The sequence below is a fragment of the Babylonia areolata genome, chromosome 5 (genome assembly GCF_041734735.1).
Source record: "Babylonia areolata isolate BAREFJ2019XMU chromosome 5, ASM4173473v1, whole genome shotgun sequence".
In the NCBI taxonomy this organism is placed as follows: Eukaryota; Metazoa; Mollusca; class Gastropoda; order Neogastropoda; family Buccinidae; genus Babylonia; species Babylonia areolata.
In genome coordinates this window covers 46,668,200-46,739,890 of record NC_134880.1, presented here as the reverse complement: position 1 = coordinate 46,739,890, position 71,691 = coordinate 46,668,200, and the positions used below count along the sequence as shown (strand labels likewise).

At 42.0% G+C, this 71,691-nt stretch overlaps 4 protein-coding genes across 7 annotated transcripts in view; all 4 read right to left on the bottom strand.

Annotated features, from left to right (window-relative positions):
• LOC143282297 (cilia- and flagella-associated protein 53-like) overlaps positions 1-9,537 on the bottom strand; it is a 21,313-nt gene extending 11,776 nt beyond the window's left edge. The window contains exons 1-7 of the mRNA XM_076587896.1: positions 9,444-9,537; positions 7,628-7,731; positions 6,243-6,472; positions 4,552-4,725; positions 3,619-3,781; positions 1,930-2,070; positions 177-395 (exon numbers count right to left, since the gene is read on the bottom strand). Coding sequence (XP_076444011.1) covers positions 177-395; positions 1,930-2,070; positions 3,619-3,781; positions 4,552-4,725; positions 6,243-6,472; positions 7,628-7,705 — 1,005 coding nt within the window. The 5' untranslated portion in view covers positions 7,706-7,731; positions 9,444-9,537. The remainder of the gene's footprint in view (positions 1-176; positions 396-1,929; positions 2,071-3,618; positions 3,782-4,551; positions 4,726-6,242; positions 6,473-7,627; positions 7,732-9,443) is intronic.
• A 25,251-nt stretch (positions 9,538-34,788) lies between these two features.
• On the bottom strand, positions 34,789-41,976 carry LOC143282103 (tRNA (guanine(26)-N(2))-dimethyltransferase-like). Of its 3 annotated transcripts, XM_076587604.1 has the most exons (6): positions 41,911-41,970; positions 39,616-39,670; positions 38,099-38,687; positions 37,314-37,404; positions 36,345-36,730; positions 34,794-35,740 (listed from the first exon to the last, which is right to left on the bottom strand). In XM_076587604.1, exons 2-6 carry the CDS (start codon positions 39,635-39,637, stop codon positions 35,695-35,697), a joined length of 1,134 nt encoding a protein of 377 aa, XP_076443719.1. In that variant the 5' UTR covers positions 39,638-39,670; positions 41,911-41,970; the 3' UTR covers positions 34,794-35,694. The 3 variants fall into 3 exon arrangements, with proteins under 3 accessions (XP_076443717.1, XP_076443718.1, XP_076443719.1); XM_076587602.1 differs by having other exon boundaries at positions 34,789-35,740; positions 38,099-39,670; positions 41,911-41,976; XM_076587603.1 differs by having other exon boundaries at positions 34,793-35,740; positions 36,362-36,730; positions 38,099-39,670; positions 41,911-41,976.
• Positions 41,977-45,460: 3,484 nt separating this feature from the next.
• On the bottom strand, positions 45,461-52,886 carry LOC143282102 (peptidyl-prolyl cis-trans isomerase B-like). The gene is made up of 5 exons (XM_076587601.1): positions 52,683-52,886; positions 49,517-49,633; positions 48,583-48,688; positions 47,967-48,151; positions 45,461-46,544 (listed from the first exon to the last, which is right to left on the bottom strand). The coding sequence occupies exons 1-5, from the start codon at positions 52,767-52,769 to the stop codon at positions 46,404-46,406; spliced, it is 636 nt and encodes a 211-aa protein (XP_076443716.1). The 5' UTR covers positions 52,770-52,886; the 3' UTR covers positions 45,461-46,403.
• A 7,704-nt stretch (positions 52,887-60,590) lies between these two features.
• Positions 60,591-68,847, bottom strand: LOC143282494 (cysteine-rich protein 1-like). Of its 2 annotated transcripts, XM_076588156.1 has the most exons (4): positions 68,650-68,847; positions 64,329-64,423; positions 62,597-62,654; positions 60,591-61,454 (listed from the first exon to the last, which is right to left on the bottom strand). In XM_076588156.1, exons 1-4 carry the CDS (start codon positions 68,687-68,689, stop codon positions 61,417-61,419), a joined length of 231 nt encoding a protein of 76 aa, XP_076444271.1. In that variant the 5' UTR covers positions 68,690-68,847; the 3' UTR covers positions 60,591-61,416. The 2 variants fall into 2 exon arrangements, 1 of the variants encoding a protein (XP_076444271.1); XR_013055263.1 differs by lacking the exon at positions 64,329-64,423.
• Between the last annotated feature and the right edge of the window lie 2,844 nt (positions 68,848-71,691).

The window sequence follows — 71,691 nt, the reverse complement described above, 5'->3', positions numbered from 1 at the left end:
TCTGTGTGTCTCTCTGTCTCTAACCAACCCTACAACTCGCCTTCCGTTGGTGGCTCTCGTGCTCCTCGCTGCGGGTCTCCTCCATCATTCTCTCTCTCTCTCTCTGTATCTGTCTGTCCCTCTCTCTCTCTCTCCCTCTGTCTGTCTCTCTCTCACCCACCAACCCTACAACTCACCTTCCGTTGTTGGCTCTCGTGCTGCTCGCTGCGGGTCTCCTCCATAAGTTTCTCCAGCGCCGTCAGATCGTTCGCCAGCTCCTCCTGCTCCTCGCGCGCCTTCCTGCGCAGCTTGGTGCGCAGCGAGTGGTCGATGGCGTTTCGCATCCCTTCCTGCTTCTGCAGCTTCTCAGCCTGCTCTGCAGCAACCTGCATCTTGTCCAGCGCTGCTTGCTCTTTCTGGTTCGGTGGGAGAGATCACACCACCAATGGGCATAAAAGACGGTGTAAGGACAGGCCGGACGGTTTGTTTTTTGTTGTTTTTTTTTTGTTTTTTTTTAGGAAGTGTCTGGGTTTGTTCTAATGTACCTTTTATCTAGGACAAGCCCGGCGCTTCCTTTTTTTTTTCTTTTTTTTTCGAGGAAGTGTCTGGGTTTGTTCCAATGTACCTTTTATTTAGGACAAGCCCGGCGCATTACACTAACAGACACGCATAACAAACACCGATTTATTCAGAACAGTCGGTACCAACAAACTGTTGTCCTTCCAGGCAGAACGACAGACTGACAAACAGACAGGCAAACAGACACGCAAAAAAACACACAACAAAAAACAAAACAAAAAAACAAACACCGATTTATTCTGAACGATCGGGACCACAAGTCTGTTGCCCCTCCAAGACAGAAAGACAGACATGCAAACAGACATGCCAAAAGCGCAACAACAAACAAACACCTATTTATTCTGAACAGTCGGGACCACAGGCTGTCACCCCTCAGAGACAGACCGACCGACAAACAGACACGCAAAAAAAAAAAAAAAACGCTGATTTATTCTGAACAATCGGTACAAACAAGCTGTTGTCCTTCCTGACAGAAAGACAGACTGACAAACAGACAGGCAAACAGACCAAACCAAACACCGATTCATTCTGAACAGTCGGGACCACAAGGCTGTTGCCCCTTCAAGACAGGCTGACAGACAGACAGACAGACATGCTAACAGATAACAGACACGCAAAAACCAAAAACAAACAGCGGTCTATTCTGGACAGTCGGGATCACAGTCTGTTGTCCCTCCAAGACAGACAGAGAGGCTGACAGACAAACAGACAGACTGACAGACAGACAGACAAGACACGCAAAAGACCAAAGACCGAAGTGTTCAGAACTATATGCAGGATGAATGTACAATGGAATATGTCTAATGCTAACGTCCATATTCTAAATATATTTCTGTTTAATAATTACGATGTAATAATTAATTGCAATGTTTTTAAAAGCGAATATGTGAAATGCTTTTATTTGAAAACATATGTTTATTACTCTTGTTTAATCAAGTAATCTGCGTGTGTGGGGTGGGTGGGGGCGGGGGGGAGGATGCGGGTGTGTGCTGATTATCTGGTTGCGGTTTTCCGCAATTTATCTTTATTCTTATCTTATCTGTCTATTATAATCAATGTGCAGTATAGTAGGCTATGTTTATAATCATATTCAAATAATGTTTCTTAATTCTTTCTTCTTCTTTTTTTACATTAAGAATACTAATTATTACCTGCAGTGTGTGGATGTATGTATGAAACGGTGTATGTGATATTTTTTTTACATTTGTATCTTCGTAATATTCGTAAAAGCTGTTGTTGACTTTTACAGTTATGGTCCCCATGTTGTTTACTTGTCTATGTTGTGATAATGCACCTGACCAAATTTCTCCAGTTGGAGATAATAAAGTTATTCTTATCTTATCTTATCTTAACTTAACTACACTGTCGGACCAGAAGGCGTTGCTCATCTGCCCTCTGCCTCTTGGCCTCTTCCTTCTGGGCCTCCATGGCGGCTTTCTGCTTCAGGATGTTGTCCAGCTGGCCACGGTCCCTCTCGCGGGCCTCCAGCGCCTCGCGCTCCTCCCGGGCCATCTGCTCACGTGCCGATGATGATGATGATGATCATGACCAGAATTATATTGTCATTATCATCATTATCATGAGCATTTACGCCTGATTTTGAAAATAGGCCCTAGGCGTTTACAAATAGAAAACACACACGTAAATATCAAAAAGGAAAATTTGAACATAAGATAGCAAATATTATTAAAGATTATCACCCCCCACACACACACACACAAACACACACACACACTTACAACCACAACACACACAAGCACACGCGCACGCACAAACACAAGTCATAGCACACAATCATACACAATCAAAAATATAACCAACAAGTTCTGGAACTCTCAGACTCACTAATGGTCATTAATTTTTAGTTCATACTGGAAAGGTATGAGCTGTTGAGAATTATTCAGAAGGGCAAAAGGTGGGTCTTCCGACTGGACATGAAAGATTGCAGTGAAGATGAGTGACGGAGAGGCTGAGGAAGTTGATTCCAAAGAATGGGGGCTTGATATGAAAAACTACGTTGGCTATACATTTTGGTTTGAACAGGAGGGATGCTAAGGGGGGACACTTCTAAACAGCATTATGTGGATACTTCTAAACAGCATTATATGGGCACTTCTAAACAACATTACATGAACACTTCTAAACAACATTATGTGGACACTTCTAAACAGCATTATATGGACACTTCTAAACAGCATTGTGTGGCTACTTCTAAACAACATTATACTGATACCTATAAACAGCATTATATGGATACTTCTAAACAGCATTATATGGATAAAACAGCATTATATGGATACATGTAAACAGCAAAGTGTGAGATTATGATCAACAGTTTCTCAACTGCAAATGGAAGTCATTTGGAGCTTAATATTTGTCAAGGACTATGACTCTCTAGTCTCAAACTAGGAGGCAAGATTGCACTGGCTCTGAGTGCTGCAGCCTTGGAGGCTAGCTGGCCTTTGGGAACCACCCCAACGCCGACTGTCCTAAAACCCTCTCGGCCGAGAGAGCAGGGACGTAACTTGGGTAAGACACTCTCCACGATAATCAAATTCTAGCCCAGATAGTGGGGAAAGCAGCTTCCTGCTCTGCTAATCTGATGGTCATAATCAGACACGACTTATCGTCTACATCAAAACCAGATGTAACAACAACAAGCAAACAAAAAAGTATTGTATTATTGTCTTACTCTTTTTTTGTCACAACAGATTTCTAGGTGTGTCAGGTTGCTTTCCCCAGGGACAGCGCGTCGCTACACTGAGAGCGCCACCCATTTTTTTTGCTTTTTTTTCCTGTCTGCAATTTTTTTTTCCCTATCAAAGCGGACAACCCTTTTGTTGCCGTAGGTTCTTTTACGTGCGCTAGTGCATGCTGCACACGGGACCTTGGTTTATCGTCTCATTTGTGTGACTAGCGTCCAGACCAGCGTGGATGACCAGAACCTTGAAATTAAAATGAAAGAAAAAAATCCCACACAGACCAAGGCAAAGAGAAAAAATACAAGGAGAAGAAGAAGCAGAAAAGCGATAGAAATCCTGGAAAACGCGAGCAACGCACCTTTTCCTGTATGTCATTGAGCATGAGCTGATGGAACATGTCGTCCTGGGCTTTCTTATCCCGGGCCTGCTGCTCCTTCTCCCACAGCTGCTCCACCCTTTCCGCACACACCCTGTCCTGCTCTCGCTTCGACAACGTCGACCGCAGCTCTTCACACTGCTCTCTGCCAGGAATTGAGGAAAAAAAAAAAAAAGCAAAAAAAAAAAGCAAACAAACCATCAAACACGCATAACAGCTCCTTTGTTTTTCTATCTAAAGTTACAATGAGGTGTCGAAGCGTTTGAGGATTGATCCAAATACGCTAAACCACATCTGCTGCTATTAAAAACAATTAAAGAAAAAAAAGAGAGAGAGAGACAGAGAGTGAGTCACACACACACACACACACACAGGGAGACAGAGATAGAGCGCAGAGAGCAAAGAGAGAGAGAGAGAGAGAGAGAGAGGGTGGGAGGGGGGTTCGGATGGGGATGGGGGGGGGGGGGAGGGGACAGAACAGATGCCTGATCCTCGCACAAACCGGTCGCTCTGATGAGGTCGCTACAAGGCAAGGCCACCTTTTTTTCATTTTTGAAAAAAAGTTGAGATTTCTATTAGTGCATTTGTTTTACTACCAAACGTTGGATTTCTGTAGAACTTAACAAAGGACAACCGTTTTACTTAGTGTTCCTTTGTTTGTTGCTTGGTTGTTGTTTTCTGTATTTCTGTGTGTGTGTGTGTGTCTGTGCGCGCGCGCGCGCGCGCCAGTGTGTGTGTGTGTATTTGTACCAGTGTGTGTGTGTGTGTGTGTGTGCCAGTGTGTGTGTGTGTGTGTGTGTGTGCGCGCGCGCGCGCGCGCGTGCGTATGTGTGTACGTGTGTGTTGTGTGTGTGTGTGTTATCGGCCAAGTAATGACTGAGAGGGGGAGAGAGCAAAGAGCAAGAGGTTAGTAACCTGAACTGCTGGTCGTATTTCTGCTGACAGAAGTGCAGTCGTTCCCGCTCCTTGCGGTCCCTCAGGCTGTTGATGCGGGCCCTCATCTTGGCCTGCCGCTCCAGGGTCGTTTCCTCCGCCTCCTGCATGGTCGTGATGTAGTCCTGATCCTCCTGCCGCAGCAGCTCGCGAAGTCTGCACGCGCAGTACATGACAATGATGATTATAATGATGATAATGACTAATAATGGTAATGCTAATAATAATGGTAATAATAAATAACAATAATGATGACAGTAATAATGATGAGGATGATGATGTTGATGAATAAATAATATTAAATAATGATGATGATGTTAGTTATATTCTATAACAAGTAGAAGAAGTTGTAGTGGTAGTATAGTAGTAGTAGTAGGATGAGGAGTAGTTATTGTATCAACGATGATGATGATAGTCATATAAAAACAATGATGATAATAATGATGAAGATGATGATGATGATGATAACAATAATAATAACGATAACAATAATGACAATAATGATAATGAATGGCATTTGTAAAGCGCATTTCACAAAGTAAATTTGACAATGCGCTGTCGATGGCCCATTCAAAACACGTAACCACGCCCGAGAAATGACTCAGCCGTACAAACACGTACACGCGGGCAGAAAGCTACTGAACGGAAGTCTGAAACACAGTCCTGCGGCTGTGAAATGCTTCCTAACCCCCCTTACTCTCCCAACCTCGCACTATCTGAATTCCACCTCTTTCCAAGCCGCGAAGTCATCTTTGAAGGGCAAGCACTTCCCAGACAATGAAACGCTTATTTCCGAGGTCAAGTCGTGACTTCTGGAGCAACCTGCAGACTTCTACAGGTAAGGCCTTCATTCCCTGCATAAAGCCTCGGGATATATATCCCGGGTTCGTGTCTCGGTGGCGCCTGGTGGGTAAAGGGTGGACATTTTTCCGATCTCCCAGGTCAACATATGTGCAGACCTGCCAGTGCCTGAACCCCCTTCGTGTGTACATGCACGCAGAAGATCAAATACGCACGTTAAAGATCCTGTAATCCATGTCAGCATTCGGTGGGTTATAGAAACAAGAACATACCCAGCATGCACACACCCGAAAATGGACTATGGCTGCCTATATGTTACATGTCTGAGTGTGTAGATGTGCGTGCCTGAAATCTGATTGAATGACACAGGAAACGAATGATGAGCGCCCAATAGCAGCCGTCAGTCGGCTCTACCCAGGTAGGCAGCCTGTTGTGTAAATGACTCCGTGTTTGTAAAGCACTTAGAGCTTGGTCTCCGACCGATAGGCGCTATATAAGTATCCATATCAATCAAAAAACAAAAACCAAAAAAAAACTATATATATATATATATATATATATATATAAAGAGAGAGAGAGAGAGAGAGAGAGAGAGAGAGAGCCCGCTACCTGCCCCGCGAGTTTGGCCAGCTGTTTTACTTTATCACCGTATTTTATGTCTTTAATGTATACATGTTGAATGACTGATTTTCATGCACTGTTTGTGTTTTACACCTCAAAATAATTAATGAAATTCTCTTGTTGAGATAACAAAGAATTCTGTATCTGTACACATACACATACACACATACATGTGTGTGTGTGTGTGTGTGTGTGTGTGTGTGTGTGTGTGTGTGTGTGTGTGTAGTGTAGTGTAGTGTTGTGCAGAGTACCTGTTACGTCTCTCCTCGAGGCTAAAGCCGTGGACCTTCAAACGACGGTCGATCTCCCCGCGGATCCTGTTGGCCAGGGCCTTCCTGTTCGCCTGTGTCATTAAGTCTATGTTCTGGTCCCGAAGCTTCTGCTTGGCACAGGCATCTATATTTATGTCCAACTCCTGCTGCCTCCTGCGACTCTCCAGAATCATCTTCTCCGGGTTGTAGTTGGTGGGAGACTTGGCTCTCTGTTCGGGGTAGATGGTGAGGCAGGAGGGGTGTGTGAATGGTATTGTGGGGGTGGGGTGGGGTTGGGGTGGGGTGGGGGTGGGGGGGGGGAGCTATGGGGGGGTATAGTCTAGTCCAGATAACTTTTCGCATCATTTTCTTTCTTTTTTTTTCGCTCAAGCAACGTAATTCAGATTTGGTGCATCAATATGCTTACACTATGACTATCCCTTGCAATATAATTACATGAGAATTTTTAAAAAGTAAGTTTCGCGAGCTGCTTAAAAGAATCCGTTTAGTATTGCGAATTTATTCGCCTTTTGTGCTCTGGCAATTATTTCGTGTAGACGTGGTATGTCATGGGATTAGGATGGAATGCCTTATGGTGTCATGGGGCTGTGGTAGAATTGTGTCAAGGGGTGGAATGGTGTCATGTGATAACGATGGTTGGGGCAAGGGTGGAATGGTGTCATGGGGTGTAATGGTGTCATGGGGTAGTGGTGGAATGGTGTCATGGGATAACGATGGTTGGGACATGGGTGGAATGGTGTCATCGGCTGGAATGGTGTGTCATTGGCTGGAATGTGGGGTAGGGATGGAATGGTGTCATGGGGTAGTGGTGGAATGGTGTCATGGGGTGGAATGGTGTCACGGGATAACGATGGTTGGGGCAAGGGTGGAATGGTGTCATGGGGTAGTGGTGGAATGGTGTCATGGGGTGGAATGGTGTCATGGGATAACGATGGTTGGGGCAAGGGTGGAATGGTGTCATGGGCTGGAATGGTGTGTCATTGGCTGGAATGTGGGGTAGGGATGGAATGGTGTCATGGGGTAGTGGTGGAATGGTGTCATGGGGTGGAGTGGTGTCACGGGATAACGATGGTTGCTGGAATGTGGGGTAGGGATGGAATGGTGTCATGGGGTAGTGGTGGAATGGTGTCATGGGGTGGAGTGGTGTCACGGGATAACGATGGTTGGGACATGGGTGGAATGGTGTCATGGGCTGGAATGGTGTGTCATTGGCTGGAATGTGGGGTAGGGATGGAATGGTGTCATGGGGTAGGGGTGCACTGTGGCGACGTGCTCTCCCCATAGAAAACAGCGCGAATTCCACACGGAGAAAATAATCTGTTATGGCAAAGTGACAGTACAATACGAAAGAACACAATACTTACGATCATAACTTCTGGTGGGACAGGTCCGTGGTACTCCCGGCCTAAAGGCCTTCGTCTCTGTTTCTCTTCACACATCATTTTGCTGTATCCCCAATGTCTGAACTCTGAAAGGTCGAGAACTGTGGTCAGTCCTTCTTCCCGTTAGATGATGATCCTAATTCGTACAGTGAAAGAAGCAAGCTGTGGAAAGGAAACTGCTGGCAATAAAAAATATTACGGAGTGTCATTGTTGACTCAGTTTCTCTGCACAAAGCACACGGAACTGCAAAATCAGTCTGCTGGTGACGTTTTATAAAACGATGAGTGACGTTAAAAGGAGTTTTGACGTAGGGTAAAGCAGATTAAAAGGTTTGGTTCCCGTGCATCAGTTCCAATAGAATGCTCGATGTACAGTCACCGCCGAAGTAAAGTGGCTCAGAAGCAGTGTTCCTGTGTGTGTGTGTGTGTGTGTGTTTGAGAGAGAGCGGAGAGAGAGAGCACAAAGATGTAAATGTAATGTCTATATGGTGTACTCAAATAGTGTTAACAGAAGAGACTATAGGCTTAAGCGACTGAAGGGAGTGCGTATGCGACAAACGATTTTCTTTCAGTTGTCTGATACTAATGAAACTTACCTAGCTCATTGACTCGTGGAAATATGTTCATCTGAGTACTTCATGGGAGACAGTTTGATCCTTATCCCATATATTCTTTATGGGCTTTTACTTTAAGGTTACTGAAATTATCGAAGAGATATCGCATTAGGAAACAATTAACTAAACCGTCTTGATTTGATTTTTAAGTTTGTCTTCGTGTTTTATATACGTTTTTAAAACATATCCTGTGAAACGTTTCCAAGGGAGATTTGTTTCACTTGCTACAGTTTTGACGGTAACGTTTTAAAAAAAGTTTTTAAAATTTTTTTTTAAACATTTACCTAAAACAAGTAAACCACTTAAAACTAAGTGAACCAAAATCAAACGTTTTAAAAACGTTAGCATGCTGTCTGGGCAGTCCTTCTGGGTCGACTTCAGCGGCGCTCTGATAAATCGTTCTGATTAAGCCTATTGAAAACACCACTCTCGTTATCTTCTTCTGACAGTATATCTGCTTATGGATACAGACTGAGTGAACACGAGATCAAAATGATGAGATTAATGTGTCCAAGTGACAGTCCCCACAAATCTACCGACATGAAACACTGAACATCAAATCAAATCAAATCATGGTGCTCAAGAGCCTCGCCGACTACTAAGGCCATCTCAAGGCTATCGCCACTAACACTGAACATGAACTCGACATGTTAATGATTTAAATGGAAAGGAAATTGAGAACACCACATAAGCAGGACACAAAAAGCTACAAATAGGGGTGTGTGTTTTTTTTTTAACAATTATTGTTTCAAGACCGGACCATAACAAAACACGAGAATGTTGACGGCTTGAAGATCCAAGATTATCCTACCTCAATTTAATAAGTCATTACTGAAACATATGTTGTCCTCCCTTTTTAAGTATAATGAGAACCGACACACACCTCCAGTGCTAATATGGAAATTTTGGAATATAACACACCCCTGTGGTCCTTGTCTTTGACTTGTTTGTCTGTGTGTGTGTGTGTGTGTGTGTGTTAAGTGGATTCACTGGACGTTAAATAAAATTAAAAAAAGAAAGAAAAACGTAAACGAAGTAAACAATTTAAAAAAAAAAAAAAAAGGACAGAATTTCACTGGCTAAAAACGACAAATGGGGCAATATAAAGACCACGTAAACTGCCTGAACTAAGAACATTAAATTTTGATGAATGTATCATTGCAATCAATACAAGAGTTGTTTACCTTTACTCCTGCAGACGACACACCCCGGATGCACAAATCTGACTTCAGTGTGTCAGTGGCGCAAGATGCGGCCCTTCACTGTAGCCCGAGGACACGATGTTTGTTTTCCTGAGCACTATTTGTCATGGTGATGGCATGTGGCCCCACAAATAGATACAAAAGTCAGTAAAGTCAAAGTTAAGCATCCTGAATTATTGTACCTATTTTGCCGGCGATTTTCGTGCATGTACGAAACGACAAATAAAAAGAAATGAAAAAAAAGAGAAAAAAAAGAGGAATAACAGAAGACGAAACGAGTGTTTACTGTATGACATGGTTGCAATTGGTGCATTGTCTATTTTCAATAATTAGCATCTTCCATGTAACTTCTCCAAAACGTATTTTAACTGCTACCGGCCCGTATATTACCCCAGTTCTACTATGCGTATTCAACTTAAATTTATTTTCATGATGCTGTTACTGTTGCCAGAGTTGTTACTGTGATACTTTATGGTATTTTAGGGTGTTTTTTTTGACATTATTGACTAAGCGCTTTGGGTTACGCTGCTGGTCAGGCATCAGCGTGGCAGATGTGGTGTAGCGTATATGGATTTGTCCGAATGCAGTGATGCCTCCTTCAGTTACTGATACTAACATAACAAGAAGGATGTCTGCGTACACATGCAGATGCTAAGAACTTATGAATTAAGTTTTTGTCTGTAATTGTGCCTATGAAATGCATGCACTAAGTTCCAGTTTCTCAAAAAGGTGAAACTGAGTGTGGACATACCTATATATGCTACACCACATTTGCTAGTTGGATACCTGACCAGCAATAGGTTCAGTCAGGCCTTGAATGCATGTGTATATATATTTGTGTACCTACAAGAGTGGATTTCTACAACAGAATTTTGCCAGAGGATAGCGCTTATGCTGTCAAGGGTTCTTTTATTGTGCGCGTAGTGAATGCTGCACATGAGACCTCAGTTAATCATCTAATCTGAATGACTGATGCTCAGTTTGATGATCCGGTAAAACCTGGGAGAAAGGATGGGATCAGGAATCAAATCCAGACCTTCACAGACACTGTATTGGCAAATAAACATAACCATTCTGCTACCTTCCTCCTTACGCATGCATTGATGATTGAATATTAATTATATTTATCTAAAAAAAAAAAAAAAATCAATGTATTTGCCTGCTACGTAACTGTCATTTCATTACATTTTCATGTATTCACTCATTTATTTTATCTACTTATTTTACTTTATTTCATGTTAACTGTTTTACAGAAACCTAAGGTAGGCGACCATGTCCCTGTTCAGTGCGTTACATTGATGTGAAGTTCAGGCATTTGCTTCCCACCCTCCCCCTCCCCCGTTGTGGCGAAGTGGTTAGCGTCGCGGACTGACGGCTGGAAGGACGCGGGTTCGAATCCCAGCAGAGGTGGGTTTTTCGGCCCGTGGCCGGCTCCTACCCAGAGTTGAGTGTACTGTGGGCTTAAATGGGGAGACTGGGACTACACAGTCGAGTGTCATCCATTTCAAGGATGCGTCTTTGGGTGTGTTGCTCTAATTACCTTACCCAACACTGCAAGTGTCTGTATCTCTCGGGCCTGGTTAACGCCGGGATATCATTATGACAGGAAGCGAAGAATACAGCTTTCTCACATAGTTCCAAACCAAAATGGACCTCCATAGCAACATCGTCATCATCATCGTCATCCTCCTCCTCCTTCATCGTCATCAGTATAAACAAAATAGTCTCAAAGTCTGTGGCCTTTCATGCCCTGCTCTCATGGTGACCTCAGTTTCGATACCCCTCCACTTCCGTGCTTGGGGTGAGTCCTATCAATGTCGTCAGATTCACGGGGGGCTATTGTTTGAAGGACGTGGTGGCGGTCTCCACTCTGGGAGGGACGCTCACTCAATCTGGCTCCGTGACTAAGCCATTATTGTCATTTGTAGGGGGCTTAGCAGGTGGTGTCCTAAGTACATTAAAACAGAACAGGCACCACTGAACAACACCGAAGTGACTCAGCAGCAGTACAGGGTCTCCTCTGGTGTGTGGCCTCCTGGTGATCTAACATCGATGGTTCCCTGTGGACTGCCGACACTGGAACTGCGACGGACGAACCCAGGTGTGACCGTGTATAGGGGAATCTAAATGAGCGGCATGGGAGTAACGCCACTGAAACGGTGCAGATGATGGGGCAGCAAAAAAAAAAAAAAAAAAAAAATCAAATCATTTGCCTTCTACATAACTGTCATTTCATTACATTTTTATGTATTCACTCATTTATTTTGTCTACTTATTTTACTTCATATATGGATCAGTCCACATGCTTTATCACCTTTCTCCTTAAAACTGAAACGGCTAGATGTGGTTGGCAATGTATCTCCCAAGGATTTCTTGTTGAAAGTGATGAGGGTTTGTCACTTTGTGATATTGCTTTTCAACTTGAAATGTTCATTTCCTAACGCACTGGTAGGTAAAATATGTTCACTAAATTATTCACTCTATCAGTCCTACTTTCTTATAAGTGTATCTATGAACATACTTACATGGCGTGTGTTCTACGCACATACAGATGTTCACACACACATAATTCTGACAGCAAGCATCCTCAACTTTCATTATTGTAGACAAAATTTAAAATCATATTTCAAAGATAGACATGTCGCCACAGTCAGGTCGACATCTGATCATTATTTCACAAACTGCATCAGTTTGAGCAAGCAAGCAATGAACTGACGAAGCAAGAGCAAGCAATGAAGATTGATTTCTGAGATATCTTAGATTTCCAACTGAGTTTTGTTACAACTACTACTAGATGCAACTTGTTACATGTCAAAGAAACATTTTACATTTTTGTGTATGTCACTGTCTTCATGTGTATATTTGAGAGAGAAGGAGAGAGAGAAAGAGTGTGACTCTAGTTTTACTGAGGGTAAAATTAAAAGGATTAGCTAAAAGCTTTCCACCATGTGATCACAAAAAAGCATGACAATAAAGAGAGAAATCGAATTATGGTGCTTAGAGCATTGCTGACCGCTAAGGCCATCTCAAGGCTATTGCCACTTTAGCATCTACTTCAAGTCAAGGGTGAAAAAAAAAAACAAAAAAAAACTAGTCACTGCTTCAAACTTTTCACTCAAACGAGTTTAGAAACCTTTGAGAGTTTAAAACATTCAAATAGGAGAGATAAAGAGGTTTGTAATTCAAACTGCTTAGTATCTCATGAAATTAGTAATTTCTAACCGCTGTATCATACATTCTTGCTAATACATGTAACTTGAAAGTTACTAACATCCATTGCAATCAACAATACAACAAAAAAAGCAAAACAATTCACTGCATCCAAACAATTTTTTTAATTTCAATTCTGTAATAATTCTAAACAACAAAACATACACAGGAACACTTTACAGTATAAACAATACATTGTTGATTATACAATCAGTATACAATCAACCAAAAATAAACACAAAGAAAAGTCAATCTTTTCGTAAGCAAAGCATATTCTACAGCGTCAAGTTATATGCATGTGTGTGGAGTTGTGTTTTTCATTATGGCTATTTTTCTTTTAACTAAAAACCAAAGGGGGTGTGTGAGGGGGGTGGAGAATTAAATTGCAAGACTCCGAATGACATACTGTAGCTTATATCAATCACTCACCCCCTGCCCTCTCCCTCTCTCACACACACACACACAAAGTTGGCGGTCATGTTGAAAATAACTGCACCAAGATCTGTGCAATATCTTCTTTCTCTCTGTGACAGACACACCAACTACTACTGAAAATAACTGCACTTACAAAGTTACATTTTATAACAACCTGAACTGTTACTGAAAATAAATATGAACCTGCTACTTTTGTTAAGAGCCAACTTCAAATCTATAAAATCCCTTGAGTTCTCCAGGATATTTTTTGTTCATTTTACAAAAACTTGTCAAGCAAATGGCAAATATACCATGCTGACATTCAAAGTAAGGTAGACTACTGTACTAGAGAGAAAACTCAGTCTGCATGAATGCATGAACTGCCCAAATAATTATAATATATACATGTATTACACATTCATCATTACATGTGTGCACATGAAATACACACTGTCACACATGCACAATATGTATTCCTACTCTCACATACACATGCATGAGTGGTATCTGTACTCTGTGTGTATGTGTCGTTTTCAATTGTGTCTGATGTTAAAAAAATATCTGTCAGTAAATATATTGTTCCGATCTGCCTGAAAATGGGTTTAATATGACAAAGTATCAAAATGACTTGACTGTCACAGTATTTGATGAAGTGTCCTTTGACATAGCTGCCAACCTTTCAGATCCAAAATTAGGAATCCTGTCGGGTAACTAATGGGGTTGGGAGGGGCGTGTGTTGTGAATCGATTTTCAGGGCTGAATATCATTCAGTTCTTTAAATCTGTTCACAAAGAAACCAAAATAAAGTAAAAGGTCTTTTAACATACCATTATACTGCCCACCTAAACAACCCAGTGGTTTTTTTCTCTCTTTTTTTTTGTTTTCTGGGGTTTTTTCCACTAACAGGCTGTCCACTCCTTGTCTGATGCCAGTATTGCTTCCTTGTGGACATGTGCAGTGCAGGCGATGTCTGGGTCACTTGCTGGAACAGCTGTCCCCAGGAGCTGGCTGACAGCAGTGTGTGTGTACAGCCTAGTGTTAACATTACATATGAGTGTCCTGACAGGCATAGCTGCCAACCTTCCAGACCCAAAATTAGGAATCCTGTTGTCTAATGGGTTCTGGAGGGGCGCGTGGCATGAATTGATACATGAAAACTGTTCCTATACTGTGAAGTAAAGTGCTGATAAACCCTTTCTTTCACTGATTTACTGCCCACATCACATCGACCTTGATGCCATGTTGTGCCAAGTCACTGTTTTCCAGCTGAAAAACATGGATCAGTGTACAGACCCTGCAAGAAGGTTCAGTTTTTCATGTTTTGTTTTGTCGTCGTTGAAATTTTAAATACAGAAAAATGTGTAGAAAATTGTTATTTCGAAATTGGTGCTAAAACTTGGAAGAAAAAACTCCTAAAAATGAGGAATGGCTAGCAGCTATGGACTGGGGAGTTGAACTGCCACCATGAGCAGGGTTCACACAATTCACTCCAAATACTGATGTCGTCGTGACAACAGCAACAAAGCACCAAGTAGCCTGACACTTGCTATCGTTTACGACTCTCATAACATCACCTAGCACGACACCAGGAGATGTAGACAGACCACCCATCCCACCAAACCTGGGGGTTACTAACAGACTGTACACGGGTACCAGTCATTTTGCCATGTGGGCACATCCTTTGCAAAAAATGTCTTTGACAGACTGAAACAAGCTGACACTGTCCCTGTTCACACTCAAGTGTTGACATTATTACCATGGCACCAGTTTAAATCTTCCTAATCAAATCAAATCATAACTACTTACAGCCCAGCTGACTGCAGAGAGGCCATTTCAGGACTGAATATCATTCAGTTCTTTATTCACTAAGAAGCCAAAATAATGTAAAAGGTCTGTTAACACTCCCTGTCTGATGCCAGTATTGCTTCCTTGTGGCCATGCTCAGGGCAGGCGATGTCTTGGTCACTTGCTGGAACAACTATTCCCAGGAGCTGGCTGACAGCAGTGTGTACAGCCTGGTGTTAAAATTGCATGTGAACGTCCTGACAGGAAATAGCTGCCAACCTTCCAGACCCAAAATTAGGAATCCTGTTGTATAATGGGTTCTGGAGGGGCGCGTGGCATGAATTGATACATGAAAACTGTTCCTCTACTGTGAAGTAAAGTGCTGATAAACCCTTTCCTTCACTGATTTGCTGCCCACATCACATCGACTTCCATGCCATGTTGTGCAAGTCACATTCTTCCAGCTGAAAAACATGGATCAGTGTACAGACCCTGCAAGAAGGTTCAGTTTTTCATGTTTTGTTTTGTTGTTGTTGAAATTTTGAAATACAGAAAAACATGTAGAAAAATGTTATTTCGAAACTGGTGCTAAAACTTGAAGAAAAAATTCCTAAAAATGAGGAATGGCTATCAGCTATGGACTGGGTAGTTGAACTGCCACCACGAGCAGGGTTCGCACAATTCAATCCAAATACTGATGTCGTCATGAAAACAGCAACAGAGCACCAAGTAGCCTGACACTTGCTATCGTTTACGACTCTCATAACATCACCTAGCACGACACCAGGAGATGTTGACAGACCGCCCATCCCACCAAACCTGGGGGTTACTAACAGACTGTACACGGGTACCAGTCATTTTGACCTGTGGGCACATCCTTTGCAAAAAATGTCTTTGCCATACTGAAACAAGCTGACACCGTCCCCGTTCACACTCAGTGTTGACGTTATTAAATGAAATGAAATTATGGTGCTTAGAGCCTCGCCGACCACTAAGGCCAGTGTTGACGTTATTACCTGGCACCAGTTTAAATCTTCCTAATCAAATCAAATCATAACTACTTACAGCCCAGCTGACTGCAGAGAGGCCATTTCAGGACTGAATATCATCCAGTTCTTTATTCACTAAGAAGCCAAAATAATATAAAAGGTCTATCAACACTCCCTGTCTGATGCCAGTATTGCTTCCTTGTGGCCGTGCTCAGCGCAGGCGATGTCTTGGTCACTTGCTGGAACAACTATTCCCAGGAGCTGGCTGACTGCAGTGTGTACAGCCTGGTGTTAACATTACATGTGAACGTCCTGACAGGAAATAGCTGCCAACCTTCCAGGCCCAAAATTAGGAATCCTGTTGTATAATGGGTTCTGGAGGGGCGCGTGGCGTGAATTGATGCATGAAAACTGTTCCTCTACTGTGAAGTAAAGTGCTGATAAGCTTAAACCCTTTCTTTCACTGATTTGCTACCCACATCACATCAACTTTGATGCCATGTTGTGCCAAGTCACTGTTTTCCAGCTGAAAAACATGGATCAGTGTACAGACCCTGCAAGAAGGTTCAGTTTCTCATGTTTTGTTTTGTCGTTGAAATTTTGAAATACAGAAAAATATGTAGAAAATTGTTATTTCGAAATTGGTGCTAAAACTTGAAGAAAAAATTCCTAAAAATGAGGAATGGCTAGCAGCTATGGACTGGGGAGTTGAACTGCCACCATGAGCAGGGTTCACACAATTCACTCCAAATACTGATGTCATGACAACAGCAACAGAGCACCAAGTAGCCTGACGCTTGCTTGCTATCGTTTACGACTCTCATAACATCACCTAGCACGACACCAGGAGATGTTGACAGACCGCCCATCCCACCAAACCTGGGGGTTACTAACAGACTGTACACGGGTACCAGTCATTTTGCCCTGTGGGCACATCCTTTGCAAAAAATGTCTTTGCCATACTGAAACAAGCTGACACTGTCCCCGTTCACACTCAGTATTGACGTTATTACCATGGCACCAGTTTAAATCTTCCTAATCAAATCAAATCATAACTACTTACAGCCCAGCTGACTGCAGAGAGCCCATTTCAGGACTGAATATCATTCAGTTCTTTATTCACTAAGATGCCAAAATAATATAAAAGGTCTATCAACACTCCCTGTCTGATGCCAGTATTGCTTCCTTGTGGCCATGCTCAGTGCTGGCGATGTCTTGGTCACTTGCTGGAACAGCTATTCTCAGGAGCTGGCTGACAGCAGTGTGTACAGCCTGTAAAGCACCAATCCAGCCTACTGACTCAAGGCTAGCCTTGATCGCAAGGCCAGCCTCTCATCTCATCTCATCTATCCCTTGACCCGTAGGTGGGTCGTTGGGGCACCATGGATGACTGCCTGGTCAGCTCGCGCCACCTGCCTCGGTCCTCAGCGGCCCTTTGAGTTGTGGCAAATGGCAGGCCCGTCCACTCTTTGATGTTGTCCTCCCACCGCTTTCTCTGCCTGCCTCTCTTCCTCCTTCCTTGTACAGTACCCTGCAGGATGGTCTTGGCTAGGCCGTCTGATCGTGTGACGTGTCCATACCAGCGGAGCTTGCGTTCCTTCACTGTGGTTAGCAGGTCTTTGAATGGGCCAATCAAAGTCCTCTTCAATGGTAGCACGGGTAACTGGTTTAGAACCACGGTCGGAGTCAGACAGGGCTGTCTACTCTCTCCCACTCTCTTCAACCTCTTTCTTGAAAGGATCATGACTGACGCCCTGGAAGATCATGTGGGAACTGTCAGCACTGGAGGCAGAGTCATCACCAACCTGCGCTTTGCCGATGATATTGATGGCCTGGCAGGAGAAGAGAAAGAACTCGAAGAACTCGTGCACAAACTTGACAAGACATCATCAGCCTACGGCATGGAGATCAGTGCCGAGAAGACCAAGGTTATGACCAACAACAGCCAAGGCGTAACGTCCAACTTGCACGTAAATGGTGAAAAACTGGAAGAAGTCTCCTCCTCCAAATACTTGGGTGCCATTGTGTCAGACGAGGGTTCGAAACCAGAGGTCCTGTCCAGAATCGCGCAGACTACTGCCGCACTGAGTCGATTGAAGACTATATGGAAGGACAAAAAGATCTCCCTCTCGTCCAAAATCAGACTAATGCGCTCCCTCATCTTCTCAATATTTCTATACGCTTGCGAATCCTGGACCCTCACTGCAGAACTCCAGAGAAGAATCCAGACCCTGGAAATGAGATGCTTCCGCAAGATCCTGAACATTACATACAAAGACCACATCACAAATGAGGAAGTGAAAAGAAGAGTCCAAAAAAGGCCAGCCTACGGTCGGCTAAATCGCAATGCACGAACCCAGATATGGGTTAGGCTTTTGACTAAAAGGTAGCCTAAACAGCTCCGATTTCGGCTGCCGATTTCGCTAGCCTACGCAAGAAGGCTTCAGCCTACTGCGAGTTTCAAAATGGCCGCAAGATACTACTTTCAGCAATGTCGTCGTCAGAGAATTCGCCCAAGCCGCATTTTTCGCGACAGGAATAACCCGTTGTACTCTTTTTCCACCACAAAAATATGGAAGAAGTTTCGTTTTGAGCGGGCAGCCATTTTCACTCTTGTGGATCAAGTTGAAGAGGACTTGCGCTACGATGTGCCACGTCAAGGATCCCTGACACCAACTCTACAAGTACTTTTGGCACTGCGTTTTTACGCATCAGGGTCTGAACAAGACATGATAGGCGAGCTGACAGGTGTCGATCAGTCCACTGTCAGCCGTACAGTCGACCGAGTGACCAACGCCCTGTTAAGACGAGTGAGTGACACCATCAAAATGCCAAGCCCTGCACAAGTCTGACAGACTAAACTAAAGTTCTATGCAATGAGACGATTCCCGGATGAGATTGGTTGTGTGGATGGCACACACGTACCAATCCAGGCACCAAGAGAACGCGAATTCCAGTTCGTAAACAGAAAACACTTCCACTCGATCAACGTTCATTACATGTGAACATCCTGACAGGAAACAGCTGCCAACCTTCCAGACCCAAAATTAGGAATCCTGTTGTATAATCGTAATAATGGGTTCTGGAGGGGCGCATGGCGTGAATTGATACATGAAAACTGTTCCTCTACTGTGAAGTAAAGTGCTGATAAACCCTTTCTTTCACTGATTTGCTACCCACATCACATCGACTTTCATGCCATGTTGTGCCCAGTCACTGTTTTCCAGCTGAAAAACATGGATCAGTGTACAGACCCTGCAAGAAGGTTCAGTTTCTCATGTTTTGTTTTGTCGTCGTTGAAATTTTGAAATACAGAAAAATATGTAGAAAATTGTTATTTCGAAACTGGTGCTAGAAGAAAAAATTCCTAAAAATTAGGAATGGCTATCAGCTATGGCCTGGGTAGTTGAACTGCCACCATGAGCAGGGTTCGCACAATTCACTCCAAATACTGATGTCGTCATGACAACAGCAACAGAGCACCAAGTAGCCTGACGCTTGCTATCGTTTACGACTCTCATAACATCACATACCACGACACCAGGGGATGTAGACAGACCGCCCATCCCACCAAACCTGGGGGTTACTAACAGACTGTACACGGGTACCAGTCATTTTGCCCTGTGGGCACATCCTTTGCAAAAAATGTCTTTGCCATACTGAAACAAGCTGACACTGTCCCCGTTCACACTCAGTATTGAAGTTATTACTATGGCACCAGTTTAAATCTTCCTAATCAAATCAAATCATAACTACTTACAGCCCAGCTGACTGCAGAGAGGCCATTTCAGGACTGAATATCATCCAGTTCTTTATTCACTAAGAAGCCAAAATAATATAAAAGGTCTATCAACACTCCCTGTCTGATGCCAGTATTGCTTCCTTGTGGCCATGCTCAGTGCAGGCAATGTCTTGGTCACTTGCTGGAACAACTTCCCAGGAGCTGGCTGACAGCAGTGTGTACAGCCTGCGGTCTAATGCACCGATCCAGCCTACGGACTCAAGGCTAGCCTTGATCACAAGGCCAGCCTACGGTCGGCTAAATCGCAATGCACGAACCCAGACATGGGTTAGGCTTTTGACTAAAAGGTAGCCTAAACAGCTCCGATTTCGGCTGCCGATTTTGCTAGCCTACACGAGAAGGCTTCAGCCTACTGCGAGTTTCAAAATGGCTGCAAGATACTACTTTCAGCAACGTCGTCGTCAGAGAATTCGCCCAAGCCGCATTTTTCGCGACAGGAATAACCCGTTGTACTCTTTTTCCACCACTAAAATACGGAAGAAGTTTCGTTTTGAGCGGGCAGCCATTTTCGCTCTTGTGGATCAAGTTGAAGAGGACTTGCGCTACGACGTGCCACGTCAAGGATCCCCGACACCAACTCTACAAGTACTTTTGGCACTGCGTTTTTACACATCAGGGTCTGAACAAGACATGATAGGCGAGCTGACAGGTGTCGATCAGTCCACTGTCAGCCGTACAGTCGACCGAGTGACCAACGCCCTGTTAAGACGAGTGAGTGACACCATCAAAATGCCAAGCCCTGCACAAGTCCGACAGACTAAATTAAAGTTCTATGCAATGAGACGATTCCCGGATGAGACTGGTTGTGTGGATGGCACACACGTACCAATCCAGGCACCAAGAGAACGCGAATTCCAGTTCGTAAACAGAAAACACTTCCACTCGATCAACGTTCATTACATGTGAACATCCTGACAGGAAACAGCTGCCAACCTTCCAGACCCAAAATTAGGAATCCTGTTGTATAATCATAATAATGGGTTCTGGAGGGGCGCGTGGCGTGAATTGATACATGAAAACTGTTCCTCTACTGTGAAGTAAAGTGCTGATAAACCCTTTCTTTCACTGATTTGCTACCCACATCACATCGACTTTCATGCCATGTTGAGCCCAGTCACTGTTTTCCAGCTGAAAAACATGGATCAGTGTACAGACCCTGCAAGAAGGTGCAGTTTCTCATGTTTTGTTTTGTCGTCGCTGAAATTTTGAAATACAGAAAAATATGTAGAAAATTGTTATTTCGAAACTGGTGCTAAAACTTGAAGAAAAAATTCCAAAAAATTAGGAATGGCTATCAGCTATGGACTGGGTAGTTGAACTGCCACCATGAGCAGGGTTCGCACAATTCACTCCAAATACTGATGTCATGACAACAGCAACAGAGCACCAAGTAGCCTGACGCTTGCTATCGTTTACGACTCTCATAACATCACATAGCACGACACCAGGGGATGTAGACAGACCGCCCATCCCACCAAACCTGGGGGTTACTAACAGACTGTACACGGGTACCAGTCATTTTGCCCTGTGGGCACATCCTTTGCAAAAAATGTCTTTGCCATACTGAAACATGCTGACACCCTCCCCGTTCACACTCAGTATTGAAGTTATTACCATGGCACCAGTTTAAATCTTCCTAATCAAATCAAATCATAACTACTTACAGCCCAGCTGACTGCAGATAGGCCATTTCAGGACTGAATATCATTCAGGTTCTTTATTCACTAAGAAACCAAAATAATGTAAAAGGTCTATCAACACTCCCTGTTTGATGCCAGTATTGCTTCCTTGTGGCCGTGCTCAGTGCAGGCGATGTCTTGGTCGCTTGCTGGAACAGCTGTCCCCAGGAACTGGCTGACAGCAGTGTGTACAGCCTGGTGTTAACATTACATGTGAGCGTCCTGACAGGGGAGTTGAACCGCCACCTTCAGCAGGGTTCACACAATTCACTATAAATGCTGTCATCATGACAACAGCAGCAGAGCACCAACTACTCTGATACTTGCTATCTTTTACAGCTCTCATAACATCACATAGCATGGCACCACGACACAGACAGCCCACCCCACCAACCCAGAGGGGTTACTAACAGACTGTACAAGGGTACCGGTCCTTCTGCCGTGTGGACACATCCTTTGCACACTATGTCATTGCCATTCTGACACAAGCTGACACCCTCCCCATTCACACTAAGTGCTGATGTTATTACCATGGCACCAGTTTATATCTTCCTAATCAAATCAAATCATAATTACTTACAGCCCAGCTAACTACAAAGAGGCTGATTCTGGACTGAATATCATTCAATTCTTTAAATCTAATCGCTAAGAAACAAAAATAATATAAAAGGTCTATCAACAACGAAGGCATGAACTGCAGGAAAGGGCTGAATACTCTCTACTGAGCTACCATCATATATTTTTTTAATCATTTTGGACAAGAGGAGAAGACTTCACCTGTACTGTGACAACTGCGCAGGGCAGAACAAAAATAAATTTGCCCTGTGGTACTTTTGCTGGAGGGTTCAGAAAGGCCTTCACACCGATGTCACCCTAAATTTCATGCCTCTTGGGCACACTAAACTTGCCCCTGATGAGTGCTTTGGGCTGTTCGTTAGGGCGAAATCTCATGCTTGACTGATATTTGTAGAGCTGTGAGTGGTAGGACCTTATGATACCTCTAACGCCTGTAAGTATGACTGGCAGTCATATTTCAGATAGGGTGCATTTCACACAGTCGTACTGTTGCTGTTGTGGAATTTCTCAACTGACTCATTACTGACGGTCAATTCAAATAATGGTGCTGACAGCTTTACCAACTACAATGGCCATCTCAAGGCTATCACCACGTTAGCATCTACTTCAAGTCAAGGGTAAAAAAAATCACTGACGGTGTTCCTTTTAGTGACTACAATCAGATATGTGATAGTGGCCCATCACCAGATGATCCCCAGTACAAACAGTGGGTTGCTGAGCTGAAAACCACTCAGCATGCAGTACTTAGAAGATTGCCTCCCATGACAGCTAGGTGGTGTCGGTCAATTGACGAAGTGATTGGTTGGTTGACTGTTAAACTCCAATTGTACAAATGCTAATCACCCAAATCCCTCCTTTGAATATTTACACTATTGAATTTGGGCTTAATTGCTTTTATGTAATTAATAATGGCTTTATGGAATGGGCTTAATGAATACCCACGAGGCATAGAAATTTCACAAACCGTGTCCCTAAGGTGCCAAAGGGAAAACTGCAGAAGTCAGTCTGGGCCCTATCTCTTTAGTAGGAAACATTTCTTGTGTGTGTCAACCTTCCTGATTACGACTCCCTCTAAGATGTGACCTGCAACATCACGACCGACACATTTTATTACATAAAATAACTTTGTATTACGTTCGCGTCCTGACAGGCATAGCTGCCAACCTTCCAGACCCAAAATTAGGAATCCTGTCATGTAATGGGTTTGGAAGTGGCGTGTGGCGTGAATCGATACAAGAAAACTGTTCCTCTACTGTGAAGTAAAGTGCTGATAAACCCTTTCTTTTACTGATTTGCTGCCCACATCACATCGACTTTCACTGCTCAACGCCATGATGCGCCCAGTCACTGTTTTCCACCGGACAAACATGGATCAGTGTATGGACCCAGCAAGAAGGTTCAGTTTCTCATGTTTTGTTGTTGAAATTTTGAAATACAGAAAAATATGCAGGAAATTGTTATTTCGGAATCAGTGCTAAAACTTGAAAAAATTCCTAAAAATGAGGAATGGCTAGCAGCTATGGACTGGGGAGTTGAACTGCCACCATGAGCAGGGTTCACACAATTCACTCCAAATACTGATGTCATCATGACAACAGCAACAGCGCACCAAGTAGCCTGACGCTTGCTATCGTTTACAACTCTCATAACATCACCTAACACGACACCAGGAGACCGCCCATCCCACCAAACCTGGGGGTTACTAACAGACTGTTCACGGGTACCTGTCCTTTTGAGGTGTGGACACATCCTTTGCAAAAAATGTCTTTGCCATACTGAAACAAGCTGACACCCTCCCCGTTCACACTCAGTGTTGACATTATTACCATGGCACCAGTTTAAATCTTCCTAATCAAATCAAATCATAACTACTTACAGCCCAGCTGACTACAAAGAGGCCAATTCAGGGCTGAATATCATTCAATTCTTTAACTATTTCGCAACACGCTGCGACGATACACGCAGCTGGCCACCCACTGGTTGAACGCACGCCGCGAGAATCATCGCAGCGCGTTGTGAGGCTGTGTGAACACGCTGCGTGGGTTTTCGCAGCAGGTTTCTATAAATAACTATGACCGCATTACTCCGTTTTCAGTCAAACAAAGACTACGGATGGAAAATTCCTTTATTCATACGTCACAATCTGTGACCCTTGAACGCTGTCACGCCAATTTTCATTGGCTAAATTCAGCTTAAAGCGACCAACTCCCGTCACTCTTTCATTCTCACTATTGACACACCATGGCGAGGTATCGGAGAAACATCAGTGACAAACGAGCGGTTGAACTGATCTTACAAGAAGGTTGGGACGAGGATCTGAATGTAGATCATTATGAAAGTAGTGGAGAAAGTGTCGAAGAAGAGGACTTCACTCATGATATTCCTGAAAATGATAATTCAACATACGAAAGCGACAACGAAACCTCTGGTTCCTCCAACACAAATGACGCACGTGGTCAAGTTGATGGCGATGCGATAGATTTGTTTGCCAATTTCGAGTTGGAAGAAGTCAGTCTGGGCCCTATCTCTTTAGTAGGAAACATTTCTTGTGTGTGTGTCAGCTGTGGCAGGAAAGCAGGCAACAGTTGCTAAAGCCCTCTTCTTTTGCTTTTTTCTTGTTTCAGTTGCCTAGTTTTACTTTTTCATTCCCTTTGGTGTTTTTATGATATATATACATAAAGTGGAACCTCCTCAATCCAACCTTCCTGATTACGACTCCCTCTAAGATGTGACCTGCAACATCACGACCGACACATTACATAAAATAACTTTGTATTACGTTCGCGTCCTGACAGGCATAGCTGCCAACCTTCCAGACCCAAAATTAGGAATCCTGTCATGTAATGGGTTTGGAAGTGGCGTGTGGCGTGAATCGATACAAGAAAACTGTTCCTCTACTGTGAAGTAAAGTGCTGATAAACCCTTTCTTTTACTGATTTGCTGCCCACATCACATCGACTTTCACTGCTCAACGCCATGATGCGCCCAGTCACTGTTTTCCACTGGACAAACATGGATCAGTGTATAGACCCAGCAAGAAGGTTCAGTTTCTCATGTTTTGTTGTTGTTGACATTTTGAAATACAGAAAAATATGCAGGAAATTGTTATTTCGGAATCAGTGCTAAAACTTGAAAAAATTCCTAAAAATGAGGAATGGCTAGCAGCTATGGACTGGGGAGTTGAACTGCCACCATGAGCAGGGTTCACACAATTCACTCCAAATACTGATGTCATCATGACAACAGCAACAGCGCACCAAGTAGCCTGACGCTTGCTATCGTTTACAACTCTCATAACATCACCTAACATGACACCAGGAGACCGCCCATCCCACCAAACCTGGGGGTTACTAACAGACTGTTCACGGGTACCTGTCCTTTTGAGGTGTGGACACATCCTTTGCAAAAAATGTCTTTGCCATACTGAAACAAGCTGACACCCTCCCCGTTCACACTCAGTGTTGACATTATTACCATGGCATCAGTTTAAATCTTCCTAATCAAATCAAATCATAACTACTTACAGCCCAGCTGACTACAAAGAGGCCAATTCAGGGCTGAATATCATTCAATTCTTTAACTATTTCGCAACACGCTGCGATGATACACGCAGCTGGCCACCCACCGGTTGAACGCACGCCGCGAGAATCATCGCAGCGCGTTGTGAGGCTGTGTGAACACGCTGCGTGGGTTTTCGCAGCAGGTTTCTATAAATAACTATGACCGCATTACTCCGTTTTCAGTCAAACAAAGACTACGGATGGAAAATTCCTTTATTCATACGTCACAATCTGTGACCCTTGAACGCTGTCACGCCAATTTTCATTGGCTAAATTCAGCTTAAAGCGACCAACTCCCGTCACTCTTTCATTCTCACTATTGACACACCATGGCGAGGTATCGGAGAAACATCAGTGACAAACGAGCGGTTGAATTGATCTTACAAGAAGGTTGGGACGAGGATCTGAATGTAGATCATTATGAAAGTAGTGGAGAAAGTGTCGAAGAAGAGGACTTCACTCATGATATTCCTGAAAATGATAATTCAACATACGAAAGCGACAATGAAACCTCTGGTTCCTCCAACACAAATGACGCACGTGGTCAAGTTGATGGCGATGCGATAAATTTGTTTGCCGATTTCGAGTTGGAAGAAGACAGAGAAGACCCAATGTATGATGCTGATACCGAAATTGACGAATCGGACGATGCTGGAGAAGATGACGATGGGACAACATGGGTGAAGAACCTTCGAAACTTTCCCCAAGAACCCGACTTCAAACCCGACCCACAGTGTGGTTTGCAAGAACACGTGTTTGCCAACAATGAAAACCCGACAGCTCTGGATGCATATCGTGTGTTCTTCACGGATGATTTCGTGAAGAGCATAAAACACGAGACAAATGAATACGCCAGGTCGGTTATTTGACAACATTCTTTGTTTATTTATTTTTTTATGAGTACATGAGTAATCATATGCATGTGTACGAGCGTGTGTGTGTGTGGTTCTGTTTGTGTGAGGAGGAGAGCTGGTATGCGCATGTATGTTTGAATGTATCACTATGTATGGTGTGTGTGTGTGTGTGTGTTTAGTGTTTAGAATTAGAATATTTATATAACATTTATATAATGTGTCCTGTATAAAACCATGTTTTGTAAATCACCTTGAGCAGATTTGTGGATAGTGTGCTGTCCATTATTATTATTATTATTCATCTGTTATTATTATGTAACATGATTATTGTGTGTTCTAGTCTTTCTTTTTTCACTAAACTGTACATGTCTTTGTGACTGTCAGTGTATTTGTTTTGTTTTTTTTTGTTTGTGTGTGTGTGTGTGTGTGTGTGTGTGTGTGTGTGAGCTGATCTTTTCATGGATTAAAATTCAGTTCTGTATGAGGTAAACAATGTAATCATAGCGATAGTGTAACTGTAAGTGTATGACAGAAGGAGAAAATATTTAATCAATGACAATAAAATAATGATAAAGAATGTTTCACTATTTGTTTTTGCTTTCTTTCAAACAGATGTGCCATTGAAGAGAAGAGACGACGGTGTGGGGGGACTGTTCCACCAAGGACCATCTTTTCAAGGTGGAGACCTGTCACCATCAATGACGTCCGGAATTTCTTTGCCTGCTGCATCCACATGGGCATGGTGAAGAAGCCCAAGCTCGATTACTGGTCACGCCACCCATCTCTGCATGCATCGTACTGCAGTCAGCTAATGTCAAGGAACAGGTATATGGACATTCTGTCTTTTCTGCACATTAATAACAATGCTACATATGTGCCGCCTGGTGAAGAGGGACATGACCCAATCCACAAAATAAGACCATTTGTGGATCATCTGAATGAAGTATTCCAAAGCACTTATGTTCCCACAAAGAATGTTTGTGTTGATGAGGCAATGTGCCCCTTCAAAGGCCGCAGCAAGTTCTGTGTGTACATGAAGGACAAACCAACAAAATGGGGGTTCAAGTTCTACGAAATTTGTGACAGTTCCAACGGATATGTGTTTCGATTTGAAATGTTTTGCGCAGACAAGCGTATGAGCAACAAGCCATATGATGTTGTCTTCCGCCTGATGCAGCCACTGATGGACAAAGGCTATCAACTTTATGTTGATAACTATTACTGTTGTCCAAAGCTGTGTCATGACCTGGCAGCCCGAGGAACCATGGTGTGTGGCACTGTACGAAAAAACAGGGTTGGCATGCCACGTGAGCTGTGTCAAGGTGACCTGCCAAAAGGTTCGATTGACTACCGTCGCAAAGGAGCTGTTGTTGCATGTAGGTGGAGAGATAAGAAGGACGTGTACATGCTGTCAACGGTCCATCGACCAAGTCTTCGACTCACACAAGCTCGATATGAGCTGAAACAGAAACCTGTGGCAGTCATCAATTAAATAGCAAACATGGCAGGTGTTGACCACTCAGATCAGCTCATTTCATACTTCCCAATGCACCGAAAGAGTGTGAAATGGTGGAAGAAACCATTTTTCCACCTGCTCACAATGGTCATGATCCAGGCCATGATCATACTAAATGTCCACAGACAGCGACATGGCAGAAAAAAGAAGACCTTGCAGGACATGGTAAAGGATGTGCTGACACAGCTGCCGGCAGTGGAGGAAGTACCCATTGGGCATGTTGCTGTGGGCAACAGGCTGCGGCTTACTGGTCGACATTTCCCAGCCAGCATCACGGAAACCACCAAGGCAAAACCATACAAGAATTGCAAGGTGTGCTACGCCAGGGCCAGGGCCAGCGGAGTGAGTAGAAAGCAGGCAACCATCCAGAGAAAACAGACACGCTTCTGGTGCCCAGACTGTGGTGTGGCACTTTGCGTAGCACCGTGCTTTCAAATCTGGCACACTCAGAAAGACATTTGCAGCTAAGTGCAAAAACAGCAGATGGACTAACAGTGCATTATCAACAAAGAGTGTACAATTTTGAAAAAAATATGTGACTTTTGTGTGAGTTCTTTTTGTTTTTTATTTTTTTGTGTGAGTTCTTTTCATAAAAACAAAGCAAACAAGCACATGTGGACATTTGGTGAGAATTTTTTTTTTCATTTGGTGGTTTCACAATTTTGAAAAAAATATGCAACTTTTGTGCGAGTTCTTTTCATAAAAAAAAAGCAAACATGCACATGTGGATTTATGTGTGATGATTCAGTTCATTTGGTGAGTAAATTTTTTTTAAATTTTATTCAAAACAGTGTGTGTTTCCCTCTTGTAAGTGTGTGGTAATGTTTACATGTTTTACTTTAGCTTTTTTGTGTTGTTATTTACAATGTTTATTCCCAAAACATGATCAAAGTCAAGAACTTTTATTTAAATTATTATAAACTACAAACTTATTTTTATCATTTTCATGTACTATACTAGTCTATAGACACACAAATATCACTAAAAGTGGGTGACTATTATTTCTGTGTGGATTCATCAGACTTTTTTGTCCCTCAGCATACTGACTATTTTCAGAGGCATCATTCAACACAAAATAAATTATTCTATAACATGAAAATTATACCACTGAAAAGTAGAAAGAGTAATCTTTACAATGATACCAAAATCATGTCCCTACATGCAGTAGTACTTCTACAACAGTCCGTATAAAAAGGCAAAAATTAGTGGTTCCCAGGCTACAATCAGGACAACAGCAAGGTGTTCACAGTTTAACAGGAAGTGGCTTTGGCTGCTGTGCTGAAAGAGTTAAATCTAATCACTAAGAAACCAAAATAATACAAAAGGTCTATCAACAATGAAGGCATGAACTGCAGGAGAAAACTGAATGCTGTACTAAGCTACCTTCATATATTTTTTTATCATTATGGACAAGGGGAGAAGACTGTTCATCTGTACTGTGACAACTGTGCGGGGCAGAACAAAAATAAATTTGCCCTGTGGTACTTTTGCTGGAGGGTTCAGAAAGGCCTTCACACCGATGTCATCCTAAATTTCATGCCTCTTGGGCACACTAAACTTGCCCCTGATCGGTGCTTTGGGCTGTTCATTAGGGCGAAATCTCATACTTGGCTGATATTTGTAGAGCTGTGAGTGGTAGGACCTTATGATATCTCTAACGCCCGTAAGTATGACTGGCAGTCATACTTCAGACAGGGTGCATTTCACACAGTCGCACTGTTGCTGTAGTGGAATTTATCAACCGACTCACTGTCTCCTTACTGAGAGTCAATTCAAATAATGGTGCTGACAGCCTTGCCGACTACAATGGCCATCTCAAGGTTATCGCCAAGTTAGCATCTACTTCAAGTCAAGGGTAAAAAAAAATCACTGACAAGTGTTCTTCTTAGTAACTACAGTCAGATATGTGACAGTGACCCATCACCAGATGATCCCCAGTACAAACAGTGGGTTGCTGAGCTGAAAACCACTCAGCAAGCAGTACTTAGAAGACTGCCTCCTATGACAGCCAGGTGGTGTCGGTCAATTGACTAAGTGATTGGTTGGTTACCTGTTGGACTCCAGTTGTACAAGTGCTAATCACCCAAATCCCTCCTTTGAATATTTGCACTAGTAATTTGGGCTTCTTGCTGTTATTTCATTAATTATGGCTTTATAGAATGGGCTTAACTATATAAATAACACTGATAAGTATAACTGTCGGGTATGTGAGAGTGGCCCATCACCAGATAACCCACAGTACAAACAGACGTTTGCTGAGCATACAACCTCCTCAATTTTTATCCTCGCACTCAGGCGGCAATGTTTCAATTCCACAACAACAGTGAAAAGAACACTGTCTTGAGTAAAAACCAGCAGACAGGAGAGGAAGCCGTCATCATAAAGGCATCATGGTGTCCCATCAGCCTGTGATGACTCACAGACTGTATGAACATGAGGAAAGAGAAGCGGACTGTGAAAACATTGACCACAGGACAGGCACCGCCTTGACTGAGCTTGTAATGGAGAAGATTACGTGGCTAATGGTTTGGCTGCCTTACTGAAGCCAAGTGTGACAGCCTCCTGAATTTTACAAGAATGCCATTATTGACAACATTCTGGATTCCATACGCTCAAGTCTTTGGCAATCTATGATGAAGAACTGCATCATCACCAGTGTCCTACAGACCCCTACAACAGATGTTTCTACCAGAGCTCTGGTGCTAGGTCTGGAACCTCAAAGTAAGAAGGATCACACTCAATCGATCTGTCTTGCCACAACTGTAGTCCACATGTGATCTTTTGTTGCTTACAACCCAGCCAACCACATTAGACATAGGGCCACATCAGGGCTGAAAAAAGGAAAACTTTCCCCCTAAAGCTATGTTTATGTAACATACTTACCATGACCCACTGATGCTGTTAGAACCAACTTCCAGCACAGACACTCTTCCACAGCCCACACCACTCCTCCTGTGGATGACATCCCACAAGGGTGATACACCTGATGATGAATCCTTCCACCAGAGGACATCACAGACATGTCCTATACAGACACCTTGGAACTCCCCACTTCAGTAGTACCTGCGAGAGTCCTTGATCCCCCACAGCAGAACACACCACACTGTGAGGCTGTGGACCTTTTAGGGGCATGCTGTTCCAAACCTGAGCAGCGTCTTGCACTTCTCCAGTCAAAATTTTTCAAGTTTTTCTGGATAAGGATGTACAGCTTCACATGAACTCGTTCAAATTTGAACATCGCAAATTCAAAGCTGCAACAACTTTATCTATGGCCAGGTATTTGGGACAAACTTCTTTAAAGTATGATTTTGTGAAGTAATTAGGGCAGACAGATCTTTTGAAAGTTTCTTGTTGATCACAATATTTTCCTTGACCTTCCCAGCAACTTAGATATTTACAGATTCAGAAACTGCAAAGCAGTATAACAACAGGAGAACAAAAATAACTGCAGTTGTAAAGAGCCTTTCACAGGATGCGATGACTTCAGCTGCTGCCCTCTTGCAAAATGGACCATCTGTTCTGGGAACTAATGCCTGTTGGGAAGATTTTTTTTTTCTCCAATGGCAGTCAGGTATTGAGACAAGATTGCCGTACGAGAACTCAAACCAACATATTCACAAAGTGGCATGCGTTGTTTGTGAGTGTGACAGTTGAAACATTCTTCAAAACAATGTGTGTACAATTTGTGAGTCTGACAGCTGAAACATTCTTCAAAACAATGTGTGTACAATTGTGAAAGACATTTACAATGAACTACATCCACAAGAACCTGATGCTGTTCAATCTCTCCCAGATGAGGATGATGACTCAGGCTGTTGGGACACTGATGATGGGATTCTATGGACTGACGTTTCCTTCCATGTGACATGGCAGCAGCATGGCTTGTTTTAACATGGGAGTTGTGAAAGAGGTGATGACTAGATTTGTGACAGACTGGCTTGTTTTGCTCACTTATTGCCACAGGAAAACGAAAACCTGTTCCAGACTCAGTGCAATGACTGGATGAGAGCATGAAGCAGAGTGCCAGCGCAACCACCTTGCTTCAGCCATGGCAATGGAGAGAGATTCTGCAAAGTGTCTGTGGAACAAATGTGGAGAGGACTGGGTTTCCTTAAAGGTATTCAGGCTACAGGTTCTAGGAACTGACAGCAGTCGGGAGGATATTTTCTTTTCCAGTAGTAGTCGGTGTGTAACCTTGTAGAAATTCTGGTTAGGAAAAGTCAAAATTTTACAGGTCACTAAAGTTAGGGCAGAATTTCACAGGTAACTAAGTTAGATCACGCACCTGAAGTCTAGTCACTTCCGCCAGTGTTGTAGGGACAAGAAATAGTCCCATTGGAAGTTTGGTAAATTATAAATTAAAACACATTTTAGTAGCTAAATTAAGTGTATAATAATTGTTGACATAGTGTTTGAAATTAGTTGTAAACTTATTTGAGTTAAAGATTCTTTTTATAATTTAGTTGGCGCCGCGTATGAAACTTTCTTTGTGTTGTCAAAAGCGTGCTTTGGGCTGAAGAACTGAGAGAAGCAGGGGGGTTGAGATCAGGACAAAATTTGTTTTCTAAAACAGAGAACGCGTCCCTTCCTCTTACCTCCATTTCCTTTTCCCCCATTTATCCTGTTCTTTTTCCTTGCATCGTTTCTGTCTGAGGTCTAGTCACCACCATTAGCTGTAGTACAGTGTCCTAGAAAAAATTTATCTTGTTTTTCCATCAACATTACTTGTGTGTGATTCATGGGAGAATAAAGCCCGAACCAAAATTATTCCTTGTGTGATCCCTTGTGTGCCGTGAAGATTGCAAGGGAGGTTACACGAAGTGGCGCCCAATGTGGGGCAATTTTCTCCATAAGAATCGAAAGTAATTTGTTAAAAACCTAAAAAAAACAAAAACAAAAAAAACAAAAAAAAACCTTTTGATATTGTATATTGTTGATTTCAAATCTCAAATATGGCTAGTGGTGGTGATCTCACCCATGATGAGATTGATGTCACGGGAAAGACAGAGTAGAAGGGAGGAAGCAGCTGAAGACCTGGGGAAGCAGACTCATGCGAGGCAGGGCAGAGACGATCAGCTGGAGGAAGTTAAGGCCATGTTACAGGCATACATGGCGAAAGCAGAGGAGGAAAACAACCGTCTGCGGCTGGAGATCCAGGCACTGAAGAACTCCCGTGCTGACCAGGGCGGGGTGCCGTCTTCACAACCCATTTTCTACCTCACTCCACCTCAGGCCATCCGCCTGAAGGTCTTCACCGGACAACCATCGACCAACAACAATGAGGCCAACTTTGCTGAGTGGGTGACCCAGGTGGAGCAGCTGGAGAAGGACAAATCCTTACCCGATGCTCTGCAGCGGGTAAGGACCAGTCTCAAGGGACTGGCCTGGGAGCGGGCCAAGAACTGCCAGTTTGTGGGAGAGATTCTCACGACAGTCAAACAGGAATTTGGATCCGTGAGAGATGGAGAGGAACTCTATTTAGACTTTGTCCACAACACTAAAATAGAAAAGAAAGAGACCCCAGCAGCCTTTTTGTCAAGGCTGTGGGCAAGCTGGGTGGAGCTAAACAAAACCACCAACTACAGTGATGCCGACTCCAGGCTGAGGATCTACAGGACTTTCCTGAAGGGACTGGGGTCAGCAAACAACCTTCTGTGTTTGGAGCTGAGAAACCGGTTTGGGGTGGCGGGGAAGGCTGCTCCAGACACCATGGACGTGCTCCAGCATGTGAGGTTGCTGGAAGAAACAGGCGACCTTGCAACTCCCAGGGAGGTCAGAAGCCAGTCACAACAGCAACAGACCCTCTCCAAAAAGGACCTGGAGCTGCTCACGACCAGAGTGGCTTCAAGACTGGGAGGGGGGGCGGCAACTGCAACCCAAGACCTGGACCAGCTTGCAGCCAGGGTAGCGGAGAAGCTGCAAACACAAGCAGCACCGCGACTCCAGTCCGGAACCGTGGGGCCGTGCTTTGGCTGTGGTGAGATGGGCCACCTGAAGCAGGACTGTCCGGCACAGCGGAACCTGCGGAGACCCAGAGGGCCGTGCTTCAACTGCGGGGAAGTGGGGACCCACTTCCAAAGAGAGTGCCAGAACGCCCCAAATCCAGCACGAGTGGCAGCAGAGCGCAGGAAGCAGCCTTTAAACAGGCAAAGGTCACAGCGGGGGGGCAACCTGTGATCAGAACCAGCATCAGCCCCGCTGACCAGCACAAGGTCGAAGCCGCCATCGAGATCCTGGAGGGTGGAGGGTTGACGCTGAAACCAGTGAGGCTGAGACACAACACCACACTCAGCCTGCGGCCAGGGGAAGCAGCAGACCTGACGGGGACCGTCCACGGCTCCAGGGGCATCACACCGAGGCACACTTGGACACTACCAGACGGCAGGTGCACCTCACGGTGCACAACACAAGTGTGCGACATCACATCAACATCTCCTCCACAACAGTGCTTGCGGAGCTGGGCAGCGACGACGACGGAGACATGGAGGCCTTGATCGGGCCCTCATTAGAAACAGACCTACTTATAGATGGGGTAAGGAACAAATGTGGAGAGGACTGGGTTTCCTTAAAGGTATTCAGGCTACAGGTTCTAGGAACTGACAGCAGTCGGGAGGATATTTTCTTCTCCAGTAGTAGTCGGTGTATCAGAGACAACAATGTTACAGATCTTGCAAATCCAATGAGCAAGTTATCAGCTACAGGAGAAAACACTATTAATGTGGTAGCATATGTTCTCTCTGACATCAAGATCTCATGGGCCAACTGTTTGTCACTGGTTTGTACTGACACTCCTGTTATAACTGTCCCCCTTTTTTGTGCGTACCTGTGTACTGTGGGGACAATGGTGCCTGTGACTCTTAACAGGCTGCTGATGTGCATGTAAACTGAGTTGTACATTTTCACTGGGAATACTGCAAAGAAAACATTTTCTGGAAAGAACATTTTTATTTTTTGGAAAGGAAGGGTAACATCAGGTAGGCCTAATCTCCTATTTTATTCTAACAACATACATGTGCATGGTGTAATTGCATGTTTGTATGTCATAAAGACATTGCCACCACAAAATATGAGAAGTTTGGTGACAAGTGACATCATACGCTCTTTCACCCTTAGATAAACTGTTGTACAATTTACAATGTATGATTGCATGAACTCACCTTCCAAGTTTCAATTTCCTGGAGATTCTAATGTTTGTACACTGTATAATGAATCATGCTTGTGAGTACAACTATAAAAAGAATTCAGACCCAAGGAGAGTTAAACTTCAAAGAATCTGAATGCAAGTGGGTTAATTACATCAGTGCTCACATCCTGTGGTCCAGTACTGTTCATTCATTGAGAAAGTGCTGAATGAAGGCAAGCGCTTCTTAAAGATCATTCAAAGGAATGCTTTCCTTCTTTTTTTGGTGGTGGTGGTTTTGTTTTTATTAACGGGTCTGGTTTGCAAAAGAAAAACTAGTACTTTGTAAAATCAGAACATGAAATTGAAAGAAAGTCAGCATTATTCTAGACTTCTACCTCTTGTGTTAATGTGTTCCAATATTAACATGCAACAAAAAAAACTTAGAACACTCAAACCTTCCAAAAATGATATGTGAAACTGGACAAAATGGTTCAAGTCTCAAGAAAGTAAACTCCATGCAGCTGTTGCTACTAGCTGTGACAAGAGAGAATTTTATTTCCAAACCAATCTCACCCCCTTTCTTTCCATTTCAAAATCACAGTCAACAGTCTGATACACAAACTTCAGTATCTCTAATCACAGCAAACTGAACAAAGTACTTTCTGATGGCATACACCCAAAGTCTTTTTTCACAACTTACAATGTACTTCACTTCAGTCAGCTTGCTACATCTGATTTTGCATGCTTTGGGCTGACTTCTGCTTCTGAAGCCTGCAACATACACACAAAAACAAAATTTTCCCTTAAAATTACAAATAGTATAAGAAAGCATGTACATTCAAAGAAAGAGAAACCTGACTATCACTTACAAGCTTGTGTGGGACCAGGTCCAAGTGTCACTCTTGTGCACACTTTAGTCTCAAATTTAGAAGAAATGCATCATCTGCAGCTGTAAGATGGTAAATCCTTGAATTTATGAAGTCAGTAGTTTTTATGTCCACTGACAGACTTTCAATTCAGGAAGTAAAAAACATGTCCATTTCTACACCATTCATTAAAAAACAATTATACTTCCTTTTTGAGTGACTGACATATTTCATGAAAAAAGGTACCACTATCCTAAAATGACGTTTCTCAAACCACTATAAAAAAAGTTTTTAAAAGAAAAAAAGTCATGTTTCAAAAGTTTAGTTTTTTTTTAATTAGCTGCAATAACAACAATTCATAAAAATACCACCACCAGCCACTTTGCTCTTGCTTTTTTCTACACCTACTGCTCAGTGATCTCGCAAAGATCTCATCAGCTGATGTCAAAGCAATGTGGTGTGCTTTATAAACTGATGCACCAAATTACCGCAAAGCCAAAACTACTCACAGAAAATTCTCTTTCACCTGATCACACGGTCTCTTCAATCCTGCCGCCTTCCCATCACCACCGTCTTTCTCTCCCTCTGCCATGTCACCAGGACTGCTGTCCAACTTTGTGTCACTGCCCGTGTCACTCTTCTTCACTGCTTCCATCTTGTCGTTGCTCTCCTTTCCATCGCACCGTCGGGCCCGGGGCTTCGGCCCCCAGTCGCGTTCCGGGTTTTGCTGCCAGCGCACCAGTCCTTTCTGACGGGACACTGGGTTAGCGTCTGAGTGAGGGGCGAAGGAAATCTCCTGCCCTGGTTCCTTGGAAAGGATGGCTTGAGCGACAGAGCCTTCCGTGAGGCGTTTGGCGCTCACTGGGTGGTCTTTGACCCACCACCGCATGATGTCCTGTTAACAAGTTTAAAACAGCAGGTTGCTGTGATGGTAATAACCCAAAGAGGAAGAAAGCCTATGCTGGGTTAGTGGATAAGCAAAGCAAAGGAATTAAGTTGAGCTATAGTCTATTGATAGCATCTGTCACAATAACAGATTTTTTAACACCAAATTTTATAACTTTTCTGTTAGATCCATACTAATAAAAAAAAAAAGTATGAATAACTAATTAATCACACAAATAATTATATTTCTAATGAACTTAAAGACACACACTTACAAATTATTCTACAAGTTCAACACAATATCCATGCAAATTTCTTTCAACATTGTCCTGTTTTACCTTTGCCAAAAATGTAAGCATTCAGACACGTGATAAGAGTTAACGCTAACAGTAACAGTGATTAAATGATACATACTGAAAAATCTTAAATAACAACAATAAGAATAAAAAGTGATGCGGGCATTCAAAGTGATTGCAACTTCATCATATGTGTCAAGTTACTCTTGCCAGTAAATGAGCAATCACACAAAAAATCTTAAACCTTGAATGTATGATATGCATGCACAATTTAACGAACTCCAGTGAGAAACCTACCCAAATAACTGCAGGCGGGGCATTAGTCTTGTAGGAATTTTTGGCTGCATGTGACAATGACACTCGGTAACCAGCGTTTAACAGAGCAGACCTGCACAATAAACAAAGAACTTCTTAAAAACTCCTACTTAGTTTACAACTGTTTAATCCTATTGTTAAACCTGAATAAAAGCCAAGCCAAACCAAACCACTCCAAATAGTCTATTCATTACAAGAAAACAAGATGTTGGTGCATGAGCTGGGAAATGTATTTTCAATAAACTGAGCATTTTAGGCTGTTTCTGAATTAGGCCCAATCAACAGACGGACCTTATTTAAAATATTCTTTCATTATACAGTTTATAGTGCCAATCAATCTTACAGCATTAAGATTAATCCCACATTATTTTTACTGCCAGAGGAATTTTGATGTAACAAACTACAAAGTAACCCTTTTTTAGGGGCAACATTCTCCCTCAACTTTTAAAGCCAATTGTTTAGTCACTGAAACAGAAAATGTATTGAAATATTGGGATGTCTGGATTCTGCACACTAACATACTGATGTATGTGCATATCATTGTGTACAATTAAATTTCACTAGATCATATGCAAAACACAAAACTAACAAATTTAGCACTCAAAGTAGCACTGTAGCAGATCATTATTGTAGACCTATGCTCCTCAATGAATTCAAAGGAACATGAAATTTCATATCAAGACTATCAGGTCAGATGAACAATAATTCAAAACATTTTAACAAGTTACAATCAAGTTTTGTGAGCACATTCCACAGCGATTACCCACCTCATCTGCACCATGTTTGGAGGAGTACAGTGCAGAATGTTGCAGACGTCATCCAGAATGTAGTAGAGAGGAACGTCTGGCAGCTCCTCCCTTGCCACGCTCAGCATCCCCTTCATCCTCTCGCTGGTCTTGAACAGGCCCTGGTCCCTGTCCACCCGGCCCAACATCTTGTCCAGAAACGCTGCGTCATGGAGGGGGGCTGACCAGATGGGTCCCCCTATCTGGTGTTTGTGGCCACAATGTTCACACGTCGGCCCTACTGGGGGGCCTGAGCCTGGCACAAACTTGTGATTGTCACCTTTGGCGGGAATGGCCACCGCCATTGGCTGAAGAGCAAAACTGCCACAGCCTACGCAGTTGTACACCATGGATGTTTTGGTCACGGACATTTTCACCTGCTTCTGGCTAGTGAACAGCTGGACAAACACTCTCACGTAGAAGTCAACACTGAGAGAAACGAGGGGGACAATGTAACGCGAGTAGCGGTTTGCTTGAGCTTCCAGGCAGTGTAGCAAGACTCTTAACGCCATCTCATGACAGTACTTGGCTCGAAGAGACAGAGATCCATACTTGGCAAAACAGGTCTCCCCTGCATTTCCACACAACACTGCAGCATCAGTGCAGGTAACGCACAGTAAGCCACCATCACTCACTGCCTGTACTGCAGCATCTAGAAACTGAGATGCACTGCCGTATGGGTCTAAGTCAATGACATCAAATCTTTTATCATAGTCCTTGTTTTGGTACATCACCATTGAAGCATCACCATAACTTGATTTGACACGACCCTTCAAATCATTTTTTATTATGTTCTTTTCAATGAATTCAACTGCACCTTTGTCAAAGTCATTTGCAATGACTTCTTTCACATGTGGAACCTCTAGTCCAAATCTGATGGACCTCAAACCTGAGGCAGATAATCCTTCAAAAATCCTGATACCACTTTCAGCACTACATTTGCCCTCATCATTTCCATTAGTCTCGGACGGAGACATTCCTGAGACAGAATCCCCATCTGTCTTTTTCTGCTGTTTGTGTCGCTTCTTGCCTGTGCTTGAAGTCTGTTCAGCTAAGAAATCTTCAGCAAACTGAGAAATGATGCATGTGGTCAAATCTCTATTGAACTCCTGAACAGGGTTATAAAACACAGTCTTGGGCAGCAGTACCTTTGCTTTGCCTTCTGCTATCTCCTGAACATCCTTATTCTCCATTTTTCTGCCACTAGACTCTCCTGCTTGACCAGAATGATTACACTGAAGTCTACTGATACTTGAGCCAGACTGATCTAAGGTCAAAATATTCCTGTTTATCTGCAACCATCCAAAGCTGCTACTGTTGAAGAATGAAACAGTCTGAAATAGTTTACGAGTAACTGAGAGTTTGAGAAAAGCACTGTGAGGGTATGTTAAAAGTAATGCAAAATGTGATCTGCAAATCATTGAAATGAATGCACGTGGTTGTTCTCTTTGCAAAAGACCAACAGGAGCTCAGTAGGTCAGCTTTACACAAAGTATCACCTTCCTTCCAGCAGTTGGTCATGCAAACTGATCTGGAGCTTTGTCTTGTGAAGGTCTGAAAAAGATACCAAATAGAGAGTTAAAAAACAATACAAAAAAACTCATTAAAATCAAAAGAGTATATCATTATCAATGTTAAAATATATACAGAGCATACTAAATACTGAAACAAACATGATTCTACTTCTAGTAGAACTGAAAAATTGAGGTGCAAACCCAACACAGTATGTCACCATTATGAGTGTACACGGAGTCTTGTAATGTGGAATAAATCTAAGACAGACAGACATGCATCCTTACAAAATCAATATGGCAAATTAAATGGTATATATATATATATATATATATGTGTGTGTGTGTGTGTGTGTGCTTAATGGATGATAATCAACCAGTTGATATTGTTTATCTTGATTTCAAGAAGGCATTCAATTATGTCCTGCAAAAACTTTTGATAAAAATCCAGTCTCATGGTATCCAGGGTGGTGTATTTCAGTACATCAGCAACTTTTTACAGGGTCGTTCACAAAGGGTATGTGTGGGCAAATGTTTATCAAATAAAGTTGATGTTTTCAGTGGAATCTCACAAGGCAGTTATAAATAAAGCTAACCAAATGATTGGAATTATAAAAAGAGTTTTTACTTTTAAAGATAATGTTACCCTTTTGAAATTATATAAGGCTTTTGTTAAAGCAAGGTAGGGATGTGTTTATGAAAATGAATACATACAGGGATATATGTACGAAGCGATATATATAAACTTCCATCAACTCAAGTGATGTCAGGAATATGACAATGAAAAGAGATCGAGGCAGAAGAAATAAGCGGCTGTACAAGCATACATGTAGCATGCACAGATATTCCCAATTAAATGTGTATGTGTGCATAAACAGTAATGGAAAGGAATATGTGTATGCACATGACATATTTAAGAGATGTACATGCACATATGCATATTGTGCCAGTATGCAGACACAGAGTTCTGGGCATCGTGTACAGAATGACGCAAATGCAAATGTGCATATATTGCTATGTGGGAGGTAACCTACTTCCGGGAGGTTATCGGCCATAGCTACTTTCGTTTTCTCCACATAGGCGGATAGTAGTTTGCACAGGACAGGAATTGGACTCCCTGCCGGAGTCTGTATTAGTGGGTCACGGTTAAGTATGTGCAGTGAAATTCGATTTTGGGAATGTTGTGTGGTATCCTATATGGCAATATCAATCAATAGCTATAGAAAATGTTCAAAGGAGAGCTACTAAAACGCTGAAGGAATGCCAGAATATGACATATGGAGAAAGATTAAAGTATTTAAAATTTGCACTGTCTGGTGGGTCAAAGGATTAGGGGAGATTTGAAATTTTGATAAAGACATACAAAATTATTAACAACATTGAAGACATTGATACTAACATAAGTGTAACCATTTTTTTACTCTTCGCCAATCAAGCATAAATAGAAATTCTGAAGGAAAAATATTTGTTTAATCATTTGCACCAACAAAAGAAAATATAACTTATATTCGTGTTGTGAACATGTGGAACTAACAACCACCTTCAGCTGAATTTGCAAAAGATAGTTTTAAGTACTTTCTGGACTGCCATGTTTCTTCCACAGTATAATAACATGGCAACATGTTTTATGAATCTGATGAATAATTGCTTTGATATTGCAATGCAGACCAAAACGATAATACAAAGCGGGTCGCGAGGCCTAAAGGCGAAAAATGCTTGTCCCTAGTACTACTACTAGTAGTACTCCTGGCGCCAGAAAAATGGCGTTCAAGGTTGGCTGGGGATTCCTCTGTGAGGTGCATGAACCGGTACGAAATATGGCCTATCCTTCATCCGAAAATTAAGTGCTGTATGTTCGCGGTTAATTTTCCATGATCCGATCGCATCCAAGCGACATCGGCGTTCTGCTTGTGCTGCCACTGGCGATATTACACAACTATTATAGTAATTTTCTGACTTCACCTTAGTTGCAAAAGTGATAGCTAAACATGTTTTTTCTGCATTCCCTTGCCATGCAGTTATGATCAGTAAGAGTTTATGACATAACTTAATTTTTTAATTTCGAATGTATAAAAGTTTTGGTTCCTGCATGGACCACGCTTTACTCCCATGAGTCTCACTCTCAGGCCGATGCGTCATTTCGTGTCAACTCAGCAACAGAGTGGAATATATAATAACTTTAGATGTCACTGTGAACTTCACAGAAATGAGAATTCTGTGAGCCGATAATTAAAGTGCGCAAGTTGCAATAGTGTTTTACTGAAGCAGAAATCCATGATTTACCTCTGCGAATACTTTTGCAACTTTTGATCATATTGTGTTACAAGATGGTCGGCCAGGAAGTCCCGCAATGCAAGAAAGATAGCGTTGCAAGCAAACTTCCGTTTTCGAACTTACGGTCTTTTCACAGGAAGCTGGTCAACCTGCACCAAATTTAAAAAAAAAAATAATACCTTGTTGGAAATTAACGACTTAACAACTAAGGCAAAGCGTAAAATACGTTTTGCCAGCTCAAGCAACGACACTCAGCAAAGAACACAACAGCCATTTCACTGTCTCATCATTTTTATATGGTTTGGTGGTAGAAAATTCATTCTTGAAGCTCATTGATCAGTGATAATCAACACATTATATTAGTTTCAGTTTCAGTTTCAAGGAGGTGTCAGAGCCTGCAGACTGATTCGTATATGGAACAGCACATCTGCTTGACAAAAAGAAAGAAATACAGAAAGAGCAGATGCCTGACCATCACAGAAATTCAATGTGTTGGTCATATTTTGTTGATAATAATCATAGCTTTTTTCTCCTCCCATTCCAGTGTCGTTTTCGTTGATGTTGATTTTGCCCAACAACACTTCCTTTTTGAAGAAGATGTCAACAACATGTCCAGAAGGCAATCTTTCTTCTTCTTTTTTAATTGATGTTTTTATTAATGACGAAAGAATCTATTTTTCATATATATATATATATATATATATATATATATATATATATATATATATATATATATATATATATATAATGGAAAACCAACAACAACAACAACAACATTTCTTTCACATTTTCCAGTACATTTTCTTCATACTTGTTTTTGATATCATTCTTCATATTTTCCTTCACATTTTGTGTTATCACTTCATACTTCACATTTGTATTTCTTCACACCTTGGGGCACCCCGAAACCCCAACCTTCTAATTGTCAACTCTACAATCAACCAACTAAGCCAAAGAAGCACCGCAAAAGTACAACCCAAAAAGGAATTTATATCATCACGAACTGTGTGTGAGAATGTATGTACTGCCGTGAAACCTATTAAAAAGCACATTATGATAAATAAGAATAGCACAACGACATTATACAAGAAGAATACTGAGAGGGAGGGAAGGGAGGAAGAAAAAGGAGAAAAGGGAGGAGAAAGAGAAAGATGAACAGAGGGTTGGGCCAGGGAGAGGAAAATTAGACAGACCAAGAGAGAGGGAGAGACCGAGGTGGGGAATAAAAGAAAGCAGGTGGAAAACAACAATGGAGAGAAGGAAAGAAAGTCCAAAAAAGATCTGTGATTTATCGGGAAATGGAGTTTCACCTTTTCAATTTTGGGGAACAAACCCAGATTGTGGCAAACCCAGAGAAGTTTATCTCAATTGCCTCCCATACATGGTCTTGAGAAGGACTTCCTGTTCACTGTTTTCCCCCACACACTCGTCCGTGGTTCCTCCCCCCCTCCAATGCCATGCCCCCACTGGTCTAAAAATAGAATGGATATATACAAATCAGTGGTTTCCCCAACCCCTTCCCCACTCTCTCCCATACATATTCGTGTAACATGCACACACACACACTGCACGTGCACACACACACACACACACAGAGATGTGTGTGTGTGTGTGAAAGAAACACACACGCACATACAGATATAGAACTTGAACATAAAATTTGTATTCCATGTGCCTTTTCATCTTTCCATTCATGCCTTAACATAATTATGCAACACAGCATCAGTTGTTGCTGATGGGTGTGTGTAGGAATACATTCCTCTATTTCTCCTCCCGTTCCAATGTTGTTGGTATTGCCCAGTATCGTTTCTTATTTGAAGCAGTGTCAATGTTGTTTCCAGCTGGCAATTTTTTTCAAATTGATGTTTTTATTAATGACGATAGATTTTATGTTTCTAAAATTGAGTGGCATAAATGTTTCTTGGGTGCAACATGTTTTGCATGGACATGTACATTACTCAAACAGTTTTTGTTGTTTTATTTTGCTTTGTATCGGCAATTAAAAAAGTGAATAAATTGAAAAAGACCTTCACATTTTCCAGCACATTTTTCTTCCCATTTGTTTTTTCAAATCGTTCTGCACATGTATAGGTCATTGATCAAGTCACGTGTCAATTCCTTACATCACAATCGCGATCCAAACTGGGCAATATGTGGCCTGCAAAAGCTGCCGCTGTCACTGTCAGCACCAGCTGTCACCACCAACTATTTGTCACTGTGGCTGTGAACGTCGGGCTGTGACTGTCTTAGTTACCACCGTAGTGCCACTGTGTATTGTTATTTTACTGCGCAAGAAACAAGCAGGGTTAGTTATCACCTTGCAGTTTAATGGAAGTGACTTTAACAAGGACGGTGACAGTGATAGAGCGACAGTAAGAGTGACAGTGATGTTGCAGTGAAAAGTGGTGTAATTATGATTTATGCATGGGTGGGAGCAAAAAGTTTTCACAATACTAAAAAGTCAGTTGTGACATGTTCCTGATCAACTGCATGGGATTATCAAAGTAAATTGTGTTGCTACATATTCACTTTCTTGAATGATTAATTAAGGTGAAAGAAATAGTCCTTCTCAAATACAAAAAAATATCTAGAGCTTTTCTTTTTTAATTGCCATCTTGATCTTCTTTTATGCAAATCAGATATACTGCTAAGTTTATAATATATTTTACTGAAAATAATAACATAGGAAAATAACATATTTTATTCATTTTTTCATAGGGAGATTTAAAAATATATATACAAAGTAAAATAAGATTCTCCAGCAATCATATCCATTTTACTCAAGTAGTTTTTGTTTTTTACAGTATGGCCAATCCGTTTGTTATTTGTAATTTTTTTCCCCAGCATTTTATTTTATTTCACTATCAGTCTGCTTACTTTCTTTATGTTATTCGTTTATTCATTCATTATAATAGTTTAATGATGTATCCATTGATTTGTATATGCCTTTTTTCTTTTTTTTTTCTCTTCAAGGCCTGACTAAGCACGTTGGGTTATGCTGCTGGTCAGGCACCTTGCTTAACTGATGAGGTGTAGCGTACATGGATTTGTCTGAACGCAGTAATCCCTCCTTGGGTAACTGTACTGACATGCATCGTCAGTTTGTCCAGTTTACCTTACTGCCTAACTTACGGAACCTTCTGTGTTATATCATTTTCATGTGTCCATTCAGCATAATTTTACTTTTTGACATTTTGGATGAGCCATTGATATGTGCATGTGTGTGTGTAAGTTAGCTGTGGGCTTGTGGAGTGTGCTGTGTGTGTGTGACTTTGCTGTGGGCTGGGGGAGTGTGTTGTACAAGTATCGTGCCTTTGGATGCACATAACTTCCATTCTGATTATCAAAATGCATTATATTGTAGTGTAGTTGCTTTCTTGAATGATTTTTTCACCACATCCACATATTTGTGAAAACTATAAATCATGATTATAAAGTATAACAGTAACACTGTACGTGCGAGAGAGAGAGAGAGAGAGAGAGAGAGAGAGAGAGAGAGAGAGAGATAGACAGGCACAGAGAGGTACACAGACACAACGTAGGTATGAACAAACACATGTTTTTAAGATGAATGACAGTTTATTAGAAAAACAACAACAACAAAAACTGCTGTATCAGTTTTCTCACCAAACACTAAATAACACCCTGTGACCTTCGTTTCTAATTCGTATTAGCCAACAAAGTGACTATTTGCTTAACACTGATTTTTCTATTTGAACTTTTCAAGAAATTTGGTAGAAAATCAAAATAGTAATCAGAGATGACAACACCATTTCTTTCCCATTTGGCTATTCCACAGTGAAACAGGTTGTGAAGACATATATAACAGACTTCAAAAATTTGTTTTCTTCCCAAACAGATTATAATGTAGATTTCATTTTTTAAGTGCTTAATCATTTTCATGATAAATGAGAAAGACTTGCAAAGTGTATACTTTACATGAAGAATAATTATAAAATATCTCTCACTACAGATACATCATTGGGTTGTAAAATGTATATGATGTAAAAAAAACACAACAAAAAACAACCCACAATGAAATATGTGCAAAATTTCAAAAATACAGAAAAAATCATTATCATCACTGGCACATGAAACATGATGTAATGACAACAAACAGACCTCCATCAGTCCCATATTCACTCACAATAACAAAACACTCACAACATTTCTGATATTCTGCCCGATAAATACATACATACAACTAAACATTGTGCATATTCTACACGATTGAACAACATTAATTTTTTTTATGTGAATTAAACTGATGAATCCACCTGAAAACCAAATATAAAAAAACTTCCTACCACTAACAACCAACATTATTTTTTCTATAATTTAAAAAAAGAAAAAAGAAAACAAGCCAACTGAAATTTTGTATGTTTTTTTTTTTTTAACAAAAAAAGAGAGAAAAAAGCTCATATCCCCAGAAGAATCATCATCCATGTTCACGTAACAACAGTTGATGACATGCACAAACAACAGAGAATGGATATGGATTTTTAGGCATTGTCTGGGACACCCTGTTTGGAGACGGAAAAGGGTTCCTCTACAGGCAATTCCCCACAGCTGGCAATGACAACATCCTTCACTGGCTTGTCGCGTTCTCCAGTCTGCGTCTTTTCAATCTTTCGCACAACTTTCTGCAACACATAAAATGCTCCATGAGCAAAGTAGTCTAAGATGACTGTCTCAACATTTAACGATGACTGATACTCTGCCACATACAATTCTGAGTTAAAGCCTTTATCACTCATTGTTCATGACTAAAGCAGCTCATACCATACTTTCTAAGAATAGATTTACTCTCAGCTGCATAATTTGGGGAATTTTAATCAGCTTATTATGGCCCAGAACATAATCAAACTCTGAATTAATATGACCTTTTAGTTTAGAAACCCTTCAAACTACTAAACAATGTTATACGTGAATAAATATTTGCAAGACAAAAGTAAATCTTTCTTTCTCTAAGTTCTAACACACTCATACACTCTGACTTCAGTGGGTCGCAATTATATGACAACAGCCAGCATGCACCGCCCTAGATAACACAGAACGGCTGCCTACACAGGAGTTGAAAACTGCCATAAACCATTTCATCAGAATGAAGTGACGGACACAACAGCTGAGTGGCTAAAGCACTGGACTTTCCATCTGAGGGTCCCTGGTTCAATTCCCTGTCCGGACGCCTGGTGGGTAAAAGGGTGGAGATTTTTCTCATCTCACAGGTCAACAGATGTGCAGACCTGCAAGTGCCTGAGCCCCTTTTGTGTATGTGCATGCAGAAGATCAAATACGCATGTTAAAGATCCCGTAATTCATGTCAGTGTTAGGTGGGATATGGTAACAAGAACATACCCAGCATGCATACCCACCCTCTTCTCCACCTTCCTGAAAACAGAGCATGACTGCCCACATGGTGAGGGTAAAAACGGTCATAAATGTAAATACCCACTCATGTGTACAAGAGTGAACATGGGAGTTGCAGCCCACAAAATACATGTGACCTGTGCGAGTTGCAGCCTCTGCATGCAGGACAAATATCCTTTATTATTAAGTTTGTTTTCTTTTTCTTTATCATCCTTTTTTCTTTTCTTTTTTTTTAAACAAAAATACCTTCCTCGTTCTATATGTGTAAAGGATAGTTTCAACCACACACACACAAAAAAAATATTTAAAAAATCGTATGTTTACTAGCTGAGGTAACCTTTCACATCATGTAAGTGTAATAATTGGATTAACTGTTGAATACCGACAAAAGAGTGGTTAGAGAAGGAATTTTCCATAATGATTCACAATTCAGTTCTGATGTTGTACAGATTTTCTCTCTCTCTCTCTCTCTCTATATATATATATATATGACAAATGTGTCACAATACCTTCAAATACTTTCTCAAAGACAGGAACAGGAACAGAAACCTAACTATGCCACAGTTCGTATAAAGTGTTATGGATTTGTTTGTTGATTTTTTTGTTTGTTTTTGTTTGTTTGCTTGTTTCCAAAAAGGAGACAATCAGCGAATGACAAACATGTCTGATAACACTGATTATACTAAATTCCTTACCATGCCTTCCAGAACTACTCCAAAGACCACATGCCGTCCATCCAGCCATTCTGTTGTTTTAGTGGTGATGAAGAACTGGGATCCATTAGTGTCCTTTCCAGCATTGGCCATCGACAGCCAGCCAGGTCCATAGTGCTTCAGCTTGAAGTTCTCATCAGCAAACTTCTCTCCATAAATGCTACGACCTGTTATGAACAAAATCAATGAAAATTCTTTGTGTATGTGCATGTAAATTATGTATGTGTGCAGATATAACCCATAAATGCATAACTGCCATGAAGCACGGAAAGAATTTCTGTGATTATCACCATGAGTTCAATTTAGCAAATCCTTCACACTTCAACTGTACAGATAGTACACTCGGTCAGTAATGTTTTAAAGTGGAACAGTTTGGATCAAATAAGCAGAAGGCAGCTGAAGCAATGCCCTCATCAGATTCGTATAGATCTGTTAAAGTCTGTGTAATGCAGCAAACGTCTCACCAAATAAGTAACACATAAAGCTTTGTTAGGAATAGAAGAAGTGAGATATTTTGAAAGTCAATGACAACAATAAGAAATTAAACACAGCTTTGCATCCATAGACACAAAAGAAAAACCAGCCACACATGGATTACCTCCTGTTCCATCGCCCCGAGTAAAGTCTCCTCCCTGGATCATGAAGTCCCTGATCACTCTATGGAATTTGCTGCCTTTATATGTCAGCTTGACACCATCCTTTTCCTGAAAGCCACACACATTTTACGGCATTCATAATCATGATTTTTTCAAAAATTATTCTTATTTTTCTAATGAATATCAACCTGACTAATCTCTTTACTAATTTAGAACCCCCCCCCCCCCCCCCCCCCCCGATCATTCGTTTATTGATCATTATTTTTTTCACATTTCTTTTATTTCTGAAATCAGCTATCTCCAAATTCCTTAAGTTTATTGTTACTCATTTCACTGTCATTTAATTTTCAAGATCAACTGTCCACAACTTGCTACTAATGTAAGCTGTTTAAATAATGCTTTAAAAAAAAGAAGAAAAAATGAAAACACATACATCAATTCATAAATTATAAGGAACACATGCAATGTAATCTTGAACAAGTGACACAGTATCATTACCCCTAGCAAAGAACTTATGACACTTTGCTAAGGTATCTTCACATGTGACACAATCAACATAAAGGAAATGCTACAGTATGATGACCAATACCTGCCTAACAATCAGTTTATGATTAATCACCATACTATTACTTTTTAATACTATTTCAGAACTCATCATTTCATTTATAACAATTGCAAAATAACGCTCATCACATGTTGTCAAAAATACCTGTATCAATGATAATGGTAATGTATCTTTGTATGTGTCATTGTGTGTTTTGAGGATGTGTGTATCTTACAGTATAAATTTCATAATTATGACTGTATCAATAATGTTTGTTGGTGCGCATATTTGAAGAAACTTGTGTGTGTGATTTAGTTCATTTGTGGCGTCCATCTGTAAAATTGAACCAAAATCCCCTAGACTGGCTGGAGTGACGTTAATACATTACAAACCTCACTCCCAATAGCCAATGTTTTGAAGTTCTTGGCAGTCTTTGGTACTGTTTTGCCAAACAGGCCAATGACGATGCGGCCTGCATCCTCTCCCCCAATGGTGATGTCAAAGTATACCTGTAACAGACATTTGTATAAAAATGAGATAATATCTATAATGTTAGATCTCATCTTCAGTAACAACTGAACTGTTTTAGCATACATTCGCTTGATCAAGTCATCAATGCGTGAAACTTTGAAATGGAAACGTAAGAGACATCCTTCCACTAATTAAGTCTTTCATTCAAAATCATGAAAACATGCAAGCACATTTACACACACACACACACACACACACACACACACACACACACACACACAGACCACTTTTAACAGACTCATTATCTTCATGTTCAAAGGAAGAAAAGAGTGCAATACTATTTTATGATATGTAAGTATAGCATAACTAGCAAAACTATAGGGCAATTCAATAATGAAATTAAGGGAAACCCACAAAAATTAAAACTTTTAACCACTGATAGAGAAAAATTGGAAGAGACAGGTTAGAAATAAAGTTTAAAGACATAATAACAGCATGGGAACCAACAGAAACACATAAAATAATATGTTCCTGTTCTCATGGGCAGATGATTTGCTCTGAATATTTCACTTACTCGGTAAACTATTCTCATTTTATGAACACTGAAACTCTTCAAGTTCAACTGATTATTTTTGCAGTGCTTCCATCATTTTTGACAAAATGCATGTTTAGATCAATAGATGACATTATGTCAATTTGATGAATTAAGTTTTCAAAATAAACAACAAATTAATTTGCCACTGATAACTGAGAGTGAACTAACTATGGCACTTATTCAACACAAACAGATGTGACCAGCAGAATACCAGCAGTGTTCTTGGTCCCATCCTTTATTTATCATAGTTTAAGTCATCTTTATCAACAATCTACTTGGACATGTGAAAAACAATTCCCAGATGACACAAAACTCTATGCCAGGACTGATGCTGACCATGGCCCTGAAGACTTACACTAGGATGACTTGGATCAACTATAGAACTGGACGAACAAATAACAGCTTAGATTTAATCCACAGAAGTGCTGCGTCTTCAAACTGGGAGGGACAAAATCTGAGGTAAGATATGACATGAAAATCACTGACAAAGATGAAGTGAGTCACAGCTGACCCTGGCAGAAAGTAGGGTAGAGAGGAATCTTGGAGTGCTGATTGACAGCGGTTTGTCCTTCAGGAAACAGGCAACACAATCAAAGCCAAAGCAAACAGAACTGTCAGCATAATATGCCAATCCTCTGATTACTGGTCTCAACAGACTTTTGTTCAGTTGTATAAGGCCCTTGTTTGTCCACTGCTGAAGTATAGTCAACAGCGTTTGGCAGCCTCAGAAGAAAACACTGTGCAGTGAATTTGAAGATGTGCAGTGCTCAGTGACAAAGCAGTTATCTCTGAGGAACAAAACCTACCAGGAAAGATTGAAGATCCTGAGATTGCCATGACTGAAACAATGGCAATGTATAGGGAATATGATTGGGGTGTATAAATACCTCCACAGGTATCACGACATGAAACTGCCAAAATTTGAGTTTGCGTGGGGACACAATTAAAAAAACAAACAAACATAAAAAAACAACCCACCTGACACAGACTCAGTGTTAGAGGAAACTTCTTCTCAAACAGAGTTGTTTCTTTCTAGCACAACGTGCCAGATCACTTAGTAGCAGCACTCTCTATCAATTCCTTCAAAAATAGATTCAACTAACAATCAGCGCTCAACATTAACTGTTGCCAGACTGCCCGGGGTAAGTTGATCATTATCTCAGGCAAGTAATGTCCTTGTATTTTTCAAGAAAAACATTTTCTGTTTTCAAAAACATCAGTTGCTTTCCCAATAATCATCGTCAGATACCCTCTTCATCTAGCAGATGATGCTTCTAGGTCATAGGTGGTCAGCGAAGAGAGAGATATAATGTGCAGCTCATAAAGGTGATTTGCCATTGGCTGCTATCTTGGGAGAACCAATGGCAAATTTTCTTACAACATTGATCGTCTTCTTCCCATTGCACTACACAACTCAAAATCATGGTGTTACGGATGTTACTGTCAATCCACTTTCTAAAGAGAATCGACCTCAGTGGATGAAGAGACAAATCTGAAATGTAGCAAACAGCAGAAGACTGTCTACGAATAGGAAAGAAAATGCAGTTTTCAGCTTGAATGGCTGAAAATGAAAGAATTTCTGTGGCTTTCTGACAGTCAATAACAAACCAAAGACAGTGTTTCGTCAAGGGAGAGAGAAAATTGTTTTCCGTGTTCAAAACAACATTTATCTTTTGTTAAATGCAAATAAAACAAACATTCGTTTGTGCATGTATACATGTGTGTGTTGTGCGTGCAAGCGTGTGCATTATGATGCACAGAAGTTTCTGAAAGTAGGGCAAGTGCAAGAACCATCTGGACAAGTGAATTTTCCAGTGAGCTGCCTGACTGGGCAAGTGGGAAAACAAGTGAATGTCCAGCCCCAATTGTCAGTGTCACTGGAAAAAACCTGCCTACCTTGTTCTCACAAGAGTGTCAAGAATGGTAGATTGGCACTTTTGTTTTTGCTCAGCTCAATATGCTTCCTCTGCTATGTATAATTATAGTCTTACTCGCAGCTCATGACGAACAGGCCCCTTGAAAGGGCGCCTCAAAAGTCGCGCAAGTCAAGCCAAGTTATCAAACACTTGTGGACAGTGAAGCCGAAAACGAATGTATGCAATGAGTCTGTCAAACAGTTGGGTAAAATTTATCCCATAATTACTTTGAAACTAAGTTTTGCTGAGTGAAAACTCCCGGAAAGCTTCTCTTACCTTCTCGTTACTCCCTCCTACTACTGTACTGATGGTTTCCATCCAAAGTTGCCAGGAAACCACACACCTCTCTTCATTAGTTCATATATCGTAGTGTGACATGGTGAAACAGACTCTGTGGGTGCGCAGAGGGATCGGGGTGGTTACAATTATTGCTGTTAGACTACTTCCAGACCTTTACAACGACAACTACGGACAACTGCACGTAAGGTTGTCCCATGTTGTAGTTATCATTCACCTCTCATCGCTGGAGGCATGGCAGCGGATGCTTTGCAGAAGGAAGTGAAATAAAACGCTCACCTTGTCCGTCACTTTGGGTCCTTTGGATTTGTCTGCAAATGCAACACTCTGCACAAGCAGCAAAACAATAGCTCCACAGACTATCATGATGTACAAGCCTGTTCTTGAGCAAACTTTTCGTTTAAACTTTCGGAATTCCACGATGAAAACCTTGTTTTCTCCACCGGAACCACGCGTATCAACGTGAACCGCAATGAATGAAACGGTGCATTTTGGTTGGGCAAGACTACGCCTCTGGACGCCGTCAAAGTATTCCACGTGGCATCGCAGAGTCAATTTTTCCTTGACCTCTGCAAAGACAACGAATCCACTGTTGGTGTTGTCAGTGTGGATGAACAAAGTGAGTGAGAGGGAAAGTACGTATCTGCGTGATACGCGGCTGTGCAGTGGCTTGCAAGAAGAGATAAGAATGGCTGAGACGTTTGTCCGCCATTTGTGTCTGGGTTCGATGCTTGCTCTCGCCCTTTCTCCCAAGTTTGACCGACTGCAAAATCATACTATCTATCTATAGTCTGTCTGGATGACTGGTGCCAGAATATTCAACCCGTATGATTGTGGGCCCTTAACAACGAAGAAGAAGAGGAAGAGGAGACGATAAACTGAGGCCCCATGTGCAGCACGCACGTGGCGCACTGAAAAAAGAACCGTGGGCATGGCAACCGAAATGCTATTCAGTCTTAATGTCCGGGTGAAATCCACTCTGTACACAAATTGGGAACTGATGCAAATTAATTTTGAGCACCTTAACTTGGAACCAAAGCTCTGTTGTCTGATGACCCCTTTGGCTTTGCCAATGACATGAACAGGTTTTATGCAAGGTTTGACAGGCATGATTTCCGTGCAGAGTGTGATGATCTATGTCAGTCACTTGTCTCTTGCCCTCTGGAACTGGACACAGCTGAGGTGACGAAGTGTTTTTCACGTGTCAACCCAAACAAAGCGCCCGGACCAGACAGCCTGTCAGGTCGCGGGTTGAAAGTTTGTGCAGACCAGCTTGGTCCAGTTTTTACACGTGTTTTTCAATTTCTTTTAGATAATCATTTCATGCCCCCCTGATGGAAGATGACAACTATTGTTCCATTGCCAAAGTTTTCTGGTGCTGTCCAAATGAAAGATTTCCGCCCAGTGGCTCTCACATCTGTCATTGCCAAATGTATGGAAAGAGTTGTCTGTGGACACTTATCGAAATGTATAGCTGATTACATGGATCCATTACAGTTTGCGTACAGGGCCAGACGAGGTGTTGATGATGCAACAATTTCTTTAATTGATCTAATCGCACGTCATTTGGACAAATCTGGAACATCTGTTAGGGTACTTTTTATGGATCTGTCCGCTGCTTTTAATACTATTCAACATCATATTTTAGTGAGGAAACTTATAGACCTAGATGTAACATCTGACCTTATTTGATGGATACGACAGTTTTTATGCGATCGGCCACAGCGTGTTTGTCTGAATGTCAGTTCTGGCTGGCCCATATTATCTGAAGTTATTACTGTGAATACTGGAGTTCCGCAGGGCTGTGTTTTATCCCCTTTGCTTTTCTCCCTCTACATTAACGACATCAGGTGCTCAGAACTTTTTCTCAGTCTTGTAAAATATGCTGACGACATGGCTTTAGTAGGTCTTTTAAAAGACGAGTTTTCAATTTCACAGTATTTTTTAGAAATTAGAGTCATAAACTCTTTCTTAAAGGATAACTTTCTCGAACTGAACGTGGAGAAAACAAAAGAACTTATTTTAGGCAGTGAAAGGGACACACACACACACAAAATCCAGTCATAATAGATCAGAAACAAGTGGAAATAGTGGACAGTTTTAAATATCTAGGGACTATAGTTGATCACAGTCTCACATTCAGTGAACATGTTGATGCCACTGCCAAGAAAGCTCACCAGAGACTCTTTTTACTGCGAAAATTAAGAAGTTTTAATGTTAGTCCACACATACTTGAGCTGGTGTACAGAAGTCTGATAGAAAGTGTCATGGCTTACAGTATTGTGGCCTGGTTTGGCAATCTGACTGTGAAGTTAAAGACAAAATTAGGACGAGTTGTAAACCTGGCCAGCAAAATCATAACCAAGCCCCAGCAACAACTGAACGCCCTATACCAGTCCACACTCAGCAGAAAAGCACTCCAATGATTCCACTCATCCACTTAACTCTGTCTTTCAGAAACTCCCTTCTGGCAGACGATGTAAAGTCCCTCTTGCAAAGAAGAATGTGTAGAAAAAATCATTTGTCCCCTCTGCTGTTGCTGTGATAAATGATTCGCTCAAATAATGTTTTTATTCCATTGCCTGTGATTTGTTTATTGTTGTGATGACAGTTGTCTTTCTTCCCATATGTGTGCATGCATGCGTGTGAAGAAAGAAGTGAGGGGAGGGGGGAGGGGAGAAGTGTGTGGGTGCGCGCGAGCGTGTGTGTGTGTGTGTGTGCGTGCGCGCGCGCGCGTGTGTGTATGAGCGCGTGCTCAGTTATTGTTTTTGCAGCAGAGGGGCGGGAAAGGAGTTTTACATGCTTTTTGTCTTGGTGGCGGTTGACCTTTCAACTGTGATTTCATGTTCTTAAATGGTATAATTATCTTACTGAATATTTTCTTATTATATCATTGAAATGTTTCACTTTATCTTAAAATGTAATTTTTTTGTTTTCTTACCTAAATGTTTTCTTTTAACATGATAGTTAATATGTATGCTGTGATCAAGGAAGGGTGTGCCAGTTGCTCATTTGTTTTTTCGGTTTTATCTGTTGATGAGCATTTGTCTTTTTAAATGTTATTATTATCTTACTGAATATTCTCCTTTTTATAATGATTGAAACGTACACACAAAACGATGCATGCGCGCAAGCGGGCACACACGCAACACACACACACACACACACAGTTGTTACACTCTGTAATAGTATCTTACCCACATGTTTTTTGCTGTTGTTGTTGTTTTGTTGTTGTTTTTGTTTGTTTGTTTTGTTTTGTTTTCTTTTTACATAATAATTGATGTGTGCATGGTGATAAGTGAAGGGTGTGTCAGTTTGTTTTTTTGCTGACGGGCATTTTATTTTAAGTGAGCCTAAAGAAAATTTTCTGTTTTTGGTTGAAGCAGATAATAAAGTATTTTGAATTGAATTGAATTGAATTGAACTTGATTAAAATAGAATCTACGACACTGACAAAATATACATGAATAAGATTTCACCAATTAAAGAACACACGGTACTCGTTCAGGTTTCAGTTAACGATTTATATTTTTCAGTAACTTGCAAAACAAGAGATAAAACGGAGTATTTTTAACACAAGGTTTAAAAAAGCTGAATGTTTACCATCACGTGCAGCTAATTTGAGCACTGGGTGCATCGGTGAAATATGAGCGGGCAGCCGGCCGGGGTGCTTGATATGCCGTCATATGGCTGTCATGTGTCCAAATTACTTGCTGACTTTGCAAAATAAACAAATCATAGTATAGCCGCCGGCAAAATTAAACACGGCACTAACATGTTACGAGGATGTAACATGATTTTTTTGTGTGTGCAGTGCCGCATATTTTCTTTCAGTCCTCTCAAGAGGATGGTGAGGAGGGTGGCTAGACACCCTGGTGGAATTAAATGACCCATCAAAGGGCGCCACCTCTGGAAAACTACCTGCGGCCACCTAGCTAAGGGAGTAAACCCTGACAGAAAATCCGGTGTGGGGCCCCTAGGGCGGTTGGATGGCAAACTTTGTCACTTTCCGGCAGCTCCTGCGGCCGCGTTGGCACCAAAACGTAACAGCCTTACTGTTCCTTTGGATCTGTCAGCGAGGTGGAGAGGGGGGACAAGCTGCATGGGCAACAGCCTGTCTTCCATATTACATTGCCCAGGCTTATATCCGTCCATCCATCCACAAACACCTTGCACCTAAAACCTGGAGAGGACACCCCAGCTTCGCTACTAGCACTAGCGTCGGAACAACACGTGAAGCAACAGTTACCGGTTATAAGTTAGCGCTCAATTGGCGTAGAGCCGACGCCAGGGGTTGCTTCTGACGGTGGGAGGGACCCTCGCGTCCCACTGGACAGTTACCGCCCGCCCAAGCTGGGCAGCCCCCAGCCAGTTAGGTGCTGTCCCGCCAAGACTTGCCATCTTCTATGGGTGAATGAAGATTAGGAGAATATCCGACAAGCAGGTCGTTAATTTCCGCACCAGGCAAAAAGAAAACTTCAAGAAACGGATCAACAATGAAACTGGCCTGTTGGAATGTCCGGACAATGGTGCGTGGGCTCTCCCAAGATCCACAAGACATCAGCGACGCCAGAAAGACGGCCGTCATAAACAGCGAGCTGAAGAGACTAAATGTGGACATTGCCACTCTGCAGGAAACACGGCTGGTTGACTTAGGAACACTAAAGGAGAGGGACTACACCTTCTTCTGGCAAGGAAAGAACTCTGATGCCCCAAGAGAGTACGGAGTAGGCTTTGCAGTCAGGAACAGCCTGCTGAACATGATCGAACCAGGTAGCGGCGGCTCAGAACGACTATTGACTGCTTCTCCCAGGCCTGCAAAGATTTCGGTCTGACCATCAGTCTAAAGAAGACAAATGTCCTAGTCCAAGACACGCCATCTCCACCAGCCATCACCATTGATGACTACGAGCTTGAAGCCATCCATCAATTCACTTACCTTGGGTCCACCATCACCGACAACCTCTCCCTTGACACCGAGATGGACAAGAGGATCGGGAAGGCAGCCACAACGCTAGCTCGCCTCACACAAAGAGTGTGGACAAATCCCAAGCTGACTACGAAGACAAGGATGGCTGTATACAACGCCTGCGTCCTCAGCACCTTGCTGTATGGCAGTGAAGCGTGGACTACACACGCTCGTCAGGAGAAAAGGCTCAATACCTTCCACCTGAGAAGCCTACGGCGCATACTCGGCATCTCCTGGCAAGACAAGGTGACAAACACCGAAGTCCTGACTCGCGCTGGCCTCCCGACCATGTATACCATGCTGAGACAGCGTCGGCTGCGCTGGCTGGGCCACGTTCGCCGCATGGAAGATGGTCGCATCCCGAAAGACATCCTTTATGGAGAGCTCGCCACGGGGCAGAGAAGCATCGGCCGCCCACAGCTGAGATACAAAGACGTTTGCAAACGTGACATGAAAGCACTTGAGATCAACACTGAGTCCTGGGAGGGCCTTGCAGATGACCACAACGGATGGAAAAGCACTCTCAAGAATCAGCTACGGATTGGTGAGGACAAACTGTCAGCTGCTGCAGCAGAAAAGCGAGCTGACAGAAAAGGAACGGCAGCCGACAGACCAGCATCAGCTTACACATGTGATCGCTGCGACAGAGACTTTCTCTCTGGCATCGGTCTCTACAGTCACAGGCGACGCTGCTTGGTCCAAGCAGACAGCCCAATTATACATTAGGTCGGATATACTCTATCCATGGTCAGCCATGACCGAAGGAGGCCTACCTACCTATCTACCTCTGTGATTCTGTGATAATCTAAACACTGAAACAAACGCACCATGGAGTAACGTCATGCTCTCACTTGCTTTATCAATCACACACTTCCACATCTCATGCAGACATTCAAATTCCTTGTCTCTATATATTATCTGCACTGCTTTCTAAAGCAGCACAACTATGACAAAAAGAAAACTGAATTGTCATACACTTATGACAATTTTCTTTTTTTTTTCTTTTCTTTTTTTCCAAAGAGGGTGTGGGGGGTGGGGGGGCGTTAACAAGGTATTTTAACCAATGCAGTTTTTAACCCAAACTGAGGGTGTGGGGGTGGGCATGTACAATATACTGGGTGTTTACAAGGTAGTTTACACGTACGTTCCAGTGTGTGTGTGTGTGTGTGAATGGGTGGGTGAGTGTGTGTGGAGGGAAGAGGCGGGTGTGGGGGGTTGGGGAGAGGGGGGGAGGTGAGCGTGCAGGTCTGTGTGTAAAATTGTGCGTATGTTATGACCAAAGTGCAAGGGTATGTAATACTGAATGCCAGTATGAACCATTGTGTGCTTGAAGAGAAAAGAGAGAAAGGAGAGAGAACGACAGAAAGATAGACAAACAGACAAAAACATTTGCCGGAAAGAGAACAACTTTATTTTTTCAGAACTGAAATACAGATCATAAGCAAAGATCTCGAGCTTTTAAAGCCCTGCACAGCACCTATTGCGACATAAACTGTAAACAAAACTTGAAATGCATCAGTAAGAGAGCTTAGAAACTTGAATTCGCCCATAGGCTGCAAACAAAAAATAACAACATTAAACTTTTCCACCAAACAAAAAGCAGCATTAACATTTTTCAAACCAGCATTCTTTATCCTCTGTTGAAACCCTATCTATATTGCACAGGATATTATTTATTTGATGTTATTTTTTTAAGTCATGAAAATGGTTCGCTTCAATGCCCATCAAAATATAAAAACAATGGACAAGAATATTCCATTTTGAAGGTAGAAATGCAGTAACACTTTTCATTTCGCATTTTTTATTTTGATATATGCTGGTGTTTATTCAAAACATAATTATTATCAGGTTTTTTTTCATTTGTGTGTTCATTATTATGTTTTGCTCGTTATTATGTTTCGGACTTTTTCCACATAAAACAAGAGTATTATTTACTATTTTTGTATACACATCCAACATGAATCCCTTCTCATAAGATATTATGTGCTGACAATCTGTTTTGACAACAGATCTAATTTTGTTTGCTTTCCACTGAAGATCAAGAACTGGACAGAATAAAATGTTGCGCTTTTTTTGTAAACAGTCAGAGCAGATCCCTTCCAAAACAAAGTGGAAACAATTAGATAACTGAAATCCGTTTTTTGTCAACAAATCAAATTGTAATGTCAGCCAGGTCAAGGCACTGACTTTGTTCCAGTGTGTATTGTGGAATCACCATTATAAGAGGTAATCTGGTATGAGGTTTAATGTAAACAAACTGATAAACAAGTAAAGGAATGTCTGCACAACTTGAGCACATTTACAGTAATATTATATGGATATGAAAATCGTAACAAGTGCAACACTCTGTAGATAACAAAGAATTGTGTAAAACAAAACAAACAAACAAAAATAGAATGGCAATGTGCAACCTGAAAATTTCAGTGTTTGTCAATGTGGTAAAAATTATATTCGACAACACAGCTGCTTTTTTGGACTCACTTGTGTAAACAAAGTGAGTCTATGTTTTAACCCGGTGTTCGGTTGTGTGTGTGTGGGTGTGGGTGGGTGTGTCCGTGTGTCTGTGTGTCCGTGGTAAACTTTAACATTGACATTTTCTCTGCAAATACTTTGTCAGTTGACACCAAATTTGGCATAAAAATAGGAAAAAATTCAGTTCTTTCCAGTTATCTTGTTTAAAACAATATTGCACCTCTGGGATGGGCACAAAAAAATAAAAAAAAGAAGCCTAATTATATGCAAATTGCATTTACTGTTATATTCATATTTTTTGTATTCTCTAAACTTGGCACTTTGACCTCTTATTCTGACCCAACAACTAGAGGAGTCATTATTATCATTTTTTGTTCAAACAGAAACTTCTTTTGCTAAGCATGGAATTTTTATTTATTTTGCAAACGTTTTGGTGCAGATAGTAAAAAAGGGAAATTACTCTGTAATTAATGCTAGGGGACGTAATTTATCACAAGTGAGTCTTGAAGGCCTTGCCTCTCTTGTTTCTTCTTTTTTTTTTTTTCTCTTTTAAACAATTTTTTGAACTTGCCAAGAATGCCAAACTCTCATAATGTACCCATTGTATGATAAATTTTCTGACTTACTTTGCACATAAAGTTTTTGGGCTGTTTGGTCACTCAGCTGTAAACAGACATCGAAAGATAAGCGAGACTGGTTCACACAGTGTTACGTGATGCCATATCAATTGTAATATCACAAGCAAACTCATTCATGTACTGTAATGTGTGTAATACCATACCAGCTTTAAATAACAAATATAATTATAACAATAGCTTGGCTAAACAGACCCTGATCAGCAGATTCTTCTGTGTGAAGAAAAATAATAAGCATAAATGATTTCAAGAAATGATAAGGAAACAATGAATCGACACAATATATTGTTTCTGAGATAGGAAATGTGATGTAAATTAGTTCAACCCATCAATAAATCTTTATTCCATCATAATTTTTCATCATTTCACAAGCGTATGATTGGTGATTCTCTCTCTTTCTCTGTCTCTCTCTCTCTCTATATATATATGGATGCATTAAGAACCCTTACCCCACTGGTATGCAAAATGAACAAGTCTTTTCCTAGTAATGATGTTTACAAGCGAGAAAAAGTGAATGAAATATTTTTCTTTTAGAGTTTCTAGGAAATCAACATAAAAAACAACAACAACAAAACAACAACTGATGTGTGTGTGTGTGTGTGTGTGTGTGTGTGTGTGTGTGTGTGTGTGTGTGTCCTAAGTTACTTAGTTAATGCAGAACATACACTTTCTTTTTACTTGTTGGGTAAATACAATTAAGCCTATAATTATAAGCAAAAAATAACACGACTCTACCCCAGCATGAGAACTGTGTGGTTTGCTAGTCAGCTACAAAAAAGCATCTAATGTGAATCAAACATAGATGTGGGTGGAGGACAAAGCCCTCAGTGCTGGAAATCTCCTCCTCCTGTCCCGACCATGTTCGCCACTGACGCTAGGATATATCGGTCGACCACACCATGGCAGGAACCTGCCTGATGTCTGCACATCCACTGATTCAGTACTTGTGACTCTCTGTTCCCCCATGTCCAAAACCTGGTATTGACACACACACACACACACACACACACACACACACACACACACACACACAAATGCCACTATCAGTCAATCAATCCATTCACCAATTGGGTTGGTATGTCCATCAGTCATTCAGTACAATATACAATAAAGAATCTGTTGTATGATGCATGTGTAAGTAGTGTTAAGTGTGTGGACAACGAGCTATGGCCGGGGGACGGGGGTGGGAGGGGAGCGGGGGAACAACTCCGGCTGATCCCTGCTTGGCGGAAGAAACGTGGCTTGCACAGAAGCACTTCGTCTGGGCTCCATTTGTCCCTTTACATGATACTACATGGCGGCAGGGGTGGGATCGGAACCCACACCCCCGAAGAGACTGCTCAGTGAGTGAGGCGTTAGATCGACTGAATGATTGAAGAAGGAGTCACCTCCCCTGTTACGGAACCCATCTGCTGGTGCTTGGGAATCAGTCGTCATCGTCCCAAAACCAAACGGAGCAGTCTGCATCGTGTGGACTTAACACAACTGAACAAAGCCGTACTGCGGGAAGTTCATCCTATGGCATCAGTGGACGACAGCTTGACTAAGCCGTCAAAGAAACGACAAAAACAAAGATCAGATCACTTTTGTTTGTGTGCTTCAGTGTCCCAATTTGTTTTGTGAAGCAATCGGTGCAGCAATGGCAAAGAGGGAGACAATAATATAATATTATCTTACTTCTTTTTTCTTTTTTTTTTTAATTAAAGAAAATACACCAGCTGTAAGTCAAGAAAGTTAACATTCTTTCACTCTGCAGTCTGATATCTGTCTACGGGGTCATTTTCTTTTTGATAAACTGAGCGGGACAAATTTTTGTTGCTGATGACAGGACTGATGAATGAGAAATGCTGAAATCTTTAGACAATAAACGGAATATATACAAACCAAATCGGCAAGTGTTTTTTGTGTGTATGAATGGAGAGGGGGGTGGGGTGGGGGGACATCAGAAGGGAGTCAACTTTTTTTTTCTTTTTTTTTTATTAAAAAAAAAAAATTCAGTTCATCGAACAAGTGGGTGGGTTCATTTTGTTTGGAAAACATGAGCATGCATTTGACTGTGCTGATCTGGCTACTAGTAGAAATGTGACAAGCTCTCTGTATCTGCTCAGTGTACAAACCTCCTGGTCCAAATTCAGAAGAATAACATGGATCGAGGCAGTAGGGGTCACCATTATGCTGTAACAGTCAGTCATAAAAGTTTTTTTTTAAATGATGAAATAATAACAGTACATTTATACAGCACTTTCAAGCATCACAAAGTGCTCTACTATTCCACATCAGTCACAAGTATAACAACAGCAACAACAACAACAACAACAACACACACACACACACACACACACACAATGATGTGCGCACTCATGCACATACATGCATGCATGAATCAAAGAAATAGATGTAGACCCATAGAATACAGTGCAGAAGATGCAGTGCCTTGATTATTCAGAGACTGATTGAAACATACCTTTTTAACTTCGTTTAAAAATATGTGAGTGAGGGGCTGTGATGGACTAAAAAAACACAAAAAAAAAAAAACCGGTGAATTCCAGTCTTATACAGCTGAAGAACAGCCCTGTCGTGTTTCTGTTTGTAAAAAAATGGGAAAGTGAAAGATCCTATCTTCAGTGGGATAGAGGAGAGACCTTAACAGAACATTCTTCCTGAAAATATTGGAAATATACTGACGTACAATTCCAGAAATCACACGAAAAGAGAGAGACATGAGATCTTGTACATTTCTCTCTGTTCAACAGGAAGCCAGTGTGAGTGATGGCCTGGAGGTAACGCGTCCGCCCAGGAAGCGAGAGAATATGAGCTCGCTGGTTCGAATCACAATTCACGACTCAGTCGCCAATATTTTCTCCCCCTCCGCTAGACCTTGAGTGGTGGTCTGGACGCTAGTCATTCGGATGAGACGATAAACCGAGGTCCCGTGTGCAGCATGCACTTAGCGCACGTAAAGAACCCACGGCAGCAAAAGGGTTGTTCCTGGCAAAATTCTGTAGAAAAATCCACTTGGATAGGAAAAACATGCACGCAGGCAAAAAATACAAACAATGGGTGGCTCTCTCAGAGTAGCGACGCGGTCTCCCTGGGGAGAGCAGCCCGAATTTCACACACGGAGAATTATGTTGTGACAAAAAAGAGAAATACAATCCTACAAAAAGACGTGCACGATGCTGAGACTTGTGTGTCGGGCTTAAAAATAAGTTTGGCGGCATTATTTTGAACATTAGTGCATGCACTTGGGTAGGTGCGACAGATTTTGGTTTGATGCTTCTTTGCAAAGTGCAGTCACCAGATAGGCCTACCTTTCATACTTCCCACAAGATGATATTCTACCAAATTTCAAAACTATGTATTCTAAACCAAAATTATTTCAATAACAATCATCATAAAGGGAAGTGCTGTGTGTCGCTGGCACTTTCTTGCACTTCTTTCTGTTTTTGCAACTGTTTAAGGATCAATTTAAGAAAAAAAAGAGATGATTGTTGCGCATGTTGGTACTGGTGTGTGTTGGTATGTGTTTTTGAGTGAATAAATGAGTGAATGAATGTGTGTGAGTCGTGTGTGTAGGTGTGTTTGCTTGTGTGTGTGTGTGTGTGTGTGTGTGTGTGTGTGTGTGTGTGTGTGTGTGTGTGTAACTATGAGAGAGAGAGAGTGAGAGAGAGAGAGAGAGAGAGTGTGTGTGTGTGTGTGTGGTGAGGGACAGTGCTTTGTCTGGGAATAGGTGTCTGTGTGTGTACATGGTCTTACTGAAAAGTCCAGGTTTTTACAGTGGCGAAGAAAACAAATGATAAAAAAGAAGGAAAAATGAGCGTCCAGCACATGTAAGCCTTCACAAGTCACCTCTGCGTGGCTGTCTGGAGTCAAAGTTTTGCTGCATTTCTTACACTTCAGACAACCTAGATGCCAGTCCTTGCCCAAAGACGAAACTTTCTCCGCTGTAACAACCAACAGTAAGTGCCATCAGTAATACCGTTAATAAACATGTTTGGCGAAAAAAAGCGAAAAGGAAAGAAACCTGTACACATTGGGCACACCCACACACAGCACACACTCATACACATACACGCACACCCACACCCACAATCTCCATCCCACACACAGATATACAAAGATTTCATCAAACCACTCAAAAGCAAGTGCACGAGTATACTATATACCAAGGCCTCATCTAACCACTCAAAGCAAATGCACGAGTATACCATATACCAAGGCCTAAACATGTGAAAGCTAAAGTCTGCAGGGTATGTGGCTATTGTGTGGTGTCGTGGTGAAACAGATGAATCTATCATCGCCAGCGTTGTCACTTCAGGGTAAATGAGCATTATTTTTTAGACTGGGAGAACTGCTTGGAGCCAATATACTATGACGTAAGAATAAGTCGGAGCTTTAACGATTTATACAGAAAAAAGAAAGATTCCTAACTGTTTGTTCGTGTGCAGGTGCCATAAGTAACGACAATCTAAACTGAGATGTGAATTTAAAATTCTTCTTCGTTCGTGGGCTGCAACTCCCATGTTCACTCGTATGTACACGAGTGGGCTTTTACGTGAATGACCGTTTTTACGTCGACATGTAGGCAGCCACGCTCCGTTTTCGGGGTTGTGCATGCTGGTATATGTTCTTGTTTCCATAACCCACCGAACGCTGACATAGATTACAGGATCTTTAATGCGCGTATTTGGTCTTCTGCTTGCGTATACACACGAAGGGCGCTAGAATATTTAGTGGTGTATACTTTATTCCTAAATCATACAACACAGGGCAGGATAGAACAAAGTGCACTTCATTTTCTTTCTCCATCTGACAAAGTGGACAGAAGAAATCAGCCTCATTTTGCTCTCTATAAATGCAACTATGTTCTGCAATTTCATAAATGCTCAGTCTAAATCTTGTCATTGCTTGCTTTGAATGTCTTTCTAGATTCGTTAGTAAACAAATTTTGACACCGGGTAGAGTACAAAAGGTTCTGTAAACATTAAATCCATTCTTACCATATACACAGAACCTTTTTTTGAACATCCAAAACTCATCAGTCTCTTCCACATACCTTGGTTAAGCAACACATAACCAAACCCAAGGTACAACGTATATTAATAGCTCAGTTTATTTCGCCACGAGCATCCAGATCAAATAACATTTTATAGGCAAAGTGAGGTAACCCAGACCCATGCATTCTCAATAATTTTAGTTAGTATTTAACATACTTCATAGCCGAATGTTAATGAACAGGATATCTGTTTGTTTCTCAATATATTGAATCATCTGGTGTTCGTATTTTTATGCCCAGTTACCTCTTTATTGCAAATGAATGTACCTTTTCACAATGAAATGCTGGTTTACCGAGTCCCTATAACTCAGCACCATATTGAACTGTTGGTGGAATTCGCGAGTCAAATAGCTTCAGGTAAGCATTTACAGCACCTAGGGTCATTCTGCAAAGCAATTGTAGGTGGGGTGACCAGATAAGGCTAGTTTACTGATCAACTTCGTAAAGTACAAGCTGACCAGAGGGGCTCTTGAAACAATGCATAGATCCTTCATCGTCCCAATCTTTGACTATGCTGATATAATCTGGGACAACTGCGCTGAGTACCAATGTAAGATAATGGGAGACTTACATGTAGACGCTCTTCGTAGTATCACTGACACTGTTCGCGGTACTACTCACGATAAACTGCTCGCAGAATTCGGGATTCTGTTAATTAGAAAGAAGGCGTTGTAGACATAGAATAATAATGTTCTTTAAAATTATCAATAACATTTGTCCTCAATACCTTTCTTATTTACTGCCCCCTCTCGTGTCAACAGTAAACCCATACCACAGGCGAAGACTATTTGAACGAGTGTTCCCCACGCTAAAGAACCGTAGTGTTAAAAATAGCTATAAACAGACCCAGCAACCAGTCCAACCACATACAAGCACAAAGTATTCATATTATATACTTGTGGGTGTTGAATACATGTATTATATTGGACCCCATTTCCACCCATTCATTTTTTTTTCTCTCTCTCTCTCTTCTTTACCCTCCTTTCAAATGGGACTTAGAAATTCAGAAAACATTCTCCCCAACCTTTTTATTTTCTCAAACAGAGAAAAGACCCGAAAGTAATATCATAGGCGCATGCGAATTGTGCGTTTTAAATTCGACGGTGATGAACCCAGTAGGACTAGATTTGTTTATGTAGATAGTCACCATATATACAGATCTACATTGAGGTTGTCACCACAGAACAGTGTGTGTGTGTGTGTGTGTGTGTGTGTGTGTGTTGGTTGGCTGGTTGGTTGATTAGGCAAATAACTTGGCAAATAATTGTCGCTGTGTGTGTGTGTGTGTGTGTGTGTGTGTGTGTGTGTGTGTGTGTGTGTGTGTGTGTGTGTTGGCTGGTCGGTTGATTAGGTAAATAACTGGGCAAATAATTGTCGCTGTGTGTGTGTGTGTGTGTGTGTGTGTGTGTGTGTGTGTGTGTGTGTGTGTGTGTGTGTGTGTGTGCGCGCGCGCGCGCGCGCGCACGCACGTTTGTGTTTGCATGCACACTCAACACACGATATTAAATGTCTCCGAACTGAACGCGAAATACGCTGATTACATACAGGTGCTTGGGCCATTGAATTGAAGCCCAGTAGCGCCAGCCAGAGGGCTGGGCTCGCTCTGTGTGTCAAAGCGCAAGCCATCTTTCAGCCCCTTATATGGACTGGCGCACTGACACAGCTGAAGAAACCAACAGGAGCCATCAGTCGCCGCACCCTTCTCTCACTGGCACAAAACCCGCTTGTTCAACTTTCTCACGGATGCCCAAGTAAATTAACACCCCATCCAGTTTTCTACGTGTGAATCCTTGATCATTGTTAACAAAAACAACATCTACAGACTGAAATAGATCAATAATTAGAAACAGATACTGTGAACTTATGATAGAAGAGAGAGAGAGAGAGAGAGAGAGAGAGAGAGAGAGAGAGAGAGAGAGAGAACTGTGTATTTTTGGCACACTCGATTCTCTCTGCAGTGATTGATCAGCTGCATGTATGAAAACCTGAAGGTCCATCTTTGCTTGCACAGCATTGACAGGCGCAAATATAAGGACGCAAAAACATGCACGCGCGCAAAATATGCTGACGAAGATATTCAAGAATATGTAAAAAAACAAAACAACAACAATAGTTCGTGAGTTTGATTTGCATAATAATGCTAGAATTACATTACTGCACTAACAACTTACATGTAGATGTGAAACGACCAGTTCTTTATGCACATGTGAATGTGTGTGTGTGTGTGTGTGACCTTTTCAAAAAATATATGTTTCTTATTTCTATGGGTAGCCTAGCTGCTTGTGCGTTTCAGAAAAAGTGGTTCAACAAATCTCAGTCTCTATTGAAACGGAGACGATCGAACGTGCGTAGCCTATCAAACTGACTTGAGAACAGACTGCAGCAGTTCTGTTGTCACGGCATACAAGCCAACCAGCTCCAGACACACCTGCTGGGCCTACACAACCATGCAGTTGCCAGACACTGCCAAATCAGTCACACAGAAGAATTTTACACAGTCAAACTGTCGACTGATGTGAGATGTCACACGTGCACGCTAGAATAAGGAAACAAGAGAGGCAAGGCCTTCAAGACTCACTTGTGATGAATTAAGTCCCCTAGCATTAATTACAGAGTAATTTCCCTTTCTTTTACTATCTGCACCAAAACGTTTTCAAAATAAATAAAACTTCCATGCTTAGCAAAAGAAGTTCCTGTTTGAACAAAAAATGATAATAATGACTCCTCTTGTTGTTGGGTCAGAATATCAGATCAAAGTGCCAAGTTTAGAGAATACCAAAACTATAAATATAACAGTAAATGCAGTTTGCATATAATTTGGCTTCATTTTTTAATTTTTTTTTGTGCCCATCCCATAGGTGCATTATTGTTTTAAACAAGATGACTGGAAAGTACTGAATTTTTCCTATTTTTATGCCAAATTTGGTGTCAACTGACAAAGTATTTGCAGAGAAAATGTCAATGTTAAAGTTTACCACGGACACACAGACACACAGACACACACACACACACACACACACACACACACAGACAACCGAACACCGGGTTAAAAAAACATAGACTCACTTTGTTTACACAAGTGAGTCAATAAGGAAAAAAGTGAGTAAAACTCACCGAAGTAAACTTCCTTCTTGCATTGCGGGCACTTGGACATAGTTGATGGTCTTGCTTGTCGACGTACGGAACGAGTCGAATCAACGCGAACAGTCTGCACTGCCGAATCAGCAACAGGTTATTTTTCCGTTGCTGGGTGTTGTTGGTGGTGAATGCACAGTTCAGCAGATCAGTGACTTTACAAATAATGCTAGGAACGCCCAGCTTGCACACGAGCCGCTCGCGATTATTTCATGCTGGTTTTGCACACGTCACTCTCAACAGCGCGTGTCAAACCTTTTGATCAAGCGTGAAGGTAGGTGGATGGAGGTGGGGACCAGAGTGGGGTGGGGGGTAAAATTGAAAACATAACCTTGACACGCTATTAGTGTTGTGGGTTCAAATGATTGACACCCAAGGTAAAAACTGGTACTTCACAGCCCATCGTTGTCGTTCTGGTGGTGTCAGTGTAGTGTTAGTGTAGTGTCAGTTAGTGTAGTTACCGCCCGCCCAAGCTGGGCAGCCCCCAGCCAATTAGGTGCTGTCCTGCCACGACCTGCCTTCTTCTATGGTTGTATGAAGATTAGGGGAATATACGACAAGCAGGTCGTTAATTTCCGCACCAGGCAAAAAGAAAACTTCAAGAAACGGATCAACAATGAAACTGGCCTGTTGGAATGTCCGGACAATGATGCGTGGGCTCTCCCAAGATCCACAAGACATCAGCGACACCAGAAAGACGGCCGTCATAAACAGCGAGCTGAAGAGACTAAATGTGGACATTGTCACTCTTCAGGAAACACGGCTGACTGACTCAGGAACACTAAAGGAGAGGAACTACACCTCCCAACACAGAGCAAGACTGCCCCCCTCAAATCCTCCACTGGGGAAGTAATCAACGATCCTAGACAGCAGATGGGCGGAACACTACTCCGACCTCTACTCTACAGAAAACAAGATGTCCAACTCAGCCCTCGATGCCATCAAGTGCATGCCGGTCATGGAAGAACTTGACGCAGGGCCAACTGAGGACGAACTCAGCAAGGCCATTAACAGCCTGACATCAGGCAAGGCACCTGGCAGTGACGGAATTCCCCCCGACCTCATTAAACACTGCAAGACTACTCTTCTGCATCCTCTGCACACAGTCCTCTGTCAGTGCTGGAATGAGGGAGCTGTACCGCAGGACATGAGGGACACCAAGATCATCACCCTGTACAAAAACAAGGGCGAAAGAAGCGACTGCAACAACTACAGAGGCATCTCGCTTCTCAGCATTGTAGGCAAAGTCTACGCTCGGGTCCTTCTAATCCGCCTGCAGAAACTGGCCGAACGCATTTACCCGGAATCACAGTGCGGTTTCCGGGCAGAGAGATTCACGGTAGACATGATCTTCTCCCTTCGCCAAAGCCAGGAAAAGTGCAGGGAGCAGAGGATGCCCCTGTATGTCGCATTCATTGATCTCACCAAGGCCTTTGACCAAGTCAGCAGAGACGGTTTTTTTCAGGGCTCCCCCCCCCCACACCCCCCAAACTGCACAGCTTGATTGAGTCCTTCCATTCCAACATGAAAGGGACGGTGCAGTTTAATGGTAACCTCTCCAAGCCCTTCGACGTACGCAGCGGTGTCAAACAAGGCTGCGTCCTCGCCCCCACCCTATTTGGAATCTTCTTTGCTCTTCTCCTGAGGCATACGTTCAGCACAGCGCAAGAAGGGATCTACCTGCGGACCAGATCAGATGGCAGGCTCTTTAATCTTGCCCGCCTCAGAGCAAGGACAAAAGTCCGCGAAGCCCTCATCAGAGACATGCTCTTTGCCGGTGATGCCGTATTTGTGACCCACACCCAGCAGAACTTGCGGTCACTAATGGACCGCTTCTCCCAGGCCTGCTAAGATTTCGGTCTGACCATCAGTCTCAAGAAGACAAACGCCCTAGGCCAAGACACGCCGTCTCCACCAGCCATCACCATTGATGACTACGAGCTTGAAGCCATCCATCAATTCACTTACTTGGGTCCACCATCACCGACAACCTCTCCCTTGACACCGAGATCGACAAGAGGATCGGGAAGGCAGCTACGTCACTAGCCCGCCTCACATAAAGAGTGTGGACAAATCCCAAGCTGACCACGAAGACAAAGATGGTTGTATACAACGCCTGCGTCCTCAGCATCTTGCTGTATGGTAGTGAGGCGTGGACTACACATGCTCGTCAGGAGAAAAGGCTCAATACCTTCCACCTGAGAAGCCTACGGCGCATACTCGGCATCTCCTGGCAAGACAAAGTGACAAACACCGAAGTCCTGACTCGCGCTGGCCTCCCGACCGAAGGAGGCCTACTACTATATATGTATATGTGTAAATTATATACATAGAGAGAGAGAGAGAGAGAGAGAGAGAGAGAGAGAGAGAGAGAGAGAGAGATATTACAGATAGATCGATAAATAGACAGATGAATAGATATAACATCTCTGTCGATGTTAAGCCAAAATGTAATTAACTGAAACATATGTGTAAAGTATGTCAAATTTCGATATGCTTTATTTCACTCTGTCAGCAATTAAGTCATTTATCAAAGAGCAGAAAATGAAAATCTGAATCGATGTGCTCAATAAGTTGAAGACTGGCCTTCAGTTCTGAAAGATTCGTTTCGAATCAGGCAGTGGACAGTAAATATATTTTTTATTTTCTTATCTGATCTCCTTGGATATTCATGCAGTGAAAAGTGCATGACTATTTTGTTAAAGAGGTTTCAGGATTACAGATCCTACAACAGGAAATGACTGGAAAGATGCGCATTTTGCAAGATGAGGTAGACTCAGAGGCCTCCAACAGCTCCTAAGGATGCAGCTCGGTGGCAACTTCCACATTTCCGTTGGGAAGGCCTCCAACTCCTGCAGAATGTGGCAGGCATTAGGATTGCAGAAGGAGGCACGGTTCCTAATCCACTGGATCTCCATGACGGCTGGTACGCAGGCACCATCCAAGACTGCTGTCAAGATAGAGCCAGCATGAATATGCATGGCTCGGATGTTATCCAAATGGAAATGCACATCAAAGGCT

What these genes read in the sequence shown, in the direction of transcription:
- LOC143282103 (XM_076587602.1), bottom strand. Translation starts at nt 39,537, where the DNA reads ATGATTTGCAGATCACATTTTGCATTACTTTTAACATACCCTCACAGT. An exon ending in CCCCGCCTGCAGTTATTTGG is followed by an intron (nt 36,731 to 37,313) that starts GTAGGTTTCTCA and finishes ACTTGTTAACAG; the next exon opens with GACATCATGCGGTGGTGGGT. An exon ending in CAGGTGAAAGAGAATTTTCT is followed by an intron (nt 35,741 to 36,344) that starts GTGAGTAGTTTT and finishes TGTATGTTGCAG; the next exon opens with GCTTCAGAAGCAGAAGTCAG.
- LOC143282102 (XM_076587601.1), bottom strand. Translation starts at nt 52,769, where the DNA reads ATGATAGTCTGTGGAGCTATTGTTTTGCTGCTTGTGCAGAGTGTTGCA. An exon ending in CATTGGCTATTGGGAGTGAG is followed by an intron (nt 48,689 to 49,516) that starts GTTTGTAATGTA and finishes TGTGGCTTTCAG; the next exon opens with GAAAAGGATGGTGTCAAGCT. An exon ending in GAGTAGTTCTGGAAGGCATG is followed by an intron (nt 46,545 to 47,966) that starts GTAAGGAATTTA and finishes TATGTGTTGCAG; the next exon opens with AAAGTTGTGCGAAAGATTGA.
- LOC143282494 (XM_076588156.1), bottom strand. Translation starts at nt 68,689, where the DNA reads ATGTCCAAGTGCCCGCAATGCAAGAAGGAAGTTTACTTCG. An exon ending in CTCCAGACAGCCACGCAGAG is followed by an intron (nt 62,655 to 64,328) that starts GTGACTTGTGAA and finishes TGACTGTTACAG; the next exon opens with CATAATGGTGACCCCTACTG. An exon ending in TTCTGAATTTGGACCAGGAG is followed by an intron (nt 61,455 to 62,596) that starts GTTTGTACACTG and finishes TGTCAATACCAG; the next exon opens with GTTTTGGACATGGGGGAACA.